The sequence below is a fragment of the Engystomops pustulosus genome, chromosome 9 (assembly GCF_040894005.1).
Source record: "Engystomops pustulosus chromosome 9, aEngPut4.maternal, whole genome shotgun sequence".
NCBI lineage: Eukaryota > Metazoa > Chordata > Amphibia > Anura > Leptodactylidae > Engystomops > Engystomops pustulosus.
The window spans coordinates 24,962,559-25,034,647 of record NC_092419.1 but is presented as its reverse complement, the minus strand read 5'-3'; the positions used below and the strand labels follow the sequence as shown (position 1 = coordinate 25,034,647).

General features: G+C 43.3%; 4 protein-coding genes across 4 annotated transcripts; all 4 read right to left on the bottom strand.

Moving 5' to 3' along the window:
* Window positions 1–11,362: 11,362 nt before the first annotated feature.
* Window positions 11,363–12,301, bottom strand: LOC140076412 (olfactory receptor 5G9-like). Its single transcript, XM_072122940.1, has one exon. The coding sequence runs from the start codon at window positions 12,299–12,301 to the stop codon at window positions 11,363–11,365; it is 939 nt and encodes a 312-aa protein (XP_071979041.1).
* A 16,461-nt stretch (window positions 12,302–28,762) lies between these two features.
* LOC140076411 (olfactory receptor 8D1-like) lies at window positions 28,763–29,695 on the bottom strand. Its single transcript, XM_072122939.1, has one exon. It carries the CDS (start codon window positions 29,693–29,695, stop codon window positions 28,763–28,765), a length of 933 nt encoding a protein of 310 aa, XP_071979040.1.
* Window positions 29,696–40,817: 11,122 nt separating this feature from the next.
* On the bottom strand, window positions 40,818–41,750 carry LOC140076409 (olfactory receptor 6C1-like). The gene has a single exon (XM_072122938.1). It carries the CDS (start codon window positions 41,748–41,750, stop codon window positions 40,818–40,820), a length of 933 nt encoding a protein of 310 aa, XP_071979039.1.
* An 8,879-nt stretch (window positions 41,751–50,629) lies between these two features.
* Window positions 50,630–67,333, bottom strand: LOC140076408 (olfactory receptor 5G9-like). Its single transcript, XM_072122937.1, has 2 exons — window positions 67,089–67,333; window positions 50,630–51,581 (listed from the first exon to the last, which is right to left on the bottom strand). Exons 1-2 carry the CDS (start codon window positions 67,331–67,333, stop codon window positions 50,630–50,632), a joined length of 1,197 nt encoding a protein of 398 aa, XP_071979038.1.
* Window positions 67,334–72,089: the final 4,756 nt, after the last annotated feature.

Genomic DNA, 72,089 nt, shown 5'->3' with positions numbered 1-72,089 from the left:
GCGTTTAGAGGGTTAATAGCCGCGGTCGGTGCTTAGCGGTGGGGGTTTTGTGCAGAATGCAAAAACCCCCACCTCTGTATGAAGAGGACTCAGCCCGTGAGCCCTCTTCATACATCCCTTATACCTCTGCGCCGTAGAGCTACGGCGCAGAGCGTTAAGGGGTTAAGGTGGCTAAGTGCTTTTCCAGGTGGGGGGCCGCAAACTATTGTCCGCGAGTTTGAGACCCCTGTTCTAAAGGGAATGGTCAATAATGTAGCAGCGGCAGGTCATACAAAGCCACTGTCTCTCTCACCCCTCCCTCAAGATTTCTCTGCAGCCTTCCAAAGGTCTATTTTTCTAAATCAGAAACAGAAATTGGCAGGCGGTCCCTTAGTACTACTTCCATACCTGCAGTATGATGGTAGCAGTAAGACCTGTCAATCAGGAAAGGGATGTAGGGCAGGGCAGGGAACAATGAATATGCAGGACTCACTTAGGCCCCTTCCACACTAGCGAGTGTGATGCGATGAACTCGCATCACACTCGCAACGCAAGCTGCCGGGAACGCACGGCCCGAACGCTGCACCGCGGGAGTGAACTCAGCATGTCAGTTCACTCCCGCGGTGCAGCGTTCGGGCCGTGCGTTCCCGGCAGCTTGCGTTGCGAGTGTGATGCGAGTTCATCGCATCACACTCGCTAGTGTGGAAGGGGCCTTAACTTACATATAAGTTTACAAACTTTATTTATTTACATTGCAGCAATGGAGAGGGGCCGTTTAGGGATAAGGGCAATGCTTTTTAATCAGAGTTTTTAATGAAGTATTTATTTTAGGTGGGTTAATTTGAACGGCAGGTTACCTTTAAACGCTGCATTGCTGTTACTCTCTGCCAGCTAAATGAGTGCCTATTCCTGAATTTAGATTGCAGATAAGAACCAGATATCCTGACTCCTCCTCGATGCCCAGACTATTCTGACTATTTAATTTCTTTTTAAATGTTTGTAAAATATTTACATTTCTTTCAAATTTGTCTGTTTAATCAGTATTTCCCATCCAAATTACCATATATACTCAAGTATAAGCTGACCTAAGTGTAAGCCAAGGTACCTACTTTTACCTCCAAAAACTGCTAAAATCTATGGAGTATAAGCCAAGGGTAGGAAATGTATAGGGCACAGCCTCCCCAGTATATAGCCAGCATAGGATATGAGATAGATAAGGACAATTGGGGGGGGGGGTTGTGGATAAGGCACTTAACCTAGATATTAGGGAAGGAGTATTGGACATATATTCCTCTACTTAAGTAATAATTCCAAATTTGGATCCTCTGAACAAAAGTCCTTCTAAAGTCAGAAGATGAATTCTAATCAATTCTCCAACTAGTTTTTCATAACATTTTTTGAAAGAAAATTAAGTTGTCTCTGTAGAGCAGATTTGACATCTTTATTTTTCAAGCTGTAGATCAGTGGGTTCATCATGGGGACAACAGCCGTATTAAACAGAGAGAAAATTATATTAGAGCCCTTTGTGCTCCAAAAAATAGATACTACATATTGTAAGAACAGAGAGGAATAGAAGATGACCACCACCATGATGTGTAAGGAACACGTGTAGAAGGCTTTACGTCTTCCAGAACTAGAGCGTATTCTTAAAATGCATTGAATAATAAAAACATAAGTGGTATTAATCAGCAAAAGTGAAGTAAATATGTTCATATTGCCAAAAAGTAGAATGCACAGGTCCAAGAGTGACGTGTCACTGCATGTAATGTCCCGGATGGGTAAAGCATCACATAAGTAATGATTGATTTCTCTGGTAGTGTAACAATTGAATCTTGAGATGAACACAACTGTAGGAACCATCTCTATAAACCCAAATCCCCAACTGACTGATGCCAGGAGACCACAGAGTCTCCGACCCATGATAATGTTGTAATGTAAAGGCCTACAGATGGCTACGTAGCGGTCAACGCTCATGGCAGTCAAAATCGAAGACTCATTACCTGTTAATGAAGAGAAAAAATGTAACTGGGTCAGACAGGCCGAGGTAGAAATCATGTGGTTGTGGGTTGTGAAGATAACAAAAATCCTGTGTAGTGTTGTGGTGGAGCTGAATATGTCTATCACAGACAGGTTGGACAGGAAGAAGTACATGGGAGTGTGCAGGTGAACGTCAAGGCAGAAAAGAAGAAAAATTGTAAGATTTCCACCAAGAGAAATGAGATAAATGAGAAGAACCAGAAGAGAGAGAAAAATGTGTAACTCAGGAACATCTGAAACTCCTGTAAGTCTAAATCCTGCTATTGTGGTCTGGTTATTGGATCTCATGGATAGACTTTTCCTATAAAAGTGAAAACATTCACATGAATGGACAGTAATACAAATATCTGAATAGAAACTGATTGTGGCTCCTTAATGACCTTCAACTAAAAACTTGGACATATTGGTAAATAATCAAAGACACTTCACAATGGAAATTTTTTAATTCCTCATACAAAGTTCCTTGGACTAATTTCTTTTTAAATATTTGTAAAATCTTTAAATTTCTTTCAAATTTGTGTGTTTGATCACTATTTACCATCCAATTTACCGCTATTCGAGTATAAGCCATCCCGAGTATAAGCTTAGGCACCTAATTTTACCACCAAAAAATATGCCGAGTATAAGCTGAGGGTGGGAAATGTATCGGTCACTGCCTCCCCAGTATATAGCCATCCAGCCTCCAGTGGTATATAGCCTGCCAGCCCCCAATAATATATAGCCAACCAGCCCCAGTAGCATATAGCCAGCCTGTCCATTGTAGTATATAGCCAGCCCCATGTAGTATATAAGCAGCCCCCTTTAGTATATAGGCAGCCTGCCATGTGTGGTATATAGCAAGCCCCCAGTATGGCCAGAACATAAAAAATAAACTGAGTACTCACCTTTCTGATGCCCCAGGAAGGTTCTCTTCTTACTTCATACGTGCCGGCACCAGCTCCAGCTCAATGTAGCTTAATGCAGTCTCACACTGGTGGCGACAATGCGTGTGAAGAGACACTAAGGTTTATTTACTCAGGGTCGTGTGCTGCACTATCGTCCGACTTTGCAACGTTTGCAGGTTTTCTGTGGCTTTGACAGGTACTTAACAGGGGTCCGTGCTGGGATTGTGTCGTACGTGATCAGGTTTTGGTGCAGCTGCGATGGCTTTCATGCGACAGAAATCAGGGGGCGTTCTGGTTGGACGATCCAGCGGATTCGGACTGACCACAGAATTTAACCTTTAAATTGTGTCACAAGACCAAGCACTTATATAAACCAGGAAGAAGATGGTGAACTCCGGCGGACCAGAGTGGGGAAGCGACACATGCAGGATATCGGGCGCACAATCTTAGTTAATCACGGCACAGTGCATCATAAACTCGCTGGACCGGGTAAGTAAATGTGCCCCGATATTTTAGCAGGTGACTGTGCCTTTGATGCTGCCCCCGATATTGCTGCAGTTGGTGCTGCCTGAGGTAAGAGACTCAACTTGCCTTATGGACAAGTACAGGTTGAAGCTGAACACATTGTACAAGGTGGTAGTCCGTACATAATACTGAAACCCCGATCTGCTGTGAAATCATCCTCAAGCTCCCCATATAACCTGCTATAAACTGATCCAATCAGTGTATGCATAGACATCAGTGTAAGGAGCTGAGCAACAAGATAACCTGCTAGAGAGGGTAACACACAAGTATGTCATACAGCCACCATAGGGGCAATGCAGTGTAGTCACTTACCTGCTAGAATATGATGCAAGAACAAAGAGAAAGAAAGTAAAACAAAGACAATGGTATTGGTGTGACATGGACAGAGCACATGTAACATGGATCACACACAAGACACCAACATTTATACATCTCTCCAACCATGGGAATGATATCTCAATGGGCTTTTATAAAATGTCAAAGGAAATAAATAATTATTGCAGGACATATGTATATAAAGAATTATATATTTATCTTAAATGAAGAAAGCATTGAAGACATGAAATCTCTATAATATATTCAGAGGTAGTGTTAACCCTTAAAGACTTTACATATTTTATCTTACACATTGAAGTGAATCTTGAAAAGCTAAGAGACCCCTTTGACTAGCCTCAATGAAACAGAGCCCTGTCTGCACGGTAGCACTGCCGCCAGCTTCTGTGTTGGATGTAGCTCCGGTTTGCAGGGGCAGATTAAGACTGCCATGGGCCCTACAAGTCTGGATTCACTTCCTACATATGGTACTAGAATCAGCTTTATGGGGAATGGAGGATGTGTCCCTTCTGCCTTTATTCAATCTGGGATTTCACGACCATTGGAGAACATTTAAAGGTCCTGAAATAGCTCTTGTGTACTTGTGTAATGAGAGCAGGAACAGATGTATAGGGAAGGGTGAAACTCCTTCTCGGGATATGATTTGGTATGTGGTTTTGGTGGCTACGGCCCCCTAGAAGGCTTGGGCTACCAACCAAACCACCTATAATATACTCCACTACTGCCAGTTTGCAGCAGGATTAGGTCAGTCCAGAAACCAGCCCAGATGGCTTGTAATGTTAGACTGAGAACATGGACGTGTGGATTTGTGGATTAAAATAAATAGCAGATCAGTTTAAATTCAGATATTTCATTTGGGCAACTCTATTTACACAAGGGGAACCCACATACAATAGACGTTACAAGAGGATGTTACAAGCAAGTTCGGCAAATAAATAATAAGTCAGTTACCATGGTGTTGCACCAACACTGAAGGTCGAATACGGCAAGTGGTTGCAGGGTTTTCTCCAGCACAGTTTTTGGTATTACCTTCCCCAGAAGATAACAAAGATGTACATGTCTCCTGAGATTTTAACCCCTAAGTTAGACACTCCCTGTCTCCCCCAGGGAGGGTCCTGGTGTTCCTCCCACTTGGGTTGAATCTCTGGACCTTTCCAAACCTAGGACAGATCAGAACTCCTCAATGGAAGATCATAGAGTAGCTGTACCACTGCCATCGGAACTCCAGCATGTTTGGACACCAAACATGGTTCTGATTCTATGCTTTCCATTATGAGTTCTACATATAAACCAACCCCAGTGTCCTGGAACAGATTGAGACGCAGGTGGACACTCATTGCACTCCCTAGATGCTGAAAATGTAGTCTGCACCTGGCTAGGACACATCATAACTTTCTTTGGGCAGCTGTGGGTCATGTTGTGGGGCCGGTAGAAACAACACACCTCAAGAATGGGAATTTTGCACTTCTACTTGTTACATTGAATTGACATCGTTATGTAGTTTGCATACACATATGAGATGATTCCAAGCTTGGTAGAAATGATCTACCAGATTGTGGGGAACAATTTCTCCTCCTATTTCTTGTAAAATTAATATTTGGAGCTAAAGCAATCTATGTAAATTCTATGCAATACATTCAGGCTCAAAACCAGGTCAAAACTTTCTCTTCTCTTTAGATGGAGTCAAAATATTTTGATAAAAAGTTAAAGTCTATTGAATACAGATAAAATGACGTGATAAAAATTGAAATGAAATAAACCCCAAATAACAATAAGAAATTTAAATAACAGGAGCAATTACATAAAGAATATGATTCCTAAGATCAGGACACCTAAAAAATTCTTAACGGGTTAGCAAACCTGTTATTTGCAGCTGAATTTTATGAGGGGCATAAAAATACGAGGATTTATTATGAATTTTTTTAATTTTTAGGCTGAACAGAATTGGTAATTTTCTTAAAGGGAACCAGAAATTTAAATTAATCCACCTAAAATAAATACAGCATAAAAATTATTGAAAAGCATTGCCCTTATCGCTAAATTGTTCCTTTCTGAGGCTGCAATATTTAAAAAAATCAGTGTGTAAACTTACATGTAACTTCCCTTAGGTGAGTCCAATAATATTAAATGAGTCTTTCATATTCTATGTGGCTTTGATTGTCCTGCCTCTTTGTTCCTGATTGACAGGTCTCACTGCAAGAACATGCTGCTGTATGGAACTAGCAGTTAGGAACCATCAGGCAATATTGAACTACTGACATTTACAGCTCTATCTGCTTATTATTAAATAACACAGGTTCCCTTTAATAATGTGTAAAAGTATAAATCTAAAAACATAAAAAAATAAAAATAGAAAATATTAATTTATTACAATAAAATATTTGATTATTTAGTTAATTCATTAGTTAGTTTAGTTATTCAGTTATGCAGTAAGGAAATGGCAAGCATGAACTAGAAAAAAGAAAAGGACAGTGAACCCAAGGCTTAACTCCCCTTCATAGCTTTCTGTATCTAATTGCCCAGCCTACCCTAAGCTGTAGGTGACAATTAGTCGAAATATCCTTAATGTGCAAAAATGGAGACAAAGACTGGACAATACAAACATAGAAAAGTAGTTTACAAAATACAAGTCAGAACCAAGACAACCGTAGTATAGTACAGAATCAATAGGCAAAAGAGATGGTCAGAAAACAAGCAAAGGGTCAAGGAATCCAAGATACAGAAGTAGAGATAAACAGCAGTTAGCTCTAAAGGAGACTTACAGCAACAATAGGGGAGATGGCAGGCAAATCTTTCATGCCTCAGTCCAGTAGGTGATTGGACTAGTTCCTTGACATCCAGACAAGACAATGCAGAAATGTGAGTAGAGGGAAATTCTGTCCATCTCATCTAACTTTAAGTGGTATTCTCACCTGGGCATTCATATTTAATTTAATCTGATTTTAATAATTTTCTAATTGATTTATGGGAAACTTTCACACAGCTACATTTTTTTTTAAATAACATCCAATTGAAGAAATGTTTATATATGATAGAGGAATTATATAGCATGTGAATCTCCAGATGAGAACAACCCTGTTAGTAACCCAGAACAAATCCACAGAAGACAAACAAGTGTGGTATAAATCAATTAAGACAGCCAGGAAGGACTAAATCAGTGTTCAGACTAGTAGGGACAGAATGTAACCTAAGAAAAAAAATCACACTCAGCACATCTTCAACTGTATGGACACAAGCACAGATGTTATACTAGTTTTTCTGATAGTAGTATCTAAAAATTAATATTATAATTTCTGAAAATTGCTAATATTCCAAGACTTCTGCCAAATTTTTTTTTTTTTAAGATAAATGCATAATATATTATGTAAAATAATCAGTTTGACCTTATTACCAATTACATTATTACAAATGTTGGATTTAAAAGATTAGTCCAGAGTGTTTAAGGGTTGATGACCCTTGACATATTGACATGTTTATATCCATTTGATTGAGGATTGAGCCATTAGAATTTTTTTCCATTTGTTTGAAAAAATAGAAAGTTTTCGCTGTAGAGCAGATTTTACGTCCTTATTTTTCAAGCTGTAGATCAATGGATTCAGCATGGGGACAATGGCCGTATTAAAGAGAGAAAATATTTTGTTAGATCCCATGTTGTTCCCGGAGACAGTGACAACATATTGTAAGAACAGAGATGAATAGAAGAAGACGACCACCATGATGTGTAAGGAACACGTGTAGAAGGCTTTACGCCTGCCAGCATGAGAACGTATTCTTAAAATACTTGTAATAATAAAGACATAAGTAGCTATAATAAGGACAAGTGAAATAAATATGCTCACATTGCTAACAATAAGAACATTAAGATCCAATAGTGTTGTGTCACTACATGTTATGTCCCGGATCGGCAAAACATCACAAAAATAATGATCAATTTCTTTAGAAATGTAACAAGTGAACCTTGAAATGAACACAACGGTAGGAACCATTATTACAAACCCAAATCCCCAACTACCTGATGCCAGAAGACCACAGAGTCTCCAACTCATGGCGTTGTGATAATGTAGGGGCCTACAGATGGCTACATAGCGATCATAACTCATGGAGGTCAAAATCAAAGACTCGTTACTTGTTAATGAACAGAATATGTATAACTGGGTCATACAGGCCGAGGCGGAAATCATGGGGTTTTGCGTTGTGGCAATAACAAGAATCCTGTGTAGAGTTGTGGTGGAGCTGGAGATGTCTATGATGGATAAGTTGGACAAGAAGAAGTACATGGGAGTGTGCAGGTGGACATCAAGGCAGACCAGGAGTAGAATGGTTAAATTTCCAACACAAGACAAGAGATAAGTGAGAAGAACCAGGAGAAAGATGAGAACTTGTAGCTCAGCAGCATCTGAGACACCTTTAAGTCTAAAGTCTGTTATTATCGTCTGATTTATGGAACTCATGGACTCAACTCACCTTTTATTATTAGTCATCACATAAAGATACAAAGGATTAAAACTTAATTGGAGCTTTGTTTCTATCTGTTGGCATTAAACAAGAACTGGGTCAGACTGATGCTGTCTGATTCAATATGTTATTCTTACACGTTAGTTTGCATCATATAACTCAGCTCTTTGGCTTTAAAGGAAGAAGTAAAGGCAATGATCAGGCAGTACAGTATCAGGTGTCATGAAAACTAGTCATTACTCGTCCTTATATAAAAAGTATAAGGCTACATTCACACGAACGTATGGGGGACGTATATACGGCCGACGTATATGTAGCAGATATGCGTCCCCCATACATCGCAATGGCCTCACGGCACTGTACGGGAGCAGTACAGTGCCACACACATGCCGCACCGTATCGTTCCGTAGCCCGTAGAAAGAGAACATGTCCTATGTCTATGGAATACGGCGCCGTGTGCTGTGTATTTCTATGGAGAGGGGTGGGGATGAGTAGCGCTCTGCCCCTCCTCCTCTCCACGGGCGCCGATGTATGCCCGCTAAGGAATATAAATAAACAGTAAAAATCATAATTGATTTGAAGAGACCCTAAGCTTTCAGTCAAAAGGAGGAGGTGGGGTTTACTGGCATTTTGGGGGAAAAGTTGACTTGGGCCTACACATATGCATATTAGAAAAATTAATTAATGTTCAGTGCCTCAGTGGCAGATAATTTTAGATGATATGGGGAGTTTTTTTTACTTACCAGCAGGAATTACTGGTCTGAGGGGTAAAATTCTGGTGTCATGTTTTTTCTTTGATATATGCAGGCTATTATGTAGTCGTTGCTAGATATTTATATTACTCCTTTACACTATAGCTTATCATATACACTCACCGGCCACTTTATTAGGTACACCATGCTAGTTAATGGTTGGACCCCCTTTTGCCTTCAGAACTGCCTCAATTCTTTGTGGCATAGATTCAACAAGGTGCTGGAAGCTCCTCAGAGATTTTGGTCCATATTGACATGATGGCATCACACAGTTGCCGCAGATTTGTCGGCTGCACATCCATGATGCGAATCTCCCGTTCCACCACATCCCAAAGATGCTCTATTGGATTGAGATCTGGTGACTGTGGAGGCCATTTGAGTACAGTGAACTCATTGTCATGTTCAAGAAACCAGAGATGATTCCAGCATTATGACATGGCGCATTATCCTGTTGAAAGTAGCCATCAGATGTTGGGTACATTGTGGTCATAAAGGGATGGACATGGTCAGCAACAATACTCAGGTAGGCTGTGGCATTGCAACGATGCTCAATTGGTACCAAGGGGCCCAAAGAGTGCCAAGAAAATATTCCCCATACCATGACACCACCACCACCAGCCTGAACCGTTGATACAAGGCAGGATGGATCCATGCTTTCATGTTGTTGACGCCAAATTCTGACCCTACCATCCGAATGTCGCAGCAGAAATCGAGACTCATCAGACCAGGCAACGTTTTTCCAATCTTCTACTGTCCAATTTCGATGAGCTTGTGCAAATTGTAGCCTCAGTTTCCTGTTCTTAGCTGAAAGAAATGGCACCCGGTGTGGTCTTCTGCTGCTGTAGCCCATCTGCCTCAAAGTTCGATGTACTGTGCGTTCAGAGATGCTCTTCTGCCTACCTTGGTTGTAACGGGTGGCGATTTGAGTCACTGTTGCCTTTCTATCAGCTCGAACCAGTCTGCCCATTCTCATCTGACCTCTGGCATTAACAAGGCATTTCCGCCCACAGAACTGCCGCTCACTGGATGTTTTTTCTTTTTTGGACCATTCTCTGTAAACCCTAGAGATGGTTGTGCGTGAAAATCCCAGTAGATCAGCAGTTTCTGAAATACTCAGACCAGCCCTTCTGGCACCAACAACCATGCCACGTTCAATGGCACTCAAATCACCTTTCTTCCCCATACTGATGCTCGGTTTGAACTGCAGGAGATTGTCTTGACCATGTCTACATGCCTAAATGCACTGAGATGCCGCCATGTGATTGGCCGATTAGAAATTAAGTGTTAACGAGCAGTTGGACAGGTGTACCTAATAAAGTGGCCGGTGAGTGTATATGGTTCTTTTGGTTGGGGGAGCAGTTTGGAGTTTTGGTGGGGCTTCCATCAGACTTAATTCCAGCCCTTAAATTAAACAATGAGATGACCAATATCTAAACATACATTGGATATGTAGTAATGTTATCTCTAACCTTATGATTTTTCAGTTTCCAAGGACATCTACCATAAGTTAAATTATGTAGATGTGTTCTAGTAAGAAGTTCTTAAGGAACATCGTTCCTCGGGACTACTTTTATTATAACTCTATATCCCTCAGAAAAATACAGTTATAAATGTAATGCAAATTAGGCTCTATCACCCAAGTGCCTCAAAAAAGCCTAGTATCTTAATGTATGCACTCCCCCCATAGCGCTAGCAGTCCCGCCCAGTTCCGACCCCCTGGAGTACATAAATAGGTGACGGATGGGGCCGCTATGGTGTGCATACATTAGAATACTAGACTCGGGTGAGGTAGTCCGAGCGTCCCAGGTTTATTTGCATAACTGTTACAATCCAATATTTCTGCGGGATATAGTGTCATAAAAAAAAACTTCTTACTAGGACACTAAACTGATGGTAGATGTCTTTTAACCACACGATAAGCTGTAAAAGTGTCTAAAATATGCATAAAACCTTGTAACACTATGCAATCTACAATTGTTCTATATATTATCCATAGATATATACAGTTTCCATATATACATTCATATCTCAAGTAAGTAGGTGACGCAAACTTTATTACACCTATATAGTAAATGTTCTTAGAGGATATTTTTATAAAGGTTCTCGTGATAACTAGGATTTCTACTGCTTGTTCTTCTACTTGGGCTTCCAGTGATAAAATCCAATTTTGGGTCAAATTTAGATAATTGGATAAGTGCCATTTGATTCTTTCTCAACTGGGGATACAAGCAAAGTTAATTATTAGTGGCGGGATGTGATGGATCCCCTGGAGAAAGACTCTTTTTTCACTGGGAAATTGATGGTGGTCTAAAATCCTAAACTCTAACCTCGAAAGTCCAAATGAAAGTATCACAGAATATAATTTTCATAGATCCTCTTTAATAAAGAAAAAAAACCTTATTTTAACATAACTTTAACAGGGCCTAGACTCTTTTGTAAAGCCCTTTTTACATCTTTATTCTTGAGGCTGTAGATCACTGGATTGAGGATAGGGACAGCCGCCGTGTTAAACAGAGCAAAAAGCTTCTTGGACTCCAAAGTGCTACTTATATTTGGTGTCAAATATTGACTGAAGAGCGTTGTATATAGCAATATCACAACCGTAAGGTGTGAGGAACATGTGTAGAAGGCCTTCAGTCTTCCAGAACTGGACCGTATCCTCAGAATGGCGTGTATTATGAATATATAAGACACAAAAGTTAGGAGAAAGGGAGTCAGCATCATGGGAAATATGGCTTCTATCAGGAAGAGCATTTCAACAAAACTTGTGTCTTCACAAGAAATTCTTATGACGGGAATAATGTCACAGAAGAAGTGGTTGATCTCAATAGAAAAATAGCAAGAGAAACTATACACCATACCAACAGGGGGCATAACTTCCAAAAATGCAATAATCCAACAGGCCGAAGCTAATATTCCACAAGTTCTAGCATTCATAACCAGATGGTATCGTAGAGGTTTACAGATGGCCACGTAGCGGTCGTAGCTCATGGCTGTTAAAATTGACAACTCGAGCAACTGAAGTGACCCAAAAATGTACATCTGGGCCATACAGGCAAAGAATGAAACTCTTTTATCTCCAGTTATAAAATTTGTAAGGACCTTATGCAATGAAACTGTGGAAAAACAGATGTCTATGATGGACAAGTTACCTAGGAAGAAGTACATTGGAGTGTGGAGACGAGGGTCCTTACATGCTATGAGAATAGTCAAGTTACCAGATACTGTGATGAGATAAAACATGAGAACCAGAAGGAAGATTGGAAGCTGTAATGCTGGATTATCGGATATCCCCTTAATGATGAAAAATGTGATTGATGTTTGGTTTGTTCGCATTGTGGCCAAGTTTAATTATCTGAAAGAGAACATACATCAATTTACAGTACAGTATATGTACGGAAATACTAATAGTTTTTGCCTTAAAGATGTTATCTGGAACTTTAATATTGTTGACCTATCCTTAAAATAGGATACTAATATCCCCAGTTTAGCTCCTAGGTGCCGAGCAACCTCCATTCATTTTGTTCCTACCGTATCTATGATATATTCTTCGGTGGCTATTGGTAGGACCAAAACCTACCCCCCCACAAGAAAATTTGTGAAACATTAAAAGAAATCTTGACCATGGACCGGTCCTCCACAAAGGAGAAGCTCTGCCATTGCAGGAAATGCAGTTTGGAAAGAAGAAGTACTTTCAGAAGAAGTATTTCTATTTCTGTTTTTTGCTACTTGAAGACTAAATGCATATCCAGGTGGTTCTTCTTAAGGTCCAAGAAGTCTGGATCTAGAAACAGATGCCAGTGCAATAGTTTTTCAGATTCTAGGGACCGTCCAGAAAAAGGTTAGACGTATCTCTACTGAAGAAGCTTAAATTGTCCCTAGATCTAGGTTGGTACATTTTAATAGAGAAACTTGACACCTTCTATTTTCATAAGCTCTTCATGAGACTGAAGTCTTCAGAAGGTTGGAGCTACTGTAGCTGGGTTTTTATATTGAAGCTGAAATTATAGCATTAAGTATGTGGAGCAATCGCCTCATGAGCTTGGTCTTCCTTGTCTGAGCAGTGAGTCTGGTCTCAGGAGCTGGTACTTTACCACCCCAGGATCTGGTCTCAGCAGCATCATTTGCATCGAAAAGTCCATGCCAATAGCATGTATGCCTACACCCCGTCTCGTTGGCCATGTCCTTTTACCTCTATTGGTTCATCATGATGGACATATTTTTCCCCATCATTCTGCCGTGTTAATGTGATAGGGTAACACTTTAGAGAGTCCCTATTTTTTTTCTTGTATAGAGCTCTAAATTCATTACCCTAGCACAAAGGTAAAGATCCTTTTTGTTTTTTGAGCAATTTTTTTTTCATTCATGTTCTGTTCCTGTACAAAAATCACTATGTGCCTTAATGTTTACCGGAATCAATGATAAATTAGTGACATCAACAATCACCATAATAAAGCAAAGAGATAACCCTGTCCTGCACTTACATAATCTGCTCACCCTCCTCGATAACGTTCTCTCATACTGTGAAAATTTTGGTCATAGTTGGACTTGGTTCTCTGTTGCCCGTTCTCTCTTCTTCGTAGATGTAGACATTGGTCACACAGAATGGAGCTGCTAATAAATATCTGCCTGTACATATAGCATGTCCTAGGGGATAAGTGAACCCTTGTCAAATCCTTAATTGCCAATTATAGAAAAATTACATATAATTTTATATACATTTGTGACGCTCCTAATAAACATAAATGTGTCTATCCTCCAGTGTGTGAAACATTGTAACAGGGGAAAACAACCGGCAAACCATCATTAAAGAGAATGTTTTGTAATAATAAAAGTAGAGGTCATATATTATGCAGTGATTAATAGGATTATAAAAGAGACAGAGGATAGAAAATAATAAAAATCTTTATGTCTATACCGCAAACATATTCAGCTGTGCTTTACACAATATAGGTTATATTTACAGATAAAAAATACAAAGTAATCAAAATGTGCCAAAAGGTATGAAAAACAATGTATTGGGGTCCGTTAGGCTACGGGGGAACAGAATCTACATCTATTTAGTAGTAGGGGAAACAAATCTTTGATGATATCATGAGCTGCAGGTCCTTAAAGGAGACCTGTCACCAGAATTTTACCCCTCACATCAGTAATACCTGCTGGTAAAGGGTTAAATGTCCTCCCCATATCACCTAAAATTATCTGCCACTGAGACTCTGTACCTCAGTTACAGACATTTTTCTAGTATACAAATGAGTATAGTTGAGTCAACTTCTGAATAGAGGAGTTATGTTTTCTCCAGGATGCCAGTGAACCCCACCTCCTTCTTTTGATTCATGGTGCCTCTTCAAATCTCAAACTGAGCAGACAGGAAGTCCTCTCCCTGTCCACTTCCTGTCCTTAGTAAAATGCCTCTGACTGCATAGGGAATTTAGCAGTGAGCACTGTGTTGATAGCCCGTAGGCATATAGACGTTGGACTAGGGACTGCAGGCAGTTAGAGGTGAAATGGCACATCCCCTTTAAGAGAGTGTTGTGTCTGGCAATCGTGGGCTACGTGACCGGGGGCAGGGCTAATGGTAGCCACACCTGCGGGGGCTGAGCTTAAGTGATAAAAGAGGGCTGTTGATGACACTTACCCTCTTTCTGGAAATCTTCCCTCCCTATTACTGATGTACTTTTTTATCAAAATGTCACAGCAGGAAACTGAATTGGGGAAGTCATTTTCAGAAGGACAATGGTCACAATGTTTCTCTCTGGCTCAGAAGGCAGTCATAGCCTCTAAACACCAAGAAACTAGTTATAAAATTCTGACGAGATGGTACAGAGTACCCTCGCTACTACACAAAATGTACCCAAATGTCCCAGACAACTGCTGGCGTTGTGGATCGATGGCAGGTACAATGTCCCACATCTGGTGGCGGTGCCCTCGCCTACAAAGCTTTTGGCCCAAGGTACTTCAGGTCATTGAAGAAGTCACAGGCCTTAAAATACCCAACACCCCTGAAGCAGTGTTACTATTCATGTTTGATATTCCCATCTCAACATACAAGAAATCGTTGGCAAAACACCTCTTGCAGGCAGCCAAGACAATCATTCCACGGAAGTGGAAATCTGACTCCCCCCCCACATTGAGTGAATGGTTCGGGGAAGTAGCCCTAACGCACAGAATGGAGGAACTCATCGCTCAGTCCCCAAAGGACCGTATGCGATTTTCTAAGACGTGGTTTCATTGGCAGCAGTTCTTGAGCTCCCAATCCTATCGCACATTACAAGACTAAGGTTTCTGTGGAGGTGGTGCAACTGGGGAAAACTACAACCCCCTGTCCTCATCATTGATACCATTACATGCCCCTCCTCTCCCTCCTTCCGTCCTCCCCCCATCCTCTCCTAACCCCACTTACCTAATCTTTCGTTCCCCCCCTCTGTACCCCCCCTCTATCTCCTATCTTCTCAATCTATATATGTTATGTGTATTGGCAACAAGGTTTGCCTTAGCTTAACCCCAATGTATAACCTTTTAAGACAAAGATAATACTATAGTGAAGATCAGTTCTTATTGCTCGTTCTTGTTATAAATGTTCCCTCTTTGTATCTTTAACTGGAATATTGACTTGTTAACTATGCATGCCCTAAAGGCAAATAATGCATAAATTCATAATATTCTGTATGTTTCTCAACTTAAACCAATAAAGCCTTGAGTGATAAAAAAAAATCCCCTCTGACGAGGCTGGCATTTCAGGTGCCCTTAGTCTGTTATTATGTTAAGTGTTAATAAAGTTGCTACTCTATGAGTTAAAAGGGTTAAATTTATTCAATGAAGCTGTGGCAGACTCCCTGATGTCACTCCACAAGTTTAAGCATATTACCTGTGTCTGTGGTTCATTATTTAAAGGGGACAGCAGGTTCTTAAGTTTTGGGTACATAATTTTGCATGCAGTCTAGAAAACTGAAGATCTTGTTACCATTCCACACACCCTGCAATGGGCGAGCCAAGCAGAAGTGGATGGGGGTCACACATGAATGGGCGGGGCCGACATAGTCAAAGGCTGAAAAAGTTTAGGGACTGATTTTACTGGTGGGAGGAGACAGATTTAAGCTGGTACCCCTGTGCTGCACTTTTCAACAAAGGCACAGTGGGGATGGGGGGGGGAGTAAGGTTCATTGTGCCTGTTCTTGATGACAGGTTCCCTTTAAGTAACAGTGGGAAGACCTACAGGAGAAAATTAATTGTATTTAAAGTCGGATCTGTGTGTTGTATTTGGTATTATCTATTATGCTGTTAGCATTTTCTTAGGTTTCTTTGACAAGTATCAGTTCCTATTTTGTCTGTCCCAACTCTAGACTATACACCATGTTCCAAATTATTATGCCAATAATATTTATCTCTGACTTTCCTAAATGGTGGATGCAAATGACGATCTCTATAATAAAAGTCATCACCCGAGTATCCATCAAATTTTATTGAACAAACCTCCCAGTGTCTTCAAAATTAAAAAAAACCCTCAAATGCTCAGTTCCATATTATTTCCATAAACGTTTCAAAACATTTTATAGGTTGTAAAGAACTGAAAATGGTCATTTGTTGAATTTGCAGTATTAGGAGGCCACATTCACTGAAATCAAAGGCTATTTCAATCCAAAACATCCTAACAGGCCAAGGTACATGTATCATATGAACCATCAATGACATCACCTTCACATTTCTTGCGTCCATTGGACTTGTAAGTTTTTGGAGAGTTTCTGCTTGAATTTCTTTGCATAGTGTCAGAATTGCCTCCCATCATCATAATTGTATTAGGGGTAAGGATAGCGTTAGGGGTAGGGTTACTTGCCTGATATAATGTGAACAAAAAAAAATTAAAAAGCAAAAGGAAGACAATGTTATCAATGTTACATAGACATACCTGGTGTAAGATGGATTATAGGTGCTTCATACACAAGACACAAGCATTTATACATCTCTACGACCACTGGGATGATATCTCAGGGGGTTTTACAAGAATATGCAAATAATAATTATAAATGAGTGCAGGATGTTTGTTTATAATAAACTATATATATTTCCATATTACATTTGAGAAATGTCTATAAAAATATTTATTTATTTTAACGAAAAGTTCAAATCACTCCCCTCCCCACACCCCTAGAATGAAAAATATAATCCATTTGTCACTATGTTCCAAATGCAAATGATCATCAAATGCAGTGAACGTGGAACCGATAAGAAATTCCAAATGTTAGAATCACTTTTCACGACCCGTAAAAATTCTTCATCCAAAATGACTAGAGTTGAGCGAACATACTCGTCTGAGCTTGATGCTCGTTCGAGCATTAGCGTACTCGAAACTGCTCGTTGCTCGGACGAGTATTTCACCAGCTCGAGAAAATGGCATCTCCCGCCGTTTTGCTTTTTGGCGGACAGAAACAGAGCCAATCACAAGCCAGGAGACTCTGCACTCCACCCAGCATGACGTGGTACCCTTACACGTCGATAGCAGTGGTTGGCTGGCCAGATCAGGTGACCCTGGAATAGACTAGCCCCTGCCCGCGCTGCTCGCGTCATTCTCTGTCTGGATGCCGCTAGGGAGAGAGCTGCTGCTGGTCAGGGAAAGCGTTAGGCTGTTCTATTAGAATAGTGTTAGGCAGGAGTGATTCTACAAGAACCCAACAGTCCTTCTTAGGGCTACAATAACGTTTTATTTTCCTTTTCTTTGGTTTGCTTGTGGCTGGGCTTGCTGCTATTAGTAGTGCAACTAGTACCATATTGTGAGTAATTTGCAGGGAGACTTGTGTTTAGCTCTTAGTGACACACATATCCACCTCAAAAACCGAAGTGGGACAATTTATTAGGGTTTGATTTGAATTAGGCAGAGTCTGCTGATTTATTTTTTTTTTACGTTTATTTCTTTTTAGAACTCACAGTAATCTGACAAAGCAGTGTGCTTTGAGTGTGGGCTAGAAAACAGCCATAGGAGAACCCCAACGGCTTATTTAGGCCTACAATAGCGTTATATTTTCCTTTTTTTTTGGTTTGCTTGTGGCTGGGCTTGCTGGCATTAGTAGTGCAGCTAGTACCATATTGTGAGGAATTTGCAGGGAGACTTGCGACCGTTGTGTTTAGCTCTTAGTAACACACATATCCACCTCAAACACCGAAGTGGGACAATTTATTAGGGGTTTGATTTGAATTAGGCACAGTCTGCTTATTTATTTATTTTTTACGTTTATTTCTCTTATAACTCAAAGTCATCTGGCACAGCACAAAATCCAGTTGTGTGCTGTCAGTGTAGGTTAGAAACTAGCCATAGCAATAGGATAGCATCACTTTGTTTAAAAAAAAAACACAAAAAACACAAAAAAAAAGATTTGAAGTTTACACTTTAATTTTGAAAATGTTTAACCCGAGGGCTAGGGGCAGGAAGTCCGAGGGGGGAGCAGAGTGAGGGATCGGAGGATGATGAGATGACAGACCCAAGCTGGGTTGATAGGCCGGGTGAACACAGTGCTTCTGAGACAGAGGCGAGTCCTATAGCAGAACAGGTTGGAAGAGGCAGTGGTGGGGCCAGACGGAGAGGCAGGGTCAGAGCTGGTGCATCAGCGCCAGATGTTGCCCGTAGTCAAGCTCCCGTGGCGAGGGCTAGATTTTCAGAAGTCTGGAGGTTCTTTAAAGAAACACCGGATGACCGACGGACTGTGGTGTGCAACCTTTGCCAAACCAGGATCAGCAGGGGTTCCACCACTAATAGCTTAACTACCACCAGTATGCGCAGGCATATGAATGCTAAACACCCCACTCAATGGCACCAAGCCCGTTCACCTCCGGCCGGGCACACCACTGCTCCTTGCCCTGTGTCATCTGCTAGTCAGCCCCCTGCCCAGGACCACGGCCCAAACACCTCCCGTGCGAAAACCCCATCTTCGCCTCCACGATCCTCCACAGCATCAACCAGCGTTCAGCTCTCCATACCCCAGACGCTGGAGCGCAAAAGGAAGTATAGCGCAACCCACCCACACGCCCAAGCCCTCAACGTCCACATCTCCAAGTTGCTTAGCCTGGAGATGCTGCCCTATAGGCTGGTAGAGACCGAGGCCTTTCGAAACCTCATGGCGGCGGCCGCCCCTCGGTATTTGGTCCCCAGCCACCACTACTTTTCCCGATGTGCCGTCCCAGCCCTGCACAAGCACGTGTCAGCGAACATCATCCGTGCCCTGACCAACGCCGTTTCTGACAAGGTCCACCTGACCACGGACACGTGGACGAGTGCTGCCGGGCAGGGCCACTGTATATCGCTGACGGCACATTGGGTTAACTTGGTGGAGGCTGGGACTGAGTCTGACCCTGGGGCTGGTCATATACTGCCGACGCGGAGGATTGCGGGACCTACCTCGGTCCAGGTCTCAAAGGCCTACTATGCCTCCTCCTCCTCCTCCCACCCCTCCTCCACCTCCTCCTCCGAATTACCATCCGTGGGCATGGCGCCATCAGTCGGTAGCTCTAGGCACAGCAGCAGTGCCGTCGCTAAGCGACAGCAGGCGGTGCTCAAACTGCTGAGCCTAGGCGATAAAAGGCACACCGCCCAAGAGTTATTACAGGGCATCACGGCGCAGACTGATCTGTGGCTGGCACCGCTGAACCTGAAGCCAGGCATGGTTGTGTGTGACAACGGCCGTAACCTGGTGGCGGCTCTGCAACTCGGCAGACTGACACATGTGCCATGCCTGGCCCATGTGTTAAATCTCATAGTTCAGCGTTTCCTCAAGACATACCCCAATCTGTCTGATTTGCTCACGAAGGTGCGCCGCATCTGTGCGCATTTCAGGAAGTCCAGCACAGATGATGCCACTCTCAGGGCAGCGCAGCGCCGCCTACAACTGCCCGCTCACTGACTGTGGTGCGACGTGCCCACGAGGTGGAATTCAACATTAACCATGTTATCCAGAGTTTACCAGCAGCACAGAGCGATTGTAGACTGCCAGATGTCAACTTCCACCAGAACTGGTAGTCAGGTCAGTCAGCTTCCTCAAGTCTACAATGAGGAGTGGACGTGGATGTCTGATATCTGTCAGGTGCTGAGTAACTTTGAGGAGTCAACACAGATGGTCAGTGGTGATGCCGCCATCATCAGCCTCACCATCCCGCTGCTTAAGCTGTTGAAAAACTCTCTGGTCAGCATGAAGTCGGAAGCTTTGCGCTCGTCACAAGAGACGGGGGAAGAAGATTCCCTTGTTGATAGCCAAAGCACCCTTAGGTCTGTTTCTCAGCGCATATCGGAGGAGGTGGAGGTGGATGAGGAGGAAGAGGAGGAGAATGTTGGCGAGACAGAAGAGGGGACCATTGTTCAGTCCTTCACTGTTCAGCGTGTATGGGCAGAAGAAGAGGAGTTGGAGGAGTTGGAGGAGGAGGAAATGGGCAGTCAGGCCAGTGAGGGGAGTGAATTCTTGCGCGTTGGGACTCATATGGCAGATTTCATGCTAGGCTGTCTATCCCGTGACCCTCGCGTTCAAAGAATTTATTCCAGCACCGATTACTGGGTATTCACTCTCCTGGACCCACGGTACAAGCAAAATCTTTCCACTCTCATCCCTGGAGAGGAAAGGAGTGTGAGAATGCATGAATACCAGCAGGCCCTGGTGCACAAGCTGAAACAGTATTTCCCTTCTGACAGCGCTAGCGGCAGAGGGCGTACTTCTGCGGGACAAGTAGCGAGGGAGAGTAGGCGAGCAGGCAGCTTTTCCAGCACTGGCAGGGGTACGCTTTACAAGGCCTTTGCCAGTTTTATGTCACCCCAGCAAGACACTGCCACCTGTCCCCAGTCTCGGCAGAGTAGGGCTGATCTTTACAGAAAGATGGTGAGGGAGTACGTAGCTGACCATACCATCGTCCTAAAAGATCACACAGCTCCCTACAACTACTGGGTTTCAAAGCTGGACATGTGGCACGAACTGGCGCTGTACGCCTTGGAGGTTCTTGCCTGCCCTGCCGCTAGCGTGTTGTCCGAGCGGGTTTTCAGTGCAGCTGGTGGCATCATCACCGATAAGCGTACACGCCTGTCGACTGACAGCGCTGACAGGCTGACGCTTATCAAGATGAATAAAGCCTGGATTTCTTTGGATTTTCATTCTCCACCAGGTGAAAGAAGCTCAACCTGAATAATGTATGCACTCCTCCTCCTCATTGTCCTCCTTCTCCTCCTCTTTGTACACTAAAGCAGAGGAAACTGGCTACTTTTTGCCAGGGCCAACTGGCTCTAGCTATAGTACTCTGTGTATTTAATTTTTCTGGAGGGCCACCTACCCGGTCCTCTGTTTTAATCAATTTTTGGGAGTGCCACATACAGGCACTCAATCTATTTAATTTTTCTGGAGGACCACCTACCTGCTCCTCTGGTTTGAAAACTTTTTTGGACTGCCACATACAGGCACTCAATTTATTTAATTTTTCTGGAGGACCACCTACCTGCTCCTCTGGTTTGAAAACTTTTTTGGACTGCCATATACAGGCATTATCCAAATTAAATTGTCTCCATAGCAGCCTCCATATGTCGTCTTTTTAGCTGGCTCCACACGTTGTCTCCATTGCTACCTCCACACGTCATCGCCATAGCTGCCTCCAAAAGTCGTCCATATAGCTGCCTCCATACATGGTCTCCTTATCAAATGAACTGTGTCAGGCAGAATTTTGGGTTGTTTTCATGGCTTCCACATCAAACTTGTTAACTTTGTTGCCACCCTGCTGTGTAATCCACAAAATATACTGGCAAACTTTTATCACTTACCGATATTATTTCAGCGCTTCTTGCACATCTGTTTACATTCCCCTCACCCGCCATAACCCAAACTTATAAGAACGCTACTACACTTGATCTTATACAAAAGGTTCTTAGAAGTGCTGTTTGGGGAGTAGCCTAGAGACAGGGGCTTGGATTGGCGAAAGCTCGCCTGGCAGCGGAGCGCCAGCTCCATCCCAAGATCCAACTAACATAGTTTTAACTGCAGCACCTTTAATCTACTACTAGTTCACTGCCTCCATACATCGTCCCCTTATCAAACGAGCTGTGTCAGGCAGAATTTTGGGTTGTTTTCATGGCTTCCATGTTAACTTTGTCGCCACCCAGGTGTTTCACCAGATACATAGTGGAACTCGGCCCATCTGTCGCTGCCATGCTGGAGACCTGAAGTTGCAATCATAGCAGCGCAATATGGATGCCCCATACTGTCGCTCTTAATCATGGAACCATTTCTGTAAAAACAATTAAAAATAGAACCACTATGCTATTCCATTATTCCTAGGTAAAATATTCAAACGACTCGGCCTGCTTTGAAAATTATAATTTTTTCAAAGTAAACGCTTCTGGCCCCCAGGCCCATTTTGGGTGGGGAGGAGCCGAGAGACAGGGGCCAAGGGACAGGGGACTAAAAAGGTCCCACATGTTCCAAACTGTGATGAATGAAAATGTTAGCTCATTCACCAAAATAAATCAAAGTTTCTGGTGTAATGAAATGGCGAACAGGAATTTTTAAAATGTTATTAAATGTAATAAAATTATACAAATTATACGATTATCCTATTGATCCAAAGATTAAAGGAGATATGTCACTTGGACCGTACACTAAAAGCCATAAAAAAATAAGTTTTTTTGAAAATTCTGTAAATTGCATGGAATATTAAATGCATTAGGTCTCAAAAAATAAGCCCCCATAAACCCAGTACACAGAAAAACAAGAAGTAAAACAGATGCAAAAAATTGGAAATTAAAAATGCTTAGACCTTCTGTTAGGGTTGGGCAACGCAGAAGACAAGGGATAGTGTGCCCTGAGCTTGCCCCAACCTCTGTCCCTTCCTATAGCCCCCCCACGCTAAACCGAAGACTCGAAATACACTGGATAAGTGTGGGAAGGGAAACACAAACAGACTGACAAACATAAAACACAAAAGAATGGTAAACTAGCCGGGGTCACAACGAGAGGGTACATCAAGAACAAAGTCAGAAAGCAAATGTCAAAAACTAGCCGAGGTCACAACGATAAAGATACAGATACAGATACAGAGCGAGTCAAACCTAATGCACAGAGCGAGTGGTGAAGGGATTTCAAACACTGGCACAGGTGACTAGTGAAGCTGCAATTTATGCAGCCAGAACTCCACCCCCAGAACTTGATTGGAGCTGGACAGCTTCTGGGAATTAACAGCATGCTCCCTAGCGAACCTGACAGTACCCCCCCCCCCCCTCCCTGACGCGGGGCCTTCGGACCCCTATATCGTAAAGATGGCTTCTGAGGATAGGCCTGATGAAATACCCTGAGTAACCGCGGAGCATGAACATCTCTAGCCGGAACCCAAGGCCTATCCTCAGGACCGAAACCTTTCCAATGGACCAGGTACTGCAGGGAGTTACCTACCCATCTGGAATTCACAACTTTTTCCACCTCAAATTCCAGATTCCCCTCCACAATAGATGGAGAAGGAGGGTCAGGAATAGGCAAAACAGGCTCAACATAGCGCTTCAGAAGACTCTTATGGAAGGTGTTATGAACTCGCCACCCTGCTGGAAGAGTAATCTTGAAGGAAACCGCGTTAACAATTTGAGTAACAACAAACGGACCTACAAACCTGGGCGTAAACTTCAAAGAGGGGACCTTCAATTTAAGGTTTTTTGTTGATAACCACACTTTAGCCCCCACCACAAACGTATTGGAGTTAGTGCGCCTTCTTTCAGTCTGTTGGACCATAGAATTTTGTGCCCTCTGAATATTCTCCCGAACTTGTGACCAGAGCGAGCGCAACTTGGATGTAATAGCTTCTGCCCGAGGAATGTTAGAGACAGGCACAGATGAAAAGGAGAAACGAGGATGAAAACCATAATTGCAGAAAAATGGAGAAACCTGAGTGGAAGAACTACAGTGATTATTAATAGCAAATTCTGCCAACGGAAGGAATTTCACCCACTGGTCCTGACTGTCCGAGACAAAGAGTCGCAGATATTGGATCATCTCCTGATTCATTCTCTCGGACTGGCCATTAGACTGAGGGTGAAACGACAAATTAACTTCAAGTCTAGAACAAAATGCTCGCCAAAATTTGAAAATAAATTGTACGCCCCTCTGAGATCTAATTTAGAGAAAACTTGGGCCCCAGAAACCTGATTTAAGAGATCCGGGATCAAGCGGAGAGGACCTGAGTTTTTTACCGTTATCTTATTTAATTCTCGATAATCAATGCACGGCCGTAAACCACCATCTTTTTTTTCAACAAAAAAGAACCCGGCCCCAGTGGGCGACTCAGAGGGACGGAAATGTCCGATTGCCAAACTCTCATCAATATAACTCTTCAGTGCCTCCCGTTCTGGTACTGACAGGTTATATATACGACCCTTCGGCAATCTAGCATCAGGAAGAAGGACAATTTTACAATCAAACTCCCTGTGAGGAGGAAGGACTTGGGACAATGGTTTTGAAAACATGTCTGAGTAGTCAGAGAGAAAACCTGGAAGACTCTGATCTTCCGCCACTACTGTACATAATGAAACTCTGGTCAGGTGATCCTTACAGTGAGGACCCCAATGAACCAGCTCCAGAGTTTTCCAATTAATTACCGGATTATGGACCCGGAGCCAGGGTAGACCAAGAATGACATTTTCAGACAAATTTTCCATAACTAGGAAAGAACACCATTCTTCATGCATAGCTCCTACCATAAGTTTTATCTGCGGGGTTCGGAATTTAAGCAACCCTGCCTGTAGAGGGGTCAAATCCCCCTCGATAACTGCTTTGGAGCTGAAGTTTTTCCTGCTGCTGCCTCTTGGAAGAACAGGTGTGTATCTGATGATCAGGACTTCCACAGCAGAAACAAAGATGGCGTCTTATTCGATGTTGCTTCTGCTGTGCAGGAGAGATGCTATCCAGCTCCATGGATTCCAATTCTTGACGGCCTGGAGACAGACTGGCCGCTGGCTGACAGTCAGGGGACACCCGAGGTGATCCCCTGGATCTTAGGCGACGATCAACTCGGACGACCAGAGTCATAGCTTCGTCTAATGTCTGAGGCTTGGCATAAGCTAGGACTAAGTCCTGTACTCGGTCTGACAGTCCGGACATAAATTGGTCTTTTAGGGCACAGTCGTTCCATTGCGAGTCAGTCACATACTGTCTGAATTGGGCACAATAATCTTCCGCCGTCAGTTTTCCCTGACACAGAGATTTAAGGTGGGAAACTGCCAGTGCTCGGCGGTCAGGTTCGTCATAAATCTGGCCTAAAGCCGAAAAACAAAGCGTCAAGAGAAGAGCGGGCTGGAGAGTCAGAAGGCCCAATTTTGCGGATCAAAAGAGAAATGACCACGCCCACCCTTTGTGTCTCTGTGCCTGATGAGTGAGGGCGTAAAGAAAAATAAAGTTTTCATCCCTCCCTAAATGAAAAAAATTTCTTACGGTCACCAAAAAACAAGTCAGGGAGAGGAACCCTAGGTTCTGGTGCAGGTGGCGGTGGAGCCTGCGGTGTTGTCTGCCCCGAAACCTGCATTTGAAGACGGGCTGACAGACTCTGAACATGCTTAGTTAAGGTCTGGACCTGAGCGACCACAGCTGACAAAGGCTCCATGGAAGGAGTGAATGTAGCAGGTCCTATGCAGACCTATGTGTGGGCCAGTGTTTCTGTTAGGGTTGGGCAACACAGAAGACAAGGGATAGCATGCCCTGAGCTTGCCCCAACCTCTGTCCCTTCCTATAGCCCCCCCACGCTAAACCGTGGGGCGACTACTTGAAGACTCGAAATACACTGGATAAGTGTGGGAAGGGAAACAGACTGACAAACTTAAAACACAAAAGAATGGTAAACTAGCCGGGGTCCCAACGAGAGGGTACATCAAGAACAAAGTCAGAAAGCAAAGAGTCAATGTCAAAAACTAGCCGAGGTCACAACGATAAAGATACAGATACAGAGCGAGTCAAACCTAATGCACAGAGCGAGTGGTGAAGGGATTTCAAACACTGGCACAGGTGACTAGTGAAGCTGCAATTTATGCAGCCAGAACTCCACCTCCAGAACCTGATAGGAGCTGGACAGCTTCTGGGAATTAACCCCTCATGGTGCAGAACAACTAGGCAGCATGCAGAGGTACCACAAGTTCCAGCAGTTCCTAACACAACTCCTAAACAGCGCGAGATCTTAGCAGCCGCTGCCCGGGACGAGAGGTGGAGTTTGCGCGGATACGCGTCGGGGGTCGGAGAACGCTGCTGGCACCACCAGAAGAACCAGAAGTCCCAGCATTCTCCCTAGCGAACCTGACACCCTCATTGTCTTGCATATCCATACACTTTTTCATACTTTGGTGTATGGAAGTGGCTAATGTTTAATTTTTTGTGTGGGATGAACTCTCTTTTCATTGATTCCATTTTGGGAACGCAATTACCAATTATCAATTTTTATTAGATTTTTTTTGGTTAGTAAAATAGCGAAATATTTGTGATCCTGAAACATCAATGATTGTTTTCTCTTCTGTTTTATGATAGTATGGGAAACGTATTTTTATACTTTGATAGATTAGGCATTTTGATATATGGGGACACTTAACATTATGTTTATAATTTTGTTTATTTATTTATAAATTCTAAGGAAAGGGGAGTTAATTGGAACTTTTATATATATTTTTTTTTTTTTTTTACCTAGGTGATCTGATCACTCATACAATGAACTGCAATGCAATGCATGGTGCATCTGTATTAGCTCCTATTATTTTGACCCTTATATAGATCAAATGGCACCCCTCAATTACACCACAGGGCCAAACCATGCAGCAATGCCATTTAAATAGAACCAGTCATCAAGAACAGGCACAATTAACCTTACTAACCCACTGTGCCTTTGTTGAAAATGCAGCACAGACATTTCAGCTTAAATCTGCCTCCTCCCACCAGCAAAATTGTTCCCCAAACTGTTTCTGCCCTTGTCTATGTTAACTCCACCCACTGGCATGTGGGTCTGCCACGGATTGGCCTGCCCATCACATGGTTTATAGAATGGTGTGAAGCCCAGCAGTTTCCCACTCAGTGCTCACTGCTAAATACACCATTCACTGAGAGAGGCAGCATTCTGGTAAGAACAGGAAGTGAGCAAGAAGAGGACTTCCTGTCTGCTCAGGTAGAGATTTGAAGAGACAATGAGCTGTCAGTCAAAAGGAGGAGGTGGCTTCACTGGCATTCTGGGGGAAAAGTTGACCCTTCTCTTCAGAAGTTGACTTGGGCCTAAATATATTAGAAAAACAGCTGTAATTAATGTTCAGCACCACAGTGGCAGATAATTTTAGATGATATGGGGAGTTTTTTTACTTACCAGCAGTAATTACTGGTCTGAGGGGTAATTCTGGTGTCATGTTTTTTCTTTGAGACATGCAGGCTATCATGTAGTCGTTGCTAGATATTTATATTACTCCTTTACACTATAGCTTATCATATATATCTAAACATTCATTGGATATGTAGTAATGTTATCTCTAACCTTATGTTTTTTTCAGTTTCAAAGGACATCTACAATTAGTATGATGATGTGGATGTGTCCTAGTAAGAAGTTCTTGAGGAACATCTCTCCTCAGGACTACTTTTATAATAACTCTATATCTCTCGGAAAATAGAGTTATAAAAGTAATGCAAATTAGGCTCCGTCACCCGAGTGCCTCAGGGAGCCTAGTATCTTAATGTATGCACTTCCCTCATAGCTGTAGAAAGACAAAAAAGTTTACAGAGCTGTCCGCTCACTCACGTATGCCGCTCTTGGAGAGGGAGTAGAGGTATCTGCATAGTCCAGGTGCACGAGTCCAAGACGGCTTGTCGGAGACCAGTTAAGATATCCAAAGAGAGTAGAGTATGACCGGCACTCAAAATTGCTTTAAAACTGAAGGCTTTATTCCATATCCATTAAAATCGAGTGTACATTCACAGATAGCAGACGACCTACGCGTTTCGAACGTAGATATTTAGTTCTTATTCATGGTCTAAAATTTAAAAGGGCCAGTGCGCCACTAATTGGCGCTGGCCATTTTCACTAAAACTACTTAAGCTTGCCTCTTCCTCTATCTCTTGCCGGATCTTTGTGCCTCACAGCCTGAGAGAAAGCTTTACTGCGATTAGCCTGCGTTCCTGTGTCTCCTGCGTTCCTGTGTCTCCTGCGTTCCTGTGTCCCTCCGTGTTCCTGTGTTACCTGAGCTCCTCCGTGTTCCCATGTACTAGTGATCCTCCGTGCTGCTGTCCTGTGTGCTGTGTTCCCGTGCCCTTTGCTTGGACCTCCTGTTGCTGACTCTGGAATGGACTCTGACGTTGCATCTCTGCCGCCTGCCCTGACCCTGTGCCTGGACTTTGACCACGAGATTGATTACCGTTCTTGTACCTCAACCTTGGCCGCCACTGCAGACAAGTCACGCCTGTGGAACGACCTGGTGGTACCACGCCGCAGCTTGTCTAACCAGCTTTGCAGCGGGCTCTGGTTAAAACCGGGTACCACTTAGACTCCGGTCCCAGGTAGTGGCTTGTGTCATCGTCTGCAGTGGTCCAGTGGATCCACAACCCGCAAGCCTGACAGATATTTGGATAAGTTCCACTGCATTCTTTCTTAGCTGGTGAAATGAGCAAAGTTAACTAATAGTGGCTGAATGTGATGGATCTCCCGGAGAAAGACATGTTTTTGCCTGGGAAATTGATGGTGGTCTAAAATCCTAAAATCCTAAATTCTAACCTCGAAAGTCCAAATGAAGGTATCACAGAATATAATTTTTATAGATCTCCTTTAATAAAGAGAAAACCAATATTTTTACATAATTTTAACAGGGCCTAGACTCTTTTGTAAAGCCCTTTTTACATCTTTATTCTTGAGGCTGTAGATCACTGGATTGAGCATAGGGACAGCGGCCGTGTTAAACAGAGCAAAAAGCTTCTTGGACTCCAAAGTTTTACTTATATTTGGTGTCAAATATTGACTGAAGAGCGTTGTATATAGCAATATCACAACCGTAAGGTGTGAGGAACATGTGTAGAAGGCCTTCAGTCTTCCAGAACTGGACCGTATCCTCAGAATGGCGTGTATTATGAATATATAAGACACAAAAGTTAGGAGAAAGGGAGGTAGTATCATGGGAAATATGGCTTCTATCAGGAAGAGCATTTCAACAAAACTGGTGTCTTCACAAGAAATTCTTATGACTGGAATAATGTCACAGAAGAAGTGGTTGATCTCAATAGAAAAATAGCAAGAGAAACTATACACCATACCAACAGGGGGCATAACTTGCAAAAATGCTAAAATCCAACAGGCTGAAGCCAATATTCCACAGGTTCTAGCATTCATCACCAGATGGTATCGTAGAGGTTTACAGATGGCCACGTAGCGGTCGAAGCTCATGGCTGTTAAAATTGACAACTCGAGGCATTGAAGTGACCCAAAAATGTACATCTGGGCCATACAGGTAAAGAATGAAACTCTTTTATCTCCAGTTATAAAATTTGCAAGGACCTTATGCAAGGAAACTGTGGAAAAACAGATGTCTATGATGGACAAGTTACCGAGGAAGAAGTACATTGGAGTGTGGAGACGAGGGTCCTTACATGCTATGAGAATAGTCAAGTTACCAGATATTGTGATAAGATAAAACATGAGAACCAGAAGGAAGATTGGAAGCTGTAACGCTGGATTATCGGATATCCCCTTAATGGTGAAAAATGTAATTGATGTTCGGTTTGTTTGCATTGTGGCCAAGTTTAAGTATCTGAAAGAGAACTTACATCAATTATATTTTATATATTCAATATATATTTTTAGCCTTAAAGATGTTATCTGGAACTTTAATATTGTTGACCTATCCTTAACCCCTTAACGCTCTGCGCCGTAGCTCTACGGCGCAGAGGTATAATGGATGTATGAAGAGGGCTCACGGGCTGAGTCCTCTTCATACAGAGGTGGGGGTTTTTGCATTTTGCACAAAACCCCCACCGCTAATAACCGCGGTCGGTGCTTGCGCCGGCGGCGTTTAAAAGACTTTGCCGGTGGCATTTAAAAGACGGCGGCGCCTGCGCGCCGCCATCTTTTTTCCGAACGCCGCGCCCCGGAACGTCATCGGGGGGTGGCGATCGGTTACCATGGTAGCCTCGGGTCTTCTTTTGACACGAGGCTACATGGCTTATGCAGGTTCGTTACTATGAGCCAGTGGCTCATTGTAATGTATGACCTGCAAAAATGCCATATATTGCAATACTGTAGTATTGCAGTATATGGTACGAGCGATCTGACCATCTTGGGTTAATGTACCCTAGATGGTCTAAAAAATAATGAAAAAAAAAAAGAAAAAAAAAGTTTAAAATAGAAAAAAAATTTATAAAATAATAAAAGTTCAAATCACCCCCCTTTCCCTAGAACGGATATAAAACATAATAAACAGTAAAAATCACAAACATATTAGGTATCGCCGCGTCCCAAACTGCCCATCTATCAAAATGTAAAAAAGGTTACGGGCGGCAGTGACCTCCGAGGCGGGAAATGGCGCCCAAATGTCCGAAATGCGACTTTTACACCTTTTTACATAACATAAAAAATGAAATAAAAAATGATCAAAATGTCGCACAGACCTCAAAATGGTAGCAATGAAAACGTCGCCTCATTTTGCAAAAAATGACCCCTCACACATCTCCGTGCGCCAAAGTATGAAAAAGTTATTAGCGTCAGAAGATGGCAAAAAAATGTTTTTCTTTTTTGTACACATTCGTTTAATTTTTGAAAATGTATTAAAACACAATAAAACCTATATAAATTTGGTATCACCACGATCGCACCGAACCAAAGAATAAAGTAGGCGTGTTATTTGGAGCGAAGAGTGAAAGTCGTAAAAACTGAGCCCACAAGAACGTGTCAATTTTTCCACATTTGGATTTTTTTTTCAGCTTCGCAGTACACGGCATGCTAAAATAAATAACATCACGGGAAAGTAAAATTTGTTACGCACAAAATAAGCCCTCACACAGGTCTGTACACATAAAAATGAAAAAGTTATGGATTTTTGAAGTTGGAGAGCGAGAAATGAGCCGAAAAACCCTGCGTCCTTAAAGGGTTAAAATAGGCTACTCATATCCCCAGTTTAGCTCCTAGGTGCCGAGCACCCTCCATTCATTTTGTTCCTATGATATATTCTTCGGTGGCTATTGGTAGGACCAAAACCTACCCCCCACAAAAAACAGACTCCTAAAAATTTGTGAAACATTAAAAGAAATCTTGACCATGGACCGGTCCTCCACCAAGGAGAAGCTCTGCCATTACAGGAAATGCAGTTTGGAAAACTCTTTCGGAAGAAGTATTTCTATTTCTGTTTTTGCCACTTAAAGACTAAAGACTTATCCAGGTGATTCTTCCAAGGTCCAAGAAGTCTGGATCTAGAAACAGATGCCAGTGTAAATTGAAACAAAAAATTTTGGGAAGAGGGTTTGCTACGTAGGCAAAATTTCCAACTAGTCATCAGTGCAATAATTTTTCAGTTTCCAGGGACCGTCCAGAAAAAGGTTAGAAAAAAATCTCTAGGGAAGAAGCTTAAATTGTCCCTAGATCTAGGTTGGTACTTTTTTAATAGAGAAACTTGACACCTTCTATTTCTATAATGAAACATCATAAAGCAAAGAGATAACCCTGTCCTGCACTTACATAATCTGCTCACCCTCCTCGATAACGTTCTCTCATACTGTGAAAATTTTGGTCATAGTTGGACTTGGTTCTCTGTTGCCCGTTCTCTCTTCTTCGTAGATGTAGACATTGGTCACACAGAATGGAGCTGCTAATAAATATCTGCCTGTACATATAGCATGGCCTAGGGGATAAGCGAACCCTTGTCACATCCTTAATTGCCAATTATAGAAAAATTACATATAATTTTATATACATTTGTGACGCTCCTAATAAACATGAAGGTGTCTATCCTCCAAGGTGTGAAACAGGGGAAAACAACCGGCAAACCATCATTAAAGAGAATGTTTTGTAATAATAAAAGCAGAGGTCATATATTATGCAGTGATTAATAGGATTATAAAAGAGATAGAGGATAGAAAATAATAAAAATCTTTATGTCTATACCGCCAACATATTCAGCTGTGCTTTACACAATATAGGTTATATTTACAGATAAAAAATACAAAGTAATCAAAATGTGCCAAAAGGTATGTAAAACAATGTATTGGGGTCCTTTAGGCTACGGGGAAACAGAATCTACATCTATTTAGTAGTAGAGGAAAAGAATCTTTGATGATATCATGAGCTCAGGGGTGAACCTAGCCTGTCTGCTGCCTGAGGCGAGCTATAGAAAGACGCCCCCCCCCCCCCACTCCATATATGTAATATATCAAGGAGTGTCAGAACCAGACCCAAATCATATTGGTTTACTTCGGAAATAAAGCAATGCAAAATACATAAGAGCATCCCTCCATGTACTATATAATAAACAAAGCAAGCTACCACAAAGAACAAAATACATACAACAATCCGCGATATAATATAAAATCAATACATCATGCCACCATATATTATAAAATACATACAGCGTCCTTCATGTAATATATAATAGATCCAGTGTGCCCCCATATACCATATAATACATACAGCGTGCCGCCATATACCATATAATACATACAGCGTGCCGCCATATACCGTATAATACATACAGCGTGCCCCCATATACTATATAATACATACAGCGTGCCGCCATATACCATATAATACATACAGCGTGCCCCCATATACCATATAATACATACAGCGTGCCTCCATTTACCATATAATACATACAGCGTGCCGTCATATACCATATAATACATACAGTGTACCGCCATATACCATATGATACATACAGTGTGCCGCCATATACCATATAATACATACAGCGTGTAGCCATATACCATATAATACATACAGCGTGCAGCCATATACCATATAATACATACAGCGTGCCCCTATATACCATATAATACATACAGCGTGCCCCCATATACCATATAATACATACAGTGTGCCGCCATATACCATATAATACATACAGCGTGCAGCCATATACCATATAATACATACAGCGTGCAGCCATATACCATATAATACATACAGCGTGCAGCCATATACCATATAATACATACAGTGTGCCGCCATATACCATATAATACATACAGCGTGCAGCCATATACCATATAATACATACAGCGTGCAGCCATATACCATATAATACATACAGTGTGCCGCCATATACCATATAATACATACAGCGTGCAGCCATATACCATATAATACATACAGCGTGCAGCCATATACCATATAATACATACAGTGTGCCGTCATATACCATATAATACATACAGTGTACCGCCATATACCATATGATACATACAGTGTGCCGCCATATACCATATAATACATACAGCGTGCCCCCATATACTATATAATACATACAGCGTGCCGCCATATACCATATAATACATACAGCGTGCCGCCATATACCATATAATACATACAGCGTGCCCCCATATACCATATAATACATACAGCGTGCCTCCATTTACCATATAATACATACAGTGTGCCGTCATATACCATATAATACATACAGTGTACCGCCATATACCATATGATACATACAGTGTGCCGCCATATACCATATAATACATACAGCGTGTAGCCATATACCATATAATACATACAGCGTGCAGCCATATACCATATAATACATACAGCGTGCAGCCATATACCATATAATACATACAGTGTGCCGCCATATACCATATAATACATACAGCGTGCAGCCATATACCATATAATACATACAGCGTGCAGCCATATACCATATAATACATACAGCGTGCAGCCATATACCATATAATACATACAGTGTGCCGCCATATACCATATAATACATACAGCGTGCAGCCATATACCATATAATACATACAGCGTGCAGCCATATACCATATAATACATACAGTGTGCCGCCATATACCATATAATACATACAGCGTGCAGCCATATACCATATAATACATACAGCGTGCAGCCATATACCATATAATACATACAGCGTGCAGCCATATACCATATATTACATACAGTGTGCCGCCATATACCATATAATACATACAGCGTGCAGCCATATACAATATAATACATACAGCGTGCAGCCATATACCATATAATACATACAGTGTGCCGTCATATACCATATAATACATACAGTGTACCGCCATATACCATATGATACATACAGTGTGCCGCCATATACCATATAATACATACAGCGTGTAGCCATATACCATATAATACATACAGCGTGCAGCCATATACCATATAATACATACAGCGTGCAGCCATATACCATATAATACATACAGTGTGCCGCCATATACCATATAATACATACAGCGTGCAGCCATATACCATATAATACATACAGCGTGCAGCCATATACCATATAATACATACAGTGTGCCGCCATATACCATATAATACATACAGCGTGCCGCCATATACCATATAATACATACAGCGTGCAGCCATATACCATATAATACATACAGTGTGCCTCCATATACCATATAATACATACAGCGTGCCCCCATATACCATATAATACATACAGCGTGCCGCCATATACCATATAATACATACAGCGTGCCGCCATATACCATATAATACATACAGCGTGCCGTTATGTATATATATATATATATATATATATATATATATATATATATACATACACAGTATACACACTCATAAAGCATGTACACATATATACAGCATATACACTCATGTAGCATGCATATATACACACTCACCACACACATACAGTATACACACACGTTTATACAGTTATACAGTATACATACACACACACTCACTATACAGTATATACATGTACACAGAGATCTAAATATACATATATACAATATAAAGATATAACAGCTATATACTTACCATGACGGCGGGCCGCGGACGGCTGAGGCGGGAGGGCCGCGGACGGCTGAGGCGGGAGGGCCGCGGACGGATGAGGCGGGAGGGCCGCGGACGGCTGAGGCGGAAGGGCCGCGGACGGGCCGCGGACGGCTGAGGCGGACGGGCTGCGGACAGCTGAGGTGGGCGGGACGTGGACGGCTGAGTCGGGCTGGGCGGGACGCGGACAGGGGAGGCGGGACTCGGATGGGAGGTGTGGGTTGGGCAGATGTGAGAGGCGGGCGATGAATGAGAGAGGTGGGCCGCGGACGAGAGAGGTGGGCCGTGGACGGGAGAGGCGGGCCGGGGGTCCAAGAAAAGCAGGTCCAAAGGCGGCTGCATACAGAAGAGGCAGCCCAAGTGGCCGGAGATGGAGCCGTCTTGGGAGTAAGTGACCTCCTTATGCCGCCCCCACCGTCCACCAGGAGGCGCCGCCTGAGGCGAGTTTCTCAACTCGCCTCATGGTAGGTGCGCCCCTGCATGAGCTGCTGGTCCATAAAGAAGACCTGTCACCAGAATTTTACCCCTCAATACCTGCTCGTAAAGGGTTAAACGTCCTCCCCATATCACCTAAAATTACATGCCACTGAGACTCTGTACCTCAATTACAGACATTTTTCTAGTATACAAATGAATATAGATGAGTCAACTTCTGAATAGAGGAGTTATGTTTTCTCCAGGCTGCCAGTGAACCCCACCTCCATCTTTTGATTCATAGTGTCTCTTCAACCTCTCAACCTGAGAAGACAGGAAGTCCTCTCCCTGTCCACTTCCAGTCCACTTCCTGTCTTCTGACTGCATAGTGAATTTAGCAGTGAGCACTGTATAGAAAATTGAAGATCTTGTTACCATTACACACACCCTGCAAGGGGCGGAGCCAAGCAGAAGTGGATGGGTGGGGTCACACATTAATGGGCGGGGCCAACATAGTCAAAGGCAGAAAAAGTTTGGGAATGACTTTACTGGTGGGAGGAGACAGATTTAAGCTGAGACCCCTGTGCTGCACTTTTCAACAAGGCACAGTGGGGATGGGGGGGAGTAAGGTTCATTGTGCCTATTCTTGATGGCAGGTTCCCTTTAAGTAACAGTGGGAAGACCTACAGGAGAAAATGAATTGTATTAACAGTCTGATCTATGTGTTTAGGAGTCTGGCATTAGGTTTGAAACTCTTTAATTTGTCCTAGTCTATTCTTTAGGTCTCATATAAGGTCTTTCGAGGATGCACAACACACAACACATCAAATTTTTACTAACTTATATTTTTCCCCCAGACATTTCAGCCATTTTTGGGCTATAAAAATCAGCTCTGCACAAATATACAGGCTGGTACTTTGTGGCCTGTCTTTGTACAGGTGGACCCTACATAAAAACACCCGACTTACCCACTGTGACCTCTGGTGAAGCTCTCTGGATGTTACTATAGTCCCAGACTGCAATGATCAGCTGTAAGGTGTCTGTAATGAAGCTTTATTGACAATCTTTGGTCCAATTACAGCAAAATATTTTGAAACTCCAGTTGTCATTGGGGCAAAACACAATTATAAAATATACAGTTTCGACTTAAGAACAAACTTCCTGTTTTGTCTGTCCCAACTCTAGACTATACACCACGTTCCAAATCATTATGCAAATTATATTTATCTCTGATTTTCCTAAATGGTCGATGCGAATGACAGTCAATGTAATAAAAGTCATCACCCGTTAGAGTATACATCAAATTTTATTGAACAAACCTCCAAAGATTACAGAATAGTCTTCCAAATTAAAAAATCCCTCAAAATGCTCAATTCCATATTTTTTCCATCAATGTTTCAAAACATTTTATAGGTTGTAAAGAACCAAAAATGGTCATTTGTTGAATTTGCATCATTAGGGAGTCACAGTGACTAAAATCAAAAGCTATTCCAAGGCCAAGGTACATGTATCATATGAAGCTTCTTTGATATCACCTTCACAATTCTTGCATCCATTGAACTTGTGAGTTTTTGGAGAGTTTCTGCTTGAATTTCTTTGCATGGTGTCAAAAATGCCTCCCAGAGCTGCCCCCCACCATCATATATGGGATTAGGGATAGGGGTAGAGTTAGGGGTAAGGAGGGGTAGGGTTAGGAATAGGGTTAGTTAGCCAAGACATACATGAAGACTAATTTTCGAATAGTCTTGTTTACGGATAGTCGTGCAACCCTGGATGGTGCAGTTGGATGCAGTAGTTTTACATATTTCTATGTAACTATTACATTCACTACATTACTATTACATTCCCTAGAATCCATATAAATAATGATAAACAGGTTAGGTGTCCCCATATTCCAGATGTAGACATGATCATCATGTGCAGTGCACCCATAACGGAAAATAAAAAATTTTATAAAAATTGGCTAAAAGGTTGCGCACGTAAAAGTTTTATGAGTAAAAATGTCAACACCTGCAAAAAATAATTAAAAAAAAAAAAAAAAAGTTGCTGTTGTTAGAAAATGGCGATGTAGAATTTTTATATTATTATTGTAGGTGTTAGGCTACATTCAGATGAACGTATGGGCAGCGACATGTCGTATCTTTCGACGGAGTACGGCTGCGTGCGCCATATATTCCTATGGAGAGGGGCGGGGGTGAGCACCACTCACCTCCACCTCCTCTCCCCAGCGCCGCCATGTGCACGTGTAGCACGGCGGGTAACGGCTGTGTGAATGCAACCTTAGACATAATAAAATGATACAAATTTGGGATCTTCGTGATTCTACAGATCCAAGGAATAAAGGAGATATGTCACGTCGGCCAAAGAAATTGGCACAACTATGTTTTTTTGTCAATATAACAGCATTTGGAAATTTAATAACTAGCATGGAATATAAAATAACTTGACTAAGATGTAAAAATGGTCTCACAAAAACATGCCTCCAGAAAAATGGGAATTAAAACAGAATTAAAAAATGGGAAAGCAAAACTGCTGTTAGACCCTTGTGTTGAATATTTTAAAAAATGTCATACTTTGGTGAACAGAGCTGTAGTTTTCATTGATTCCATTATGGGAACGCTTGATCACCCTTGGTCACTTTTCGTTACAGCTTTTATGGTTGGTGAAATGGCAAAATAGTGCGGATTTCAATAATTTTTTAAACCCCAATCTTGGGTGTGTATCTTGATATATTATAAACTGTTGATAAAAATCCAAAAGAATTTTTATATACACTGCTTAAAAAACTAAGTGAATACTCAAATAACACATCCTAGATCTGAATATATGAAATATTCTCATTGAATACTTTGTTCTGTACAAAGGTTATTGGGCTGACAACAAAATCACTATATAATCACTGGAGGACTGAATTGATGTGTGTGGACTCCACGTGCCTGTATGTCCTTCCTACAAAGCCTCAACATGCTCCTGATGAGGATGCGGATGGTCTCCTGAGTGATCTCCTCCCAGCCCTGGACAAAAGCTCCTGCACTGTCTGTGGTGCAATGAGACATTGGTGGATGAAGTGAGACATGATGTCTGGTCTGGGGAACAAGTGAGCCAGTCCATTGCTTCAATGTCTTCATCTTGCAGGAACTGCTGCCAGCTACATGAGGTCTAGCATTTTCCTGCATTAGGAGGAACCCAGGGCCAACTGCACCAGCATATGGTCTCACAAGGGGTCTGAGGATCTCATCTCAGTAACTAATGGCAGTCATGCTACCTATGACCATCACATGGAGGGCTGTGCACTCCTCCAAAGTAATGTCAGTCAAAGTAATGTCACTCAACACCAATACTGACCACTGCCATACTGAAGGATGTTGCAGGAAGCAGATCACTCTCCACGTTGTCTCCAGACTCTGTCACGTCTGTCACATGTGCTCAGTGTGAATCTGCTTTCATCTGTGGAGAGCACAGGGCGTGAATTTGCCAATCCTGGTGTTTTCTGGCAAATGCCAAGCTTCCTGCATGGTGCTGGACTGTGAGCAAAACCCCCGTCTGTCGACATCAGGCCCCTCATACCATCCTCATGGATTTCTAACCATTTGTGCACACAAATACAGATAGATTTGACCAAAATGGTAATACTTTTTAACATTCAACATATCGTTGCCCTCCTACGGCCCCCTCCATTTCTCCTGTTGTACTGACCTGTCTCCTGGCAGCCCCTCCAGTAGAACCTTTACTTTATTGAGCGTGTCTTGCTAATTACCAATAATTTCCAACTGTTGTCTATTCCATTTTCATAACAGCAGGTGAAATTGATTGTCAATTAGTTTTGATTTAGCAGAAGTTTGATTTACTTGGAGCTATATAATTGTTCCCTTTATTCTTTTGGAGCAGTGTATATATATTTTATATACAGTTGGTCTGATCGCTCAGACAATGCACTGCAATACAATTGTATTTGTAGTATGTTGCTGATATGGTGCTTCTGCTTTAGACCTTGCTATTATGATCATCAGATCAGTGTCCCTCAATGACACCACAGGGCCAAGCCATGGAGTGTTACCATATAAGAGTTGTAGTTTGTTAAAGTGTTAAAGGGGTATTCCCACAAAAGGTTTTTTATATGTACTCAGGATAACAAAATAACACATTCTCTAATTCACTGCAGCATTTCACAGATATAAGTCTAACCTGTCTCTATCAGTCCTGCTGTACACAATTTCAGTTTCGCCTAGACACGACCCTGTAACTTCTTACTTAGGGTCGGGTGGCCACCTTCTTGGATTTGTATGTGACGGCGTGGAGCTGAGATTTCAGACACTTCCTGTCAGGACATTGTGAGAAACAGCAGCTGCAAACAACAACCTACAGGGAGATAAAAGATACGGGGGGAAGGGGGAGGCAGAAACATATCTTTGAGACGTAGCAGAGCTAAAAGTGTAACAGTGTAAAAGTCTGTCAGCCTCTGTGTAATAGGCATCTCATACATTCCATCATCTCTGATCTGTCTCATCTCTCTTTCTATGTGTCAGTGTGTTAGTACAATGTCAGAAGCCAGTACACCTGTACCCTAATAATGTAACCACATTGCCACCCCACAGAACCAGATGCATAATAATGTGACTGCTTAGAGAGTCCACACCCTGGGATTTTTCACTGACCAGCCTAGGGAGTGATAGGAGCTAAAACATCAATAAAATTAAGTAAAATTGTAAAGTAAGGGGTTAAAATAATATTTATTGTGTTAACATATAAGGGGTTGAAATGTACAAATATTCTTTCATGGCAAAAAACCCTTTAAGTAGTAGTCACTACATATTTATACCATTCCTATAGATATCAGCTTATCCCATATATGTCTTCTTTGGGAGAGGCTAGAGGTTTGGAGTTTTGGTGGAGCTTCCATCAAACTTTATCCAGCCTTTTAAAAGCAGACAATGAGATGACCTTATCGTTTCTAATTATACATGATAGTAATGTTATCTAGTTTTATTCACACTGTAAGCTATAAATGTCTCATAAATATACATAAACATTACAAAACTAGGCAACCTGTCATTGCTCTATATAGTATCCATAGATACATTCATATCTCAAGCAGGTGACACAAACTAATCAATTGATTGCACATCGTAAAGGTTGTCATAAAGGAAATTTTTAAAAAGGAAACTTTCTACTGCTCGTTCTTATGTTGGGACTTCCAATGATAAAATATAATTTTTAGGCAAAAACGGTAAATATTTGGATAAGTTTCTTTCCTAACTGGGAGAATCAAGCACAAGAAAGTTAAATATTAGTGGCTAGAGATGATGGATGGAACTTTTTGCCCTGGAAAATTGTTTGTGCTCTAAAACCCCAAAGTCTAAAATCAAATGTCCAAATTGAGGTAATACATATGATTTTCAATCGACTCCTTTATTAGCACTGCAGAGGTTTTTCAGAGAGAATGCGCTAATATTCACATAATTTTAATGAGACTTAAACTCTTTTGTAAAGCCCTTTTTACATCTTTATTCTTGAGGCTGTAGATCACTGGATTGAGGATAGGGACAGCCGCCGTGTTAAACAGAGCAAAAAGCTTCTTAAACTCCAAAGTGCTACTTATGTTTGGTGTCGTATATTGACTGAAGAGCGTTGTATATAGCAATATCACAACCGTAAGGTGTGAGGAACATGTGTAGAAGGCCTTCAGTCTTCCAGAACTGGACCGTATCCTCAAAATGGCGTGTATTATGAATATATAAGACACAAAAGTTAGAAGAAATGGAGTCATTATGATGGGAAATATGGTTTCTACGAGGAACAGTATTTCGATAAAACTGGTGTCTTCACAAGAAATTCTTATGACTGGAATAATGTCACAGAAGAAGTGGTTGATCTCAATAGAAAAATAGCAAGAGAAATTATATACTATACAAGCAGGAGGTAGAACTTGCAAAAATGCTAAAATCCAACAGGCTGAAGCTAATATTCCACAAGTTCTAGCATTCATGACCAGATGGTATCGTAGAGGTTTACATATGGCCACGTAGCGGTCGTAGCTCATGGCTGTTAAAATTGACAACTCGAGGCCTTGTAATGATCCAAAAATGTACATCTGGGCCATACAGGCAAAGAACGAAACTCTTTTATCTCCAGTTATAAAATTTGTAAGGATCTTATGCAAGGAAACTGTGGAAAAACAGATGTCTATGATGGACAAGTTACCAAGGAAGAAGTACATTGGGGTGTGGAGATGAGGGTCCTTACATGCTATGAGAATAGTCAAGTTACCAGATATTGTGATGAGATAAAACATGAGAACCAGAAGGAAGATTGGAAGCTGTAACGCTGGATTATCGGATATCCCCTTAATGATGAAAAATGTGATTGCTGTTTGGTTTGTTCGCATTGTGGCCAAGTTTAAGTATCTGAAAGAGAACTTACATCAATTTACAGTACAGTGTATTTACTGAAAATGTGTATAATTTTTGCCTAAAAGGTTTTATCTGGAACTTTAATATAGTGATCTATCCTCGAGGTAGACTACTTATATCCCCAGTGTAATGCCGGGCACACTCTATTTTTCATTATTGCTACTATATCCAGTGTATGAGCTATGCTCCTGTAGTTATCGGTGACAATCCCTATAAAAAAGATTCATTGACTTTTGTGAGGAACTGAAATAAATCCGATCCGATGGAGCTCTGCCATTGAGAAAAGCAATGTAGAGAACCTTTTCTGAAGGAGTATTTGTGCTTCTGATTTCTGGTCCTTGAAGACCAAAAACTTATGCAGGAAATCCAGGTGGTCCTTCCATGATCCTTGGAATATAAACCTGGATATAAAAAAATGAGGCTTGGGTCAACAAAACAAAAATCTATGGGAAAAGAATACAGAAAAAGCTCAAATTGTCTCTTGATCTATATTGTTACTTTTACCTGGAGAAGCCTAAAGGGGTATTCCAGGAATATGAACTTCTGATACGAAACCCATAATGCTATAAATAAGTGAATACAATAAAACTCAATGTCATTAATCATAGAACAGAGTTTAAATAGTTTTGATTTACAAAATGTTTTGGGTTTTTCTAAAGTAGACCTAGTTATATTCAAGATGGCTATGATCTACAACTACAAGTCCCATGATCCCTTAGTTCTCAATAACTGCTTTTCCCTCTTATGCTCTGCTCCCAGTGATTATCTAACAGACTGTCCTAGATATGTTTTTCCCCGCCATACTCCATTAGAGTTCCATTTTTTCTTGTATAGAGCTCAAAATGCAATACATCATCCTTTATGTTTTTTTTTTGCAAAAATGTTCTTCTGTCCCTGTACATAAACAACTATGTGCTTTCGTGTTAATCGGGACTCATTGTTAAATTAGTGACATCAACAATCACCACAATGTAACAAAGAGATAACCCTGTCCTGCACTTACATAATCTGCTCACCTTCTTCCATAATATTCTCTTACACTGTGGAAATATTTCGACACAGTCTTGCCCGTTCTCTCTTCTTCGTAGATGCAGACATTGGACACACAGAATGGAGCTGCTAATAAATATCTGCCTGTACATATAGTATGTCCTAGGGGATAAGCGAACCCTTGTCACATCCTTAATTGCCAATTATAGAAAAATTACATATAATTTTATATACATTTGTGACGCTCCTAATGAACATGCAGGTGTCTATCCCCCAGAGTGTGAAACATTGCATCAGGGGAAAACTACCAGCAAACCAACATTAAAGAGAATGTTTTGTAATAATAAAAGTAGAGGTCATATATTATGCAGTGATTAATCGGAGATATATAAAAGTTATAAAAGAGATAGAGGATAGAAAATAATAAAAATCTTTATGTCTATACCACCAACTAGAGATGGGCTATTTGTTTTCAATTTGGTTTGACCTGATTCGCCGAATTTTAAAAAAAAAATTAGATCCAAATCAAATCATGACGAATCATGTTAAAAAACAGGTATTTCCTGGCTGCAGAGAGCCTGTAGGATGTTGTAGAACGTTGTGCCACGCTCAAATATGCATAGGGAGCGTGGTTTGGTCTTCAAACAATGCTGTGTTTTAGTATGACATGCACATGACAGCCGCCGCTCTTCAATTCCATGTGCACTTACAGAGGCCAACTTCCCCAAATAAGCGAAGCGGGAACATAGCCTGACAAGGTGACGTCTGTGCCAGCTCGAAAGGACCGAGCTGAGGGCCAAGATCCCACTGTAACATCAAAGAGTGCACTCTTTTTACACTGACATCAGATGATTCCATAGATTACGACAGAATCTGTTCTGTTAAACGTGGATACATATAGAAACCCCCCTAGAGAGGGTGTCGGCAGTAATTTTGCACTGACATCACTGATCATTTTGCCCATCTTTTCATCCATCAGTGTCCGCTTTCAATCGGTCAATAATCCTTCAGTATTGCTAAAGCCAAAAACAAACAGGAGTTAATCAAAAACAGAGATGACCAGTAAATGGGATATTTGCATGTCCTCTGTGTTCTGTATCCATTCCTGCTTTTGGCTATCAATCCTGAGGCTTTTCATTCCTTCCGACAGATGAAATGAAGGGGAAAACCAAACATAGTGGCAACTTCATAGAGTGATGGAGGGTGAAAACGGCATTATGGAAATCACATGGTGTGCCACAGTGTGGCACAATCATAGAGAGTGGAGATGGCAGCAGCAGCAGGAGGTCAGAGAGTGGCACAATGATAAATTCTGGAGGTGGCAGCAACATGGTAGGCCACAGTGTGGTACAATGACAAATTCTGGAGGTGGCAACAACATGGTAGACCACAGTGTGGCACAATGATGGAGCGTGGAAGTGGCAGCAGCAGAAGCAGCAGGAGGAGGTCAGAGAGTGGCACAATGACAAATTCTGGAGCTGGTAGCAACATGGTAGGCCACAGTGTGGCACAATCATAGAGTATGGAGGAGGGAGCAGCAGGAGCAGCAGGAGGTGAGAGAGAGGCACAATGACAAATTCTGGAGGTGGCAGCAACATGGTAGGCCCCATAGTTGCACAATGACAGATTCTGGAGGTTGCAGCAACATTGTAGGCCACAGTGTGGCACAATGATAGAGCATGGAGGTGGCAGAAGCAGCAGGAGGTCAGAGAGTGGTACAATGACAAATTCTGGAAGGAGTAGCAACATGGTAGGCCATAGTGTGGTATAATCATAGAGTGTGGAGGTACCACAGCAGCATGTAGTCAGAGAGTGTCACAATGACAAATTCTGGAGCTGGCAGCATCCTGGTAGGCCACAGAGTGGCACAATGACAAAGTTTGGAGGTGCCAGCAGCATCATGAGGTCAGAGAGTGGCACGATGACAAATTCTTTAGGTGGCAGCAACATGGCACAATAGCGAAGTTTGAAATTAATTTGAAGTTTGAAATTAATTTGAAATTTTTTAATTAAATTTGAATTTCAAGATTAGAGACGGCACATGCATCATTCATTACAATTTCCCTGAAAATATTATGTCTTTGCCAAAAAAGAACTGAAATTTGGGGTATACAGCTCCCCCCAAATGGACACCCTGGACTTCGAGCAAGAATCACTCCAGCAACTATGTGGATTTTACACAGATGTCTTGCTATTAACTTCAGCAACAAAAAAGAGCTGCAATTTGGGGTATACAGATCCCCCAAAACGGACATCCTGGGATAAGAGCCGAAATCACTCCAGAAACTAGGTGGATTTTACACAGATTTCTTCCTATTCACTTCAGCAAGAAAACAGACCTGCAATTTGGGGTATACAGATCCCCCAAAACGGACACCCTGGGATAGGAGCAGAAATCACTAAAGCAACTATGTGGATTTTACACAGATGTCTTGCTATTAACTTCAGCAACAAAAAAGAGCTGCAATTTGGGGTGCACAGATCCCCCAAAACAGACATCCTGGGATAGGAGCAGAAATCACTCCAGAAACTAGGTGGATTTTACACAGATTTCTTCCTATTCACTTCAGCAAGAAAACAGACCTGCAATTTGGGGTATACAGATCCCCCAAAACGGACACCCTGGGATAGGAGCAGAAATCACTACAGAAAGCATGTGGATTTTACACAGATTTATTCCTATTCACTTCAGCAAGAAAACAGACCTGCAATTTGGGGTATACAGATCCCCCAAAACAGACATCCTGGGATAGGAGCAGAAATCACTCCAGAAACTATGTGGATTTTACACAGATTTCTTCCTATTCACTTCAGCAAGAAAACAGACCTGCAATTTGGGGTATACAGATCCCCCAAAACAGACATCCTGGGATAGGAGCAGAAATCACTCCAGAAACTATGTGGATTTTACACAGATTTCTTCCTATTCACTTCAGCAAGAAAACAGACCTGCAATTTGGGGTATACAGATCCCCCAAAACGGACACCCTGGGATAGGAGCAGAAATCACTACAGAAAGCATGTGGATTTCACACAGATTTCTTCCTATTCACTTCAGAAACAAAAAAGAACTGCTATTTGGGGTATACAGATCAAAATGGACACCCTTGGAGCAAAAATTACTACAGCACAGTACAGTACAGTAGAAGCAGCTGGACGCTACAGGCAGCACATGCAGTGTGAAGTGCCAAGATTTGAAAATGGCTGCCTGTTTTTATAGGACTGTGTGACATCACATAAGGCTGCCGGTCGCTGATAGGATTACAGGTCTGCACATGTAATCAAGGGTGTTCCTTTCTCCTTCCCAGAGTTCTCTGCCCCATGTAACACGTTGTTCTCGTGCTCATTTTGGTAATAAGGGAGGAAAACAAAAAACTTCCTTCCTACGAAACACCATAAACTTTGGATTTGTGATGAATCGAAGTTTTCCTGAAATTCTAATCAAATTCTGATTTGTTAGAATCGATTCACCCATCTCTACCGCCAACATATTCAGCTGTGCTTTAAAAAATTATAGGGTATATTTACAGATAAAGAATAGAAACTAATCAAAATCTGCCAAAAAGTTTAAAAACAATGAATTGGGGTCCTTTAGGCTGCTGGGGAACAGAATCTACAATCTATTTAGTAGTAGGAGAAAAGGAACTTTGATCTTTGTGTCTCCTCAAATCTCAATCTGAGCAGACAGGAAGTCATCTCCCTGTCCACTTCCTGTGCTTAGTAGAATGCCTTTGACTACATTGTGAATTTGCAAGTCCACACATTTCACACACCCTACAATGGGGGATCCAAGCAGAAGTGGATGGGGGTCACAAATAATTGGGCAAGGTCAACATAATAAAAGGCAGAAAAAGTTTGGGAATGATTTTAATGGTGGGAGGAGACAGATTTAAGCTGGGACAGTAGGGTGGGGGTAAGGTTCATTGTTTTTGATGACAGGTTCCTTTTAAGTAACAGTGGGAAGACCTACAGGAGAAAATGAATTGTATTAACAGTCTGATCTATGTGTTTAGGAGTCTGGCATTAGGTTTGAAACTCTTTAGCTTGTCCTAGTCTATTCTTTAGGGTCTCATATAAGGCCTTTGGAGGATGCACATCACACAACACATCAAATTTTTACAAACTTATATTTTTCTCCCAGCCATTTCAGCCATTTTTGGGCAATAAAAAGCAGCTCAGCAGCTCTTTTGGGCTGGTACTTTGTGGCCTGTCTTTGTATTTGGTATTATCTATAATGCTGTTAGCATTTTCTTAGGTTTCTTTGACAAGTATCAGTTCCTATTTTGTCTGTACCGACTCTAGACTATACACCACGTTCCAAATTAAAAAAAACGTCACAATGCTCAGTTCCATATTATTTCCATAAACGTTTCAAAACATTTCAGATAAATAATGATAATGTCAGGGCTCGGGGTCAGTGAACCCCCTGGACCACCGCAGGAGATACACTAGCCGACACCTGGGACCGGAATCTAAGTGGCACCCGGTCCTCACCAGATCCCGCCACAAAGTAGGATGATCTTGCTGTGGCATGGTGCCACCAGGTCGTTCAACAGGTGCGACTAGCCCACAATGGCAGCCAAGGTCAGGCAGCCCAGGTGCGGCAGGCAGTCTCGAGGTCAGAAGCAGACAGATGTTCAGGGTAGGCGGCATAGGTGCATAGTCAGGAACAGAGTAGGAGATCAAGGTTGGCAGAACGGGAGCAACGTCAGGGTCAGATCCGCGATCACAACAGAGGATCAACGCAGAAGTGGGAACGGGAACAAGGACAGGAACAACCAACGCTAGGGAAGCTTTCTCTATGGCTAAGAGCTCAAAGATCTGGCTGGGAAAGAAAGAGCTCAAAGATCCATCTGGGAAAGATGGGAGCCAACGGTTTAAATGCAAACCCGAAGTGGCTAGTGCCAATCAGCGGTGCGCTGGTGCTATAAATCTTCGAGAGCTTGCGCGCGCCTTAGGGAGTGTTAATGTCTGCATGGACCAACAGACCCGGAAGCAGGAGCGTGGAGAAGTAAGTGGGAACCGGGACGGGCACGCTGCAGAGAGGGGCACGGGTGTTGAACTTTACGTTAAAGCTTTTATGGTTGGTGAAATAGCAAAATAGTGGGGACTTTTGGGTGTCTATCTTGATGTATAATAAAATGTTAATAAAAATCTAATAACAAATATGTTTGAACAAAAATAATTTTTATATATACACTGCTCAAAAAATAAAGGGAACACTAAAATAACACATCCTAGATCTGAATCTATGAAATATTCTTGAATAATTCATTGAATACTTTGTTCTGTACAAAGTTGAATGTGCTGACAACAAATTCACAAAATAATCAATGGAGGATTGAACTTGGAGTCACACACAAAATTAAAGTGGAAAAACACACTACAGGCTGATCCAACTTTGATCTAATGTCCTTAAAAAATCTAAATGAGGCTCAGTATTGTGTGTGGCCTCCACGTGCCCGTATGACCTCCTTACAATGCTTTGGCTTGCTCCTGTTGAGGTTGCGATGGTCTCCTGAGGGATCTCCTCCCACACCTCTACAAAAGCATCCGCCAACTCCTGCACAGTCTGAGTGCAGCGAGATGTTGGTGAATGAAGCGAGACGTGATGTCAGATCTGGGGTCTGGGGAATGAGTAAGCCATTCCTTCATCTTGCAGGAACTGCTGACACACTCCAGCTAACAGTGTCTATTAAAAGGAACCAAGCCCCAGGTGCACTAGGATATGGTCTGACAAGGGGTCTGAGGTTCTTGGTACCTAATGGCAGTCAGGCTACCTTTGGTGAGCACATAGAGGGCTGTGCGGCTCTTCAACGAAGTGTCCCGCAACACCATTACTGATCACTCATACCATCCTCATGGAGTCGGTTTCTAACCGTTTGTGTAGACAAATACTGATAGATAAGACCAAAATGGTGAATTTGCGGATTTGTGCCAAGGTCGTTTCCATTTTCTGCGCTCCTATAGATTTCAGCTTATCCCATATATGTCTTCTTTTGGGGGGCTAAAGGTTTGAAGTTTTGGTGGAGCTTCCATCAAACTTAATCCAGCCTTTTTAACTGGTTCGCGACCGCCCACCGTGTATTCACGGCGGAGGTCGCGTCGCGCTGCATGGAGAGGGCTCACGGGCTGAGCCCTCTCCAAAGCCGGTAAGTCTTTGCTGCATATTGCAGCAAAGGCTTACCGGTAACATCCGCGATCGGTGCTAGCACCGATCGCGGGTGTTTTCACAGCATGGGCTGCCGGCAAAGCTGCCGGCAGCCTCAAACAGATAGCGGCGCATGGGCGCCGCCATCTTACCCGTGACGTCATCGGGGGGCAGCGATCCATCTCCATGGTAGCCTCGGGTCTTCCGAAGACCCGAGGCTATTTCGTTTTAACCCCTTCATTACAATGTGCTGATAGCACATTGTAATGAATGAGGAAGAAAATCCCCATATACTGCCATACTGTAGTATGGCAGTATATGATAGGATCGATCAGACAACCTAAAGTACCCTAGGGAGTCTGAAAAATAGTAGAAATAAAAATAAAAAAAAGTTAAAAAAAAAATTATAATAAAAAAAACTAAAATTTCAAATCACCCCCCTTTCCCTAGAACTGACATAAATATAAATAAATAGTAAAAATCATAAACACATCAGGTATCGACACGTCCGAAAATGCCCGATCTATCAAAATATGATAACGGTTTTTCAATCCGTTTAACCCCGTAACGGAAAATAGTGCCCAAAGTCGAAAATGGCACTTTTTTGCCATTTTGAAAAATCTAAAAAAATCTATAAAAAGTGATCAAAAGGTCGTACAGTCCTAAAAATGATGAACATATTATCAAATTTCGCAAAAAAATACACCACTCACAGCTCCGTACACCATAGTATAAAAAAGTTATTATTAAGTTATTATTTTTGTACAGGAGGTTTTAATTTTTGTAAATGTATGAAAACATTATAAAACCTATACAAATTTGGTATCCCCTTAATCGTACCGACCCAAAGAATAAAGTAGACATGTCATTTGGGGCGTTCAGTGAAAGACGTAATATCCAAGCCCACAAGAAAATGGCGCAAATGCGTTTTTTCACCATTTTCATTGCATTTGGATTTTTTTTCCCGCTTCCGAGTACATGGCATGGAATATTTAATACCATTATTATGAAGTGCAATTTGTTACGCAGAAAACAAGTCGTCACACAGCTCTTTACGTGTAAAAATAAAAAAGTTATAGATTTTTGAAGGTGGGGAGTGAAAAATGGACATGAAAAAACAGGAAAGGGCCCGGTCCTTAACCGGTTAAAGAAGACAATGAGATTGTTTCTAAACATACATTATAGCAATGTTATCGCTACCCTTATGTTTTTTTTCAGTTTTATTCACACTGTAAGCTATAAATGTGTCGAAAATATACATAAACATTACAAAACTAGGCAACCTATCATGGCTCTATATTTTATCCATAGATACATTCATATCTCAAGCAGATGACACAAACTAATCATTTGACTGCACATCATAAAGGTTGTCATAAAGGATATTTTTAGAAAGGTTCCCTCAATAATTAAACTTTCTACTGCTTGTTCTTCTGTTGGGACTTCCAATGATAAAATGTAATTTTTGGGCAAATATGGTAAATATTTGGATAAGTTTCATGGTATTCTTTCTTATCTGGTGGAGTCAAGTACAAGAAAGTTATATATTAGTGGCTGGAGAAGATGGATCCCCTGGAGAGAGAAACTTTTTGCCCTGGAAAATTGTTGTTGATCTAAAACCCCAAAGCCTAACATCAAATGTTCAAGTTGAGGTAACACAGAATATGATTCTCAATAGCTCTGCAGAGGTTCTTAGAGAGAATATGCTAATAGTCACAAAATTCTAATGGGGCCTAGACTCTTTTGTAAAGCCCTTTTTACATCTTTATTCTTGAGGCTGTAGATCACTGGATTGAGGATAGGGACAGCGGCCGTGTTTAACAGAGCAAAAAGCTTCTTAAACTCCAAAGTGCTACTTATGTTTGGTGTCGTATATTGACTGAAGAGCGTTGTATATAGCAATATCACAACCGTAAGGTGTGAGGAACATGTGTAGAAGGCCTTCAGTCTTCCAGAACTGGACCGTATCCTCAGAATGGCGTGTATTATGAATATATAAGACACAAAAGTTAGGAGAAAGGGAGGTAGTATCATGGGAAATATGGTTTCTATGAGAAAGAGCATTTCGACAAAACTGGTGTCTTCACAAGAAATTTTTATGACGGGAATAATGTCACAGAAGAAGTGGTTGATCTCAATAGAAAAATAGCAAGAGAAACTATACACCATACCAACAGGGGGCATAACTTGCAAAAATGCTATAATCCAACAGGCTGAAGCCAATATTCCACAAGTTCTAGCATTCATCACCAGATGGTATCGTAGAGGTTTACAGATGGCCACGTAGCGGTCGTAGCTCATGGCTGTTAAAATTGTCAACTCAAAGCCTTGTAATGATCCAAAAATGTACATCTGGGCCATACAAGCCAAGAACGAAACTCTTTTATCTCCAGCCAAAAAATTTGTGAGGATCTTATGCAAGGAAACTGTGGAAAAACAGATGTCTATGATGGACAAGTTACCAAGGAAGAAGTACATTGGAGTGTGGAGACGAGGGTCCTTACATGCTATGAGAATAGTCAAGTTACCAGATATTGTGATGAGATAAAACATGAGAACCAGAAGGAAGATTGGAAGCTGTAACGCTGGATTATCGGATATCCCCTTAATGATGAAAAATGTGATTGCTGTTTGGTTTGTTCGCATTTTGGCCAAGTTTAAGTATCTGAAAGAGAACATACATCAATTACAGTAAAGTGTATTTACTGAAAATTTGTATAATTTTTGCCTCAAAGGTTTTATCTGAAACTTTAGTATTGTTGACCTATCCCGAGTATCCTCAGTATCTTTCCCCAGTGTAACCTCTTAATACCGGGCACCCTCTATTTTTCATATTATTGCTACTATTTGCTCCTGTAGCTATCGGTGACCCTCCCCACAAAAAAGATTCACTGACCTTTGTGAAGAACTGAAATAAATCCGATCCGATGGAGCTCTGCCATTGAGAAAAGCAATGTAGAGAACCTTTTCTGAAGGAGCATTTCTGCTTCTGATTTCTGGTACTTGAAGAGCAAAAACTTATGCAGGAAATCCTGGTGGTCCTTCCATGATCCTCAGAATATAAACCTGGATATAGAAAATGAGGCTATGGTGAACAAAACAAAAATCTGTGGGAAAAGAATACAGAAAAAGCTCAAATTGTCCCTAGCTCTATGTTGGTACTTTTAAACGGAGAAGCCTAAAGGGGTATTACGAGAATATAAACTTCTGATACGAAACCCATAATGCTATAAATAAGTGAACATAATAAAACTCAAAGTCATTAATCATAGAACAGAGTTTGCATTTATGATTTACAAAATTTTTTTCTAAAGTAGACAAAGTTATATCCAAGGTGGCTAAGATCTGCAACTACAAGTCCCATGATCCCTCAGTTCTCAGTAACTTTTTTTTCCCTCTTATGCTCTACTCCCAGTGATTATCTAACAGACTGTTCTACTCTGTTCTTTTCCCTCCAGTTGTTAATCATCATGATGGATATGTTATTCCCTGCCAAAATGCAATTCACCATCCTTTATGTTTTTTAGTAAAAATCTTCTTCTGTCCCTGTACATAAACAACTATGTGCTTCTGTGTTAATCAGACTCATTGTTAAATTAGTGACATCAACAATAGCCACAATGTAACAAAGAGATAACCCTGTCCTGCACTTATATAATCTGCTGGCCTTCCTCCATAATATTCTCTTACACTGTGAAAATATTTCGACACGGTCTTGTCTGTTCTCTCTTCTTCGTAGATGCAGACATTGGTCACACAGAATGGAGCTACTAATAACTATCTGCCTGTACATATAGCATGTCCTAGGGGATAAGCAAACCCTCATGTAATCCTTAATTGCCAATTAGGGAAAAATGAGATGTAATTTTACCTACATTTCTCACGCTCATAATTAACATGAAGGTATCTATCCTCCAGGGTGTGAAACATTGAAGCAGGGGAAAACCACCTGCAATCCATCATTATTGTAGAGGTTGTGGACAATAAAAATAACCTTAAAGGGGTTTTTCCATGAAGGCAAGTTAGGCCCTATCCACGGGATAGGCCCTAACTTGCTGATCAGTGGGGGTCTCAGTGCTGAGGCCCCGCAGATCGCTGAAACGAGGGGTCCGACCGACCCCGCGCGGGTCCTCAGACTAATGGAGCAGACGGCCTCGCTTGACCGTTCTGCTCCATTAATCTCTATGGAGATGACAGAAATTGCCGAGTGCTGTGCTCGTTCTGAAGATCTGTAAGGGAACATTAAGAGGGGCATTCATTATTCTCTTTCTGACAGTTTTTTTGTGGATTTTTTTTCCCATTGCTGCATCTTGAGCTCCAGATTTATGAAGTGTCGGCACTGCAGTATTGCTCCTTTTCTAACACTCACGCCCTTATTTTTTTGTAACTTAATTTGGGCACATCTTCCCCACACTTTTTTTGCATGCTTTTCTGGCACAAAATAGAGGAGCTAAAAGCTATCTTACAAAGTTCACCTTCATTAATGTGGGGACGGGTCAGAACCTTGTCGGTGGTGTGTAAAGCCATTAAACCCTTGCGCAACAATCTAACATCTTAGTGTAAATTACTGCACAATTTGCTCCAAAAACTTGGACCTTGCACCAAAATCTTTGAATACCCTTCTAAATTGCATTTTTGGTGCCTGTATTTAGGTGTTTCGTATTAGGTTCATATTTAGGGTTTCAGGTCTGTGGTCTAAAACTGTATAGATACTGCACAAGTCTGTAGATCATATAGAAGATGCAAGAAACGAGCTCCTGCACACCCTAAACACAACCCCTGCACCAAGCTTCTGTAGACCCAAAAGAGAATCCCTGCACTGAGCTCCTGTAGACTACATAGACCACAAGATCCCTGCAATGAGCTCCTGTAGACAGTATAGAGAATCCCTGCACTGAGCTTCTGTAGACCACATAGACAACCCCTGCACTGAGCTTCTGTAGACCACATAGACAACCCCTGCACTGAGCTTCTGTAGACCACATAGACAACCCCTGCACTGAGCTTCTGTAGAACATATAGAGGATCCCTGCACTGAGCTCCTGTAGACCCTATAAACAACCCCTGCACAAAGCTCCTGTAGACCCTATAGAGAATCCCTGCACTGAGCTCATGTAGACCATTTATAGAAGATTCCTGCATGAGCACCTGTAGACCCTATAGAGAATCCCTGCAGTGAGCTCCAGTAGACCATATAGAGGATCCCTGCAATAAGCTCCTGTAAACCATATATAGAAGATCCCTGCACTGAGCTCCTGTAGAACACAAAGACAACCCTTGCACTGAGCTTCTGTAGACCATATAGAAGATGCCTGCACTGAGCTCCTGTAGACCATATAGACAACTCCTGCACTGAGCTTCTGTAGACCATATAGAGAATCCTTGGACTGAGCTCCTGTAGACCAAAAAGACAACCTTTGCACTGCGCTCCTGTAGACCATTTAGAAGATCCCTGAACTGAGTGCCTGTAGACCCTATAGACAACCCCTGCACAAAGCTCCCGTAGACCCTATAGACAACTCCTGTAGACCATATAGAACAGTGTTCCCCAACCACCGGTCTGTGGTCCAAGACCGGGCCGTGGAACACCTGGTTCCGGGCTGGAGCCGACCTCTGTAGTCTTCTCTTCCTTTACTTAATTTCTATGTCAATGCACTACTCTATTGCTGGCTAGTGTCATGATTGTCACGACAATATAATTTTACAGAGTTCGGCTGGGAAAAGTGATATTGGTGCAGAGGGTGGGGGAAGCTAAAGGAAAGGGGACATGGGAGAAAGGCATGATGCAGGAAAGGAGGCATGGGAGGGGGCATGCTGCAGGAAAGGGGACAATATAACTGGGGGTTGCTTCTTCATGAAATGGGACAATACAGGCTAGGCACACAGGGTGTTATTGTGGCGCATTCAAACATACTTTTTTTGGCTAGGAAACTGACAACTGACGGCATCCCCCCAACCCCACCCCACTGGTCCCTGGAGAAAATTTATGTTTACAGTTTGTCACTGTGCAAAAAAGCTTGAAGACCACTGATATAGAGGATCCCTGCAATGTGCTCCGGTAGACCATATATAGAAGATCCCTGCACCACGCTTCCGTAGACCCTATAGAGAATCCCTGCACTGAGCTCCTTTAGACAATATAGAAAATCCCTGCAATGTGCTCCGGTAGACCATATATAGAAGATCCCTGCAATAAGTTCCAGTAGACCCTATAGAGAATTCCTGCACTAAGCTCCTGTAGACCATATAGAGAATCCCTGCACCAAGCTCCTGTAGACCCTATAGAGCAGTGATGGCGAACCTATGACATGCGTGTCAGCACTGACACGCGTAGTCATTTTTGCTGACACGCGGCCGCCCAGCGCCCTGTGTAATGTGCTGCTTCAGTGTAATGTGCTACCTCTATGTTAATGTCCCGCCCCCGTCCTTGTGTTTCTGTCCCTGTGTAATGTGTTCCCCCTGTGTTAATGTCCCGCCCCCGTCCCTGTGTTTCTGCCCCCTGCTTACCTGTCCGGCGCCGCATTGGTCCGCCCACCTTCTGCAACTCCTCCGGCTCCTCCAGGCTGCAATGCACGCTGCTCGTCACGTGACTGAGGCGACCTGACGTCAGGTCACGTCAGTCACGTGACCCGAGGCGCGCGGTGCAACCTGGAGGAGCCGAGCCGCCATTATCGTCAGACCTGCAGTAAAGCTACAGGGAAGAAGACATCACTGGGTAAGTATATAAGTTTATTATTATATTATATTTAAAGGGTGGGCGCTAGGGGTATTTTAGTAGTAAAGGGAGGGCGCTAGGGGTATTTTAGTAGTAAAGGGAGGCCGCTAGGGGTAATTTAGTAGTAAAGGGAGGGTGCTAGGGGTATTTTAGTAGTAAAGGGAGGGCGCTAGGGTTATTTAAGTATTAAAGGGAGGCCGCTAGGGGTATTTTAGTAGTAAAGGGAGGCCGCTAGGGGTATTTTAGTAGTAAAGGGAGGCCGCTAGGGGTATTTTATTAGTAAAGGGAGGCCGCTAGGGGTATTTTAGTAGTAAATGGAGGCAGCTAGGGGTATTTTAGTAGTAAAGGGAGGCCGCTAGGGGTATTTTAGTAGTAAAGGGAGGCTGCTAGGGGTATTTTAGTAGTAAAGGGAGGGCGCTAGGGGTATTTTAGTAGTAAAGGGAGGCCGCTAGGGGTATTTTAATAGTAAAGGGAGGCCGCTGCTGGACATGTTATTAATAAGGGGAGGCCGCTGCTGGACATGTTATTAATAAGGGGAGGCCGCTGCTGGACATGTTATTACAAAATTAGGTTTTTCCTAAAGGTGACACAGCACCCGAGTTATGCTCGTTTTTTTGGCGAATTTTGACACACCAAGCTCAAAAGGTTGCCCATCACTGCTATAGAGAATCCCTGCACTGAGCTCCTGTAGACCATATAGAAGATCCTGACAATGAGCTCCTGTAGACCCTATAGACAACCTCTGCACTGAGCTCCTGCAGACCATATATAGGATCCCTGCACTGAGCTAAGTGATGGATAAAGACAAATCACGTATCTTTGCATATAGGAGAATAACAAAGATGGAAAATTCATAGGATAGAAAAGAAGTCAGCCATGATGGGGTCAGAATAGAAAATAGGAAACCCAAGGAGCAAGGTGTTCCAGAACTGTTTGGGTGAATGAGAAACCAATGTTGTAACTTCCAGTAACCAGCTGTGATCTATGAGGGACTCTGCAGGCAAGTGTTCAGTTACTCTGAAGCGCCACCTCATGCGAAATGAAGAATTGCACATTTCCCTTTAAAATTCCCATGAATTCTATATGATTTATCCATTCATTAGGTTTACAGGCAGTCCCGGGGTTACGTACAAGATAGGGTCCGGAGGTTTGTTCTTAAGTTGAATTCGTATGTAAGTCGAAACTGTATATTTTATAATTGTAGATCCAGACCAAAAAAATTTGGGCCCCAGTGACAATTGGAGTTTAAACATTTTTTGCTGTAATGGGACCAAGGATTATCAATAAAGCTTCATTACAGACACCTTACAGCTGATTATTGCAATCTGGGACTATAGTAAAGCATTCAGAAAGCTTCACCAGAGGTCAGAGGGGTCTGTCTGTAACTATGGGTTGTCTGTAAGTCGGGTGTCCTTAAGTAGGGGACCCCCTGTATATTAAAACATAAAAGTAAACAGAATTGCCAAGCAAGCAGAATGTACCCCTTAATTTAAGTAAAATACTGACCCAACGAATATCTGGAGCCCAGACTTTGTAAAATAAAATATAATTAATGAAATCATTACTGTAATTTAATGATATCTCAAAGACTAATTTACTTAAATGCCCCAACTTAATGCTAGACCCATGGTTTGGTATGGATCAGACAGACAGAAAGTAAATTACACAGAACATACTGACAATTATTTTTTGAAATGCCTGAAGCTCTGCCTGAAAGCTTGTTTTACGTCTTTAACATCGGGACAGCGGCGTGTTAAAAAATGCAAAATATATTTCTGATTCCAGGGTGCTCCAGAGATTTGGTGTCAGATATTGTCCAACAAGAGTTGTGTAGAGCAAGATGAAGGCCATCAGGTGAGAGGAACACGTGTAGAAGTTCTTACATCTTCCAATACTGCTCTGTATTCTCATCAGGGGAACAATCTCACAGAAAAAGTGGTGGATTTCATTGGATGAATAATAGGAGAAGCTGTAGAGGATCCCAAGTGTTGGAAAGACTTGCAAAAAAAACCCCATACCCAGCACATAGAAGCCAATAAGCTACAAGTTCTAGTATTCATAATCATGTTATATGGTTATTGGTTACAAACAGCCACATTGCAGTCAAAGGTCATAACCGTCAGCATCAATAACTCATGAACCCTCAAAGAACCAAACATGTACATCTGTATCATGCAAGAAATAGACTTGTGTAGGGTGACCGTAGAACAAGACAAGTCTATTAGGGACAAGTTACCCAGGGAAAAATGCATTGGAGTATGGAGATGGCCATCCAGACATAACAAGAGAAGAAGGGTCATGTTACCACTAAGAGTTATGAGATAGATTAGAAGTACCAGGAGGAAGAACTTGAAGACCTGAAACATCAGTGATTCCTTTTATGATTTGATAACTGTTTGGTTGGGGTCCATTTTCTTCAAGATCTATGACCTGGCGAAACCAATAAATTGTTATCTATTTTACCTTATATATTATTAACTCAATGTGGTGCAATGTTTAGTAAATGTAAGTATATAATAAAGTTTTAGCATTAAATATGGTTATCTCCAGAGTTTTAGGTTCTAAGTTACATCTGTCAATCTTCTTTTAACAAAAACATCCCACATAAAATGGTAAGTGGGACTTATTTATAGTATTTGAAAGGTGAAAAGTTTCTTCTCTTTTTTTTTAGCCTTTGGTAATACTCAATATAAGAAAACTTACAAATTTCAAATATTCTATAATTGTCAGAAAAAGTTGGATGTTATGGTGCATCAGATAATTTCCCCTGTAATCTTAAGGACTTTCTTCCAAATTTGATTCCAAATAATTTCTAATTAGTTTCTTCAGTTTTTAAAATTTTGCCATGACTTGGAGACCAAATAGTTAGACTTAGTTAGACTTGGACTAACAGTTGTACTTAGAAGTGGCAATCCCTGTCAATTTTGTTAAAAAATCTAAAGTTGTATCGACATTTGAAGTGTTTATCTGACTTCTACATTAGATTGAGATGAATTTTCCTAATAAAATGTATACCTCTAAAGGATGTGTCACGGTTGCTCCCTCAATCCCTGTCTTGGGGCCCGGTGCCTCTTACCTCCTCTGGCTCCAGCGGCGATCTCCGTTGCTCCCGCAGCTCGCTGTGCTTCCTGTCCCTTTCTGTGACCCTTGCCGGATCTTCAAGCCTTCTCCTGAAGAGAAAGCTGCCCTGTGTAGCCTGTGATTCCTGCGTTCCTGTGATTCCTGTGTTCCTGTCTGCCAGTCCATTCCTGTGATTCCTGTGTTCCTGTCTGCCAGTCCATTCCTGTGATTCCTGTGTTCCTGTCTGCCAGTCCATTCCTGTGATTCCTGCGTTCCTGTGTTCCAGTCCATTCCTGTGATTCCTGCGTTCCTGTGTGCCAGTCCATTCCTGTGATTCCTGCGTTCCTGTGTGCCAGTCCATTCCTGTGAATCCTGCGTTCCTGTGTGCCAGTCCATTCCTGTGATTCCTGCGTTCCTGTATGCCAGTCCATTCCTGTGTTCCTGACCCGTGTGCCAGCTCCTGTGATTCCTGACGTGAGTCCTGGTGTGCCTTTCTGTGCTATTCTCCTGCCGTCCTCCCCGGGTACAGACTGTCTCCTGTGTTACTACCTCGGCTGCCACCGTGGGCTAGTCGCACCTGTGGAACGACCTGGTGGTATCCCGCCACAGCAAGCCCATCCCGCTTTGCGGCAGGCTTTAGTGAAGACCGGGTGCCACTTAGACTCCGATCCCAGGTCGGCTAGTACCACCTTCCGCGGTGGTCCAAAGGGTCCACAGACTCCCAGCCCTGACAGGATGCCTCCAATATGATTTCATGCTCAGGTTTACACACTGTATATTTTTGGATTCATTTGTGAAAGGTCCTCTAGGGTATTTCTGTTAAACTTACCTTACTTCCAATCCACGCCAACCTTCAGATGTTTATCCTTCTAATGTAGCCTAATCTAATTCACTCATTATTAATATTATGTTGGTCACGATCCTCTTGCTACAGAAGATGAATCTTGTCTCCCTTGTGATCTGCTCTTCTCGGATACTACGCTATTGTTTAGGTGTATTTACAACAAAACCTTTGTGATAATTAATCCCTCGATATTAGTTACAGTAATTGGTAAAGCCTGGGCTGTACATAACATATTCATAGGTTTCACTTACCATGATCATTAGAAAATGTCACCATTATGTACTAGGAAATTAATTAGGATGGAAGTAAGATATGTACATGTTTTTTTTATAAAATTGGTATGGTTTCCAGAACTGCCCATAGCGCATAGGATAGATGGTCTACCAAAGGGGGTGCAACTATGTGATAATTGAGTTTGGGCTGGAGGTCGGAATGGACCTGTTCTTTATGAAAGATTTTAAGGTCGCTATATAAATGTGACATAGTTTACTTTTAAGAGATTTATAATCCTTTAGTATCCATCAGCCTCTGGAGAATGTCGCCATGGAGCAGATGATGAGCTGATGAATTGTACAGTTTCTGCTATATGAAAAAGGACTGTGTTTTTCCAGCATTTAGAAGGCAAGGTCATTGGTTGAACCTGTGAATTCTGTTGGTGCTGTGTGTCGATCACAAGGGAAAGGCTTCTAGACTATCCCTAATCAATACACTGTATGTGCTATCATGTTAAAAGGAGATTTGAGGTTGAAATAAAAGGGCCCGATGGGAGGAGATGAGACATTGTCTTCGTGTAGGTTCTACTGGACTGCGTGACAATTAGATCTTGGGCCTATCTCACACATAGTGTGGAGTACAGACGTGTCCACAAACATAATTGATGCAACACCACATGACCATGACAAAAACTAGAATGACTGTAATTTGAAAACAAAATTGATCAGGAGGCACAATCGCAGAAATCATCAGGCTAACCCTGGAGAGGGGATTTGGGAAGAAGTAGCTGGCATAAGGCACCAAAGGAACAGGCAGAGTCCCGGCTAGGGGACATTATAAGGTCAGGGCTAAATTGACAAGCCAAGGTCAAACCCCAGATAATCAGGAAACACAACTGCAGAAAGATACTCTTGCAGTAACACACAAACTAGGATCTTTTATTAGTCACCTTCCTATGTTAAGTGGCCTTAACTAGCCCAGAGGTGCAGGTGATATGCTGTGAGCATACTGAAGGGTTTAGAGTTATTGATATGACTAGCACAATCTGCAGGCAAGGATCGGAGAACTGTGATCATAACCAGGTCATACAAGGTGGTGAGCGGTGAATAGATGTCAGCAAGTGGCACCCACAAGCTCATATGACCCATGGAGAAGGATGATTACTAGAGATTGCTCGAAACGGCTCGTTGCTCGGACGAGTATTTCCCCTGCTCAAGATCGAGCATTTAATAAAAAAAAAACAGTGAAGAACAATGAAGAATAGAATAAAAACAGTGAACACAGGATCATTTAAGTGAAAAACACAGTGAAAAACACAGTGAAGAATAGATTACAGATGTTCGGCACATCTGCTTACTTGTCGGAAGAACACATTGAAGAACATAGTGAGCAGGACAGCGACACCGGGGAGCTGCACAGGCAGCGGCAGGCACGGAGACAGCGGGGCAGCGGCGGGCACAGAGACATCGGGAAGGGCAGAGAGATCGGGGAGACTTCAGTGGAAGAAGAGGAGCGGATCCCGGGATAGCATATCTCCCGACAAGTAAGCAGATGTGTCGAACTTCTGCAATCTATTCTTCACTGTATTTTTCACTGCGTTTTTCACTTAAATGATCCTGTGTTCACTGTTTTTATTCTATTCTTCACTGTTCTTCACATCTGCTAACTTGTCGGGAGATAATATACGCGCGGAACAGTGAAGAATAGATTGCAGATGTTTGCATACATCTGCTAACTTATCAGAAGACATTCTTTTTCAATTAAATAAAACATTTTATTCCTGAACCATGGTCCCTTTGAAAAATGCTCGGGTCTCCCATTGACTTCAATGGGGCTCGTTATTCGAGACGAGCACTCGAGCATCAGGAAAAGTTCGTCTCGAATAACGAGCACCCGAGCATTTTAGTGCTCGCTCATCTCTAATGATTACTTAATCAGAACTTTTTTAGCCACCCCTAACTTTAGTTCTCCATAGCATCCATTTTGGGTGTCTTACAGGGCCTTCATAGGATCACCCATATAGGAGGGAGATGCGAATGTCCTTGACCTTTTCAACCACTGCTATGGAAGTGGCTATGATGGAAGGAGCTTGTACACAGTAAAGAATGCATGGCCCCCTCCATTTGCTGTGTGTCCCTATTTGGGTCTCGTGCTTACCCTAGTAGGGCTTTTTTTTTAAGTGTCCAACCCCTTTAATGTTTAATATGTAAATACTATTGTAATTACAAAAGAACTTCATTCTGACCTTGTTGTATAGACACTGAACAAGCAGGGAATGTTGTGGGATCTGAACTCCCTCGCCAGCATAATTAATGATACAGTCCTGGATCAAAATACATTAGAGCTCAGTCTCAGTATTACAGAGTTGCTTTTTCTGATAACAGATATGATTAATGCCCAAGAGAGTCTGTAGCTGAAATTGTATCTGTAAACAACTGTCCCTAATTACTAATTAAGATATTCTTGTGGGGCTAATTACCACAGAAGCAACTGTGTATTTATAGGGAGTGACATGCACTGTGATCTTACAGAGCACCAGACTGTGGCCATCGCCAGCATTGGGCATACCCGGTGCTGGGGACCCACATAAGGCTGTACATAAGGAATCAATGTGGTTGAGGGGGGCTGTATCTAATAAATTCATAGGGTACGAATGAGGCTTTATATTAAATACCCATAAGGGGGGGGGGGGGCGGTATATAAAATCACCATGAGGGGGCTGTATGGTATGGCGTCCAGCTAGCCCCTCCATAAATGCCCATGATCGGTGCTGGCTCTGATCATGGGTGTTAACTCTTTAAATGCTGATGCCATTTTCCCAAAACAATAACTATATACATCCCCCGTATATATCTCCTTGTGACGTCATCGGGTTGTGAGAATTCACGGGAAAATGGTGGCATATATGCAATGTAGTGGTCATGCATCAATAAATGTGGTATAAACTCAACAAAAGAAAGATGAGATGGCTAAGAGAAGAGCACATTTAGAATTCTGTTGAGTTATTTCCATGTTATCTACTTTGGAAGTTGATATTAACAGAATGTTCCTCTAAGCAGAGGTGGAGCTAGAATATAAATAAGATTGATTGGCTGTAGGAATGTTATATATCCATGTATAAAGGCTGGGGTAGCAGTACTGTGATATGTATAAGGAATTACAGTTTTTCACAAGACAGATAGGAGGAGATAGGAGGAGAATTGATGGAGAATGACCATTTAAATGCGTTTTTTGACTACTACAGAACATAGTTATTCTCTATATATGCTGAGTCAGCAGCTTTACTATTCACCAAAATTTTTATCTAAAATTTTTTATAATACTTTAGCTTTTCCCAAATTATTTTTACATTAGATAGATCCTTTTATATGATTCTTTCCTTGGTGGACATAGGTCTTTTTTCAACAATATTAACTACAGAGATTGTTTCATATATAGGTAAAAAAAATAAAACACAATGGGGCACATTTACTAAGGGTCCACGGACTGCGATTCCGTCGGGTTTTCCCGAATATTTACGTTTTGCTATCGGATTGTGGCGCATTGGCGCTGGCTTGCATGCAACAGAAATGGGGGGCGAGGCCGTCGGATTCGGACAAACCGCGGAATTTAAAAAAACTAAATGTGTCGTAAGATGAACCCCTAGCGGAGCTCAGCACAGCAGCGACACCTGCAGGAAATTGGACGCACGACCTTAGTGAATCGTGCCGCACTCCAATCCTCGTCGGACAATGCACCGCAGGATCGCGACAGGACGGGGTAAGTAAATGTGCCCCAATGGCTCTTATTTACTAAGGGTCCCACGGCCACATTTCCGTCGGGTTTTCCGACTTTTCAGAAATCGCGCCCCTGGAACAGGCATTTAGAAGGGGATTGTGTTTCACGCAAACGGATTTTGGCATATGGGCGCCGGCTTTCATGCGACAGAAATCGGGGGCGGGCCGTCGAATGATCCAACTGATTAAGACAAACTGCGGGATTTAACTTTAAAATTGTGTCACAAGACAATGCACTTACATGCACCAGGAAGAAGATGATGAACTCCGGCGGACCTGAGCGGGAGATGGAGAACAGGTCTGGAGGCTACAGGAGGAGACTGGGGGACAGGAGGAGGATAGAGGACATGGGAGGCTACAGAAGGAGGCAGCTGGAGGAGGAGGAGGCTGGAAGACAGGAGAAGGATAGATGACAGGGGGGCCGGAGGACAGGGTGAGGCTGCTGGAGGAGAAGAAAGCTGGGGGACAGGAGGAGGATAGAGGACAGGAGGATGCTAGAGGACAGGAGGAGGATGCTGGAGGACAGGAGGAGGCTGGAAGAGACTGGAGGAGGCTGGGCGACAGGAGGAGGAGGCTGGAGGAAAGGAGGATCTGGGGCAGGCTGGGGACAGAAGGAGGAAGCTGGAGGACAGTTGGAGGCTGGGGGACAGGAGGATACTGGATGAGGGGGCTTGTGGAAAGGAGGTTGCTGGAGAAGACTGGGGGACAGAAGGAGGATGCTAGGAGATAGGAGGAGGCTAGAGCAGGCTGGGGGACAGGAGAAGGATGTTAGACCAGGCTGTGGGACAGGAGGAGGAGGCTAAAGGACAGGAGGAGGATGCTGGAGCAGGCTGGGGGATAGAAGGAGGAGGAGGTTGGAGGAGGCTTCTGGGGGACAGGAGGAGGAGACTGTGAACAAGAGGAAGATGCTGGAGGAGGCTGGGACACAGGAGGAGGAGGCGGCTGGGGGACAGGAGGAGGAGGCTGGAGGACAGGGGATACAGGAGGAAGCTGGAGGTTAGAAGTCCACAGGAGGAGGCTGGAGGACAGGACACCACAGGAGGAGGCTGGAGGACAGGGGATACAGGAGGAGGCTGGAGGACAGGGGGCCACAGGAGGGGCTGGAGGAGAGGGGCCACACAAGGAGGATAGAGGACAGGAAGCCACAGAATTAGGCTGGAGGACAGGGGGCTACTGGAGGAGGATGGAGGACAGGAGGCCACAGTATGAGAAGGATAGAGAGCAGGGACCACACTATGTGAGAAGGGATAGGGATAGGAGTACAGATAGTATTATTTATAGGTTTGAGGAGATAAATAAAAGTTGAAAACCAAATGTGAAGGGATTATAAAATGAAAGTTTTATATGTTGCAGAGTTGCATTGGGGATATTTTACGGGTCCATGCGGGAGGTTGGCCAAAGTAAGGAGCAATGTACCATGTGGGAACAATCAAGGTCGATATGATACTATGCTTGTGGGTGTGCATGGCCTCCTTGGGCTGAATCCAATATCTCATCCCCATGCAGCAGTAATGTATGTTACCAGGCTGACATCACTGCAAGTCCTTTAGTCTTCTAACATAAAATCACAGCAGCCTGCATGGAGAGGAGTCCAGTCACCTCCAGGGGTTGGAGGCAGGCCCCAAGAGCTCCCTGGATAATGCAGCCGGGCCCCACTTCCATGAGCCCGTCTTGGGGGAGTGAGTTTTGCTGATTACCACCACAAGTTCTCCAGAGAAGGCACTTGGGGGTTATCTTTCCACTGTGCTCCACTGCCAGCCTATGAACCACTTCCAGAACCATGTCTTTCCCCAGAACCAACCACAAAGTGTGGCACGGAACCATTTCCAGGAGCCTGGCTAGGCTTCCTGGTAACTCCTGCTAATGCCCTATGGATGCTAAGACTTTTACTGGGAGCAACCTCCAAGTGTGGCTGGGATCCACTTCCAGGAGCCTGGCTAGGCCTCCCAGTTCCTCTGGCTAGCCCTCGGTGGAGGTACACTGTACTTCCAGGGCCATGGTCTCTACCCAGACCAACCACAAAGTGTGGCCAGGGACCACTTCCAGGAGCCTGGCTAGGCTTCCTGGTGACTCCCACCGACGCCTTATGGAAGCTCTCTCTACTGTCAGAGCTAAGACTTTTACCAGGACAAACCATCAAGTGTGACTGGGGTCCACTTCCAGGAGCCCTGCTAGGTTTCCTGGTAACTCCTTCTGACCGTTTGTGGAGGTACTCTGTACTTCCAGGGTCATGTCCTTTACCAGGACCAACCTCCAAGTGTGGCCAGGGACCAGTTCCAGGAGCATGGCTACAGGAAGTGACTTTTCCCGGTTCCCTGACCTCCATGGACGGAGGTCTTTTGACCGATACACAACAGAGAGCAGTGGCCAGGCTAAGGGCTACAAACGTGGCATGCCCTCTGCAGTGTCACCCTGTTATGGCAATTGCCCCTTTCATCCAGGAAGGGCCCAGGAGCTCCCTGGAGAGTGCAACTGGGCCCTACTTCCACGAGCCTGGCTAGGGGAAATGGTTCTGCCGGTTTCAGGCAGCCTTGTTGTACAGCAGTTCATCCGGAAGATGGTGAACTGTGTCCGGCCAGGGCAGGGCTAGAGTAAACTCTGGTTGAGATCCGCAGCAGTCCTAATGTGCAAATTGGTCGTCCAACATGGGTATAGAAGGCGAAAACTAATCGAACCATCTAGTAGCTAGGTCCCTCTGAAGTTTCCCTCAGGATAGCTGGTGCTCAACTCCCTCCTCAGTTTTATCCGGTAAAGCGAATGATTAGAGATCTTGGGGCCATAACAATCTCAACCTAATCTCAAACTTTAAAAAGGTAAGAAGCCCGGGTCGCTGGCTTGAACCCACAGCAATGAATGTGAGCCAGCTAGTGGGCCACTTTTGGTAAGTAGAACTGTCTCTGTGGGATGAACCAAACACTGTGTTAATGCTTGAAAATGTCTTGATTGAATAGACGAAACGTCGCATCATGAAGGTGGAATAAAAACACGTTTACGGAGTGTTGCTTCAGTATTTCTTCTTTCCTGGATACAAGGGCCCTTAGTGGACCCTGTTGTGAAGACCTGCACACGAGTTTTTCTCTCCCCAACGCGGTGCTGCTCCTAATTTTTCCATTTTTTGACCGTGTTAAGGCGCCCAATGCCGACACTCATAAGACCCCAGAAAAGGAGTTGGTTAGGAGTGTGTAACAACTCAGCTGCCGAATGAACTAGCTTTGAAAATGGATGGCGCTATAGCATCAAGCCCATACCTGGCTGTTGCATCTTGCCTCCAGGGGGGCTTTAAGCCGGGCCGCCACAATGAGTGCAGAAGCTCAGGGCAGGGGCCTGAGTGGAACTGCCCTGGGCTCAGATCTCAGTGGGAGTAGTAGCAAATATTCAAACAAGAACTTTCAAAGCTGAAGTGGAGAAGGGTTCCATGTGAAAAACAATTGAACATGGGATAGTCAGTCCTGAGAGATAGGCGAGCGCCATTCCGAAGCGGTGGGCTCCATTGCCCTTGGCCTATTGGAAGGGAGCCTGGTTCAGATCCTCAAAACCGGAGCGGCTGAGACGGGTGCCCCTCACGGTGCATCGATGCAACCGACTCTGGAGATGCCAACGGAAACCCCAGGGAAAGTTCTCTTTTCTTTGCAAAGGGCGGCATGTCCTGGAATGGGTTCATCGAGAGAGGCCTGAACCCTGGAAAGCATTGCAGCGTCCGGTGAGCTTTTGCTGGCCCATGAAAATTGGAGAAGATGGTGTAAACCTTGTGCCAGGCCGTATCCGCAGCAGGTTTCTAAAGGTGAGCAGCACCTCTCATGGCATGTCATTCCCCAACCTCAGTGTCCACCATTTATGGTTTCAAAGTTACAAATCTAAGTTAGCTACAACCTTGGTGTGAGCTACCCAACCTGGGTTTGTACCTTTTCATAGCGGAGATGGACATAGCAATCACTGAGGCGGCCACACAAATTGGGGATGGGGGGGGGGAGGCCGTCGGATGATCCGACTGATTCGTACTGGGCACGGGATTTAACTATCAAATTGTGTCGCAAGACAATGCACTTACATGTGCCAGGAAGAAGAAGGTGAACTCCGTAGGACCTGAGCGGGGAAGCGACACATGCAGGATATCGGGCACAGGGCATTATACACGGACACCCACTTTCTGTGAACTCCGGTCACGGGGTAAGTAAAATGTTCCCCAATGAGTATAATAAACTGTCACCAACTTAAAGAGTGGGTTTGGCAGTGTGTAATTTTTATGGTGTTGTGCATTCTCATATTTAAACACATGAGGGCAGCGCTCACATTGAAAAATCAAGAACACTAGTAAAGCAACATAACAGTTTATTAAATCATCATAAAGACTGGTTAAAGAGTAACAACCAAACTGTTTAATGAATAACAAAGAACATGTTATAAACAACCCAATAACAGTTTATTGTAAAAAATTGAGCAACATTGAAAAAAAAATAATGAAGGCAAGAATAAAAATAATAGATACAATAGTAAAAACATTAAATAATGGGACGGGGGGGGTGAAAAACGCCAAAAAGAAAAAAATACCTTAGGTGTTCAGTCAACTCAGATCTGCTCCTTCTCCATATGAATGGTCAAATAACAGTTCAGTGCCAGGAGCAAGAGCTTTCTTGGCCTCAAAAACTATTACAGGTTGTGCATCTTGGTTCAAATGTTTGAGGTTTAAATTGGGTTTCTTTGCTGAATCAGTGTATGTAAAAAATCTATCTTGGTGGCATTAATTCATTTCTTCCCGCCATTGTCACAGAAAAAGAAACTAAAACATTTTTCATCAGTCTCTCACGGTTGCCCCTGCAATCCACATCTCGGATCGCAGGCACACCTGTGCCCCTCTCCGGCCCTGGATCACTTACCTCTCCATGTTACCATGTTACTCCCTGGGGCGCACATGCCGGTCCTCGCAAATGTAAAGGGCCAGCGCGCTGCTGATTGGAGCTGTTCACTTCCCATAGAGGCCGGCTTCTTCCAGCATTCCCCGACGGATCTTTGAGCTACATGCCGTTGAGAAAGCTTTCCATGAGTGATACCTGTGTTCTCACCTCTCATTGTAACCCCAGGCGCGTCCTCGACTTTGCTGCCAGCCCTGACCACCTGCTCCGTCCCTGACTTTGAACCACCTGCCTGTCCCCGACTATGAGATTACCTGCAGATTCTGTTCCTCGATTCTATTCCTCGACCTTGGCTGCCACCGCCAAGTCCCGCCTGTGGAACAACCTGGTGGCACCACGCCGCAGCAAGACCATCCTGCTTTGCGGCGGGCTCTGGTGAAGACCGAGTGCCACTTAGTTTCCGGTCCTAGGTGTCGGCTTGTGTCATCGTCCGTGGTGGTCCAGGGGGTTCGGTACCCCAGAAGCCCTTTGACCTGCATCAGACGGCAGAATGAGAGAACCAAACTACAAGAGCAAAAAATAATAAATAAATAACCTGGTACAGTGAGGTCATGGTGATTGTTCATATTTATATTTGAATTTCAGAGTACATTTAAAAAAGACCTGACACCCATACTAAAGTAAGCAGCTCCTAGCGCTACCTCAGGTGCAGCAGTGTTACACTCCTAGCGTTATTGGAACCCCCCGATAAAGCTACCAGACACTGCCCCACTGTACAATAGGACCATGCTCAGAGGTCCAGCGTATTCATGAGGGGCTGCTTCTCCCCCGGACCACGCCTCCCACTCCATGGTCCGGTGGTGACTGCCGGGCTTCATGCTGCAGTCACCACCAACTAGTCCCACCGGTTCATAAATACGCCGGACCACTATGAGCGGGGTCCAGTGTTCCCATTGTTCCGCGCAGTGTTTGTTAGCATTATCAGAGGTCTCCAATAACGCCTGCAGTGTAACACTGCTACATCTGGTGTAGCACTAGGAGCCACGTACTTTAGTCAGCAGCTCCTAGAGCCTTTATGGGTGACAGGTCCTTTTTATGAGAAACTTAACATCCTCGATTCAGAGTTGACTTTGGCTCGTCTCCACTTGTCCAGACAGTGCTGTGCAATCTGCTCGCTGGCCTGCCCGCACATGGATGGAGGGTGCTCATGGAGGTCCAAAGGATGAAGTTGAAACAACTTCTAGCAGCTCCTCTTAATTTCACTGCAACATCAATAGTTTCTACTTTCATCTTCTTCTCTTTCACCTTCTGATTCTTGATGTTCTATTCTTTTCTTAGATGATGGTCCACTGATCTGCTTTTTTAAATTAGTGAGGAACAAATTTCCATTGATGATGCTCATTTCATCAGATTTTTCCTTCATATCCTGGTTGATATATCCATTTGCAACTTCAATATCTTCAGTACCTAGGTCAGTGGTGGCGAACCTATGGCACTGGTGCCAGAGGCGGCACTCGGAGCCCTCTCTGTGGGCACCCGGGCCACCAGACAGGATTCCAAGAATCTTCCTACAATGATAGGCGAATTTGCCCTCCTCCTTTCAACTGCGTTGGTGTCTTCAGGAGGCTGAATGATTGAAAGTTATCAAAGAACAAGGAGAAATAAATTGCTGCGCTGGCACTTTGCAATAAATAAGTGGCTTTTGGTTGAAGTTTGGGCACTCAGGCTCTAAAAGGTTCACCATCACTGACCTAGGTTCTCCTCCGTCCACCTACTTCCTTGGCATCTTTTCCGGTTATTGGTAGCAAGTTAAACCTGAGGAAAATACATAATGACATTGTTAGATATAATCATTTTTATACTCAGATTCTTACTCCCACTGATTACTTACTTCTGAGGTCCATTTGTATCGTTAGATGGATTTGCCACCGCTTTCCCTTTACAGGATACAAAGAAGATCCTTCACAATCTTCCCATCTTTTTCCAGTTGTGTCAGTCGCACATTTTTAAAGTAGTAGTAGAACAGCTGTAAGAAGAAAACAAGTGTTAAGGAATTGCTTTTGCCATGACATAACAACCAACAACATAAATATATATGTTATATATTTTTAAATACTCACCAGCCATTTGTCTTCTGCAATTCTAGTCCCTTCCGTCTCCAGATTTTGACCTTGATCAATGATCCTCCATAGCTGTATCTTCACTGAGATCTTTTCAAGCCAGGTTCTTCACCTAAAAGTAAAGAATGAAATAAATGTCATTAGACAAGGTATAACAGGATCTGTGGAAATTTTTGGTCAATGTTTTGCCTTTTAGGTGGGAAAAAAAAAAGTTACCTGGTCTAGGTCAGTGATGGCAAACCTTTTAGAGACAGAGTGCCCAACCTACAAAAAAAAACCTAGTTTTATGTCGCAAAGTGCCAACATGTACACAGAAGGATGGACCAGCACTGCCACAAGGTAAACACTGATCAAAGCATGCCAAAATATGTAACCAGTGGCGTAACTACCGCCGTAGCAGCCGTAGCGGTTGCTACGGGGCCCGTGAAGTAAAGGGGCCCGGGGACGCACGGCCACATGTGCCTAACCCGCCTACTCCCTCCCAAACAGCCTCCCATACGCCGGCCGACAAAGGGGACCAACCACCCACCCCGTGACTGACATTGCATTGCCCGCCCGAACACTAAACTTCCCTCCCAGCCGCCGGCACAAGGAAACTCCAACCACACTGCCCGCCCCCACCACACTATCCAGGCGCGCACCCGCCCACCGCACTTAGCCGGCCTCCCGCCCACCGCACTTTACCGCCCGCTTCACTTGCCACCCGCCCCCCGCTCTTGCCATCCGCTCGCCCACTGCACTTGCCAACCGCCCGCCCACCGCAATTGCCAACCGCCCGCCCCCGCACTTGCCATCCGCTCGCCCACCGCACTTGCCAACCGCCCGCCCCCCGCACTTGCCAACCAAGCCCGCCCGCCCACCGCACTTGTCAACCGCCCGCCCCCCGCACTTGCCAACCGCCCGCCCACCGCACTAGCCATCCGCCCGCCCCGCGCACTTGCCAACCGCCCGCCCACCGCACTTGCCAACCAAGCCCGCCCGCCCACCGCACTTGTCAACCGCCCGCCCCCCGCACTTGCCAACCGCCCGCCCACCGCACTTGCCATCCGCCCGCCCCCCGCACTTGCCAACCGCCCGCCCACCGTACTTGCCAACCAAGCCCGCCCGCCCACCGCACTTGTCAACCGCCCGCCCCCCGCACTTGCCAACCGCCCGCCCACCGCACTTGCCATCCGCCCGCCCACCGCACTTGCCATACGCCCGCCCACCGCACTTGCCATACGCCCGCCCACTGCACTTGCCAACCGCCCGCCCCCCGCACTTGCCAACCGCCCGCCCCCCGCACTTGCCAACCGCCCGCCCCCCGCACTTGCCATCCGCCCGCCCACCGCACTTGCCAACCGCCCGCCCCCGCACTTGCCAACCGCCCACCTCCCGCACTTGCCAACCGCCCGCCCCCCGCACTTGCCATCCGCCCGCCCACCGCACTTGCCATCCGCCCGCCCCCCGCACTTGGCATCAGCTCGCCCACCGCACTTGCCATCAGCTCGCCCACCGCACTTGCCAACCATCTGCCCGCCGCACTTGCCATCAGCTCGCCCACTGCACTTGCCAAACACCCGCCCCCCGCACTTGCCAACCGCCTGTCCCCTGCA

What these genes read in the sequence shown, in the direction of transcription:
- LOC140076408 (XM_072122937.1), bottom strand. Translation starts at nt 67,333, where the DNA reads ATGACATGCCATGAGAGGTGCTGCTCACCTTTAGAAACCTGCTGCGGA. An exon ending in GTCGGTTGCATCGATGCACC is followed by an intron (nt 51,582 to 67,088) that starts GTGAGGGGCACC and finishes GTTCTCTTTCAG; the next exon opens with ATACTTAAACTTGGCCAAAA.
- LOC140076412 (XM_072122940.1), bottom strand. Translation starts at nt 12,301, where the DNA reads ATGCGAACAAACCAAACATCAATCACATTTTTCATCATTAAGGGGATA.
- LOC140076409 (XM_072122938.1), bottom strand. Translation starts at nt 41,750, where the DNA reads ATGCGAACAAACCAAACAGCAATCACATTTTTCATCATTAAGGGGATA.
- LOC140076411 (XM_072122939.1), bottom strand. Translation starts at nt 29,695, where the DNA reads ATGCAAACAAACCGAACATCAATTACATTTTTCACCATTAAGGGGATA.